Genomic DNA, 72,089 nt, shown 5'->3' with positions numbered 1-72,089 from the left:
TAAAAACAATGCCAAAAAGTATACAAATTATCCGCTCATCAGCGTGCTTGACGCGTTGATGCCAGGGCATCTTGGCTAGTTTTACTAGCCATTTTTTGTATGCTTTAGGTTAGTTTCATGCATTTTCTTAGGAAATAAGCAAGTATTTGGTTGAAAATGCAATCATACCATGATTCAAGCAAACATTGTGAATTTTGAATGATTTCATGAGAATTATGCATGAATTGAATGAAAAATTGGATGATGCATGATCCCATGATTAAGAGCAAGACTTTGATGCACTTTGTTTGATTGATTTCAGGTAACAAGAAGCAGAGAAGAGCCACGTTAGTGGCTACGTTAGTGCCACTAACGTGGCCATTAACGTGGAAGAAAAGAGAAGCCCCAACATTAGTGAGAAAGTTAGTGGCGTTAACTTTGAAGAAGGAGAGCATGGAACGTTAGTGGTAAAAGTAAACACCACTAACATTAGCGAAGGGTAAGAAGACCCACGTTAGTCTCCACGTTAGTTACATTAACGTGGGAACTAACGTGGAAGGAAAGGGAAACGCCAACGTTAGTGGAAAAAGTGAACGCCACTAACGTTTGCGAAGGCTAGAACACCCACGTTAGCTTCTACGTTAGTTACATTAACATGGGAACTAACGTGGAAGGAAAGGGAAACGCCAACGTTAGTGGAAAAAGTGAATGCCACTAACGTTTGCGAAGGCTAGAACACCCACGTTAGCTTCCACGTTAGTTACATTAACATGGGAACTAACGTGGAAGGAAAGGGAAACGCCAACGTTAGTGGAAAAGGTGATCACCACTAACGTTTGCGAAGCAAAGGAAGACCCATGTTAATGGCCACGTTACTTACACTAACGTGGACACTAACGTGAGCAAAATCTCACCCAGCAGCCTGACCATGCCTTCTTCAAACAAGAATACCTTGAGCCACAAAGCTCCAAATGAGGTGATTCCAGTGGCATTAACGTGGGAACTAACGTGGAAGGAAAGGGAAACGCCAACGTTAGTGGAAAAGGTGGTCGCCACTAACGTTTGCAAAGCAAAGGAGGACCCATGTTAATGGCCACGTTAGTTACACTAACGTGGGCAAAATCTCACCCGGCAGCCTGACCATGCCTTCTTCAAACAAGAATACCTTGTGCCACAAAGTTCCAAATGAGGTGATTCCAGTGGCATTGGAAAGTAGGATTCCAAAGATTTCCAAGCATATATGGCACTACATGGTGGACACTGAATTTGAGAGAGAAAACTTGCCCCAAAAGTGCAAAGATGAACATGGTATCAACATGTAGTAAGGCCAGCTGACCTTTTCAGTTTCCAAGAAGTGTAACTCGAGATGTAGAGCTTCAAATGATGCGCTTCCAAAAGCGTTGGAAAGTAGACATCCAGGGCTTTCCAACAATATATAATAGTATGGGGTGGACAGTAAGTTTGAGCTCCAGAACCTGGCAATATTAAGCCCTTAATTGCTATCGTTATTGTGACTCACTTTTTCCATCAACGATAGCGACTATGCCAGCGACCTTATCCACTTCAAAGGAGCATAACTTGAGTTACAGAGGTCCACTTGAGGTGATTCTAGTTGCGTTAGAAAGCTGACATTCAGAGCTTTCCAAAAATATATAATGGTATATAGTGGGCATGAAATTGGAGCACAAACAAGAGGTATTTTTAAGCCCCAAAAATACCAACTAGGTAGCAAGTGTAACGTTAGCCACAATAACTTCAGCACTGACGCCACACTTGTAGCGTTAGTGTGGCTAACGGCAGCACTAACGCTAAGCACCTGGACCTCAACTTGATTCACTTCTCTCTCAAGTCCACTTCAAAGCTCAAGCAAGCAAGCCCACAATTGTCAACTAATCAAGGCCACAAGAAGCATCTAGAATAGGAATTTTCATTGTAATTTGCTTTTAATTTCATTTTGTAATTTAGGAGAGCCTATATAAAGGCCTTAGTTTTTACATTCAAGCGAGGCTGGATGGGGATTCTGGAATTGGGGATTGCAGAGGGGTCTTCGGACTCCCTCCCCTCACACACTTTTCCTTCTCTTTCTTTTCTTTGTACTTTTCATTTATGAATTTGGAAGTTTGAATGTTAGTTTTAATCTTCATTTTTACTTTTCTGCACTTTCTTTCTTTTCTATTTTGGTAGAGCAATGATCAACTAACTCTTTTCATTGGGTTAGAAAGCTCTATTGTGATTCAATGGATCAATTGTAGTTCTTATTCTTCTTCTTCTTTCTTTTCTCTTGATTTTACTAGAGAGCTTTTGATCTTCATCCAATTGGTTAGCTATTTTGGAAGAGAAGCCCTCCATAATTGGATCTCCTCGGAACCTTGGAAGAGGAATGAGGAGATCATGCTAGAAATGCTCTTTCACATTGGATTAGGTTGGGGGTTGGATGGATATTGTGACATTTAATCCTACCAATACTTTGATCTATGAATGTGTGTGGTATAATCAGTGACCAAACTTCATCTCTTCCCATGAGCAATTAAATCAAGGAATTGGGAAATTGTTCAAGCTTAGAGAGATTGGATTGCCAAGGAATTGGGATCTAATCACTTAAGATTGCCAAGGAGATCAATGAATGCATTGATTCAGGAAGAGATGAGAATGAACTTGATCTGGAGGATTGCAATATCTCTTGATCCCAATGTTCATTTTTTTTAGTTCTTACATTTACTTTTCTTGCCATTTTACTTTTCTGCTCTTTATTCCTTTCTTTACTTTTATGCCATTTACATTTTCTTGTTACTTATCACTCCAATATGATTCGTCTAACTAGGATAATTAATTAACCATTGATTTCTTAATCCGTTAATCCCTGTGGATTCGACCTAACTCTATTGTGAGTTTTTACTTGACGACAATTCGGTATACTTGCCGAAGGGAAATTTGTTGAGAGACAAGTTTTCGTGCATCAAGTTTATGGCGCCGTTGCAGGCGATTAATTGTGATTAACAAAATACTGGTTGATTGATCTACTAGATTAGACACTTTTCTTTTGTCTTTGTTTTCTTTTGTTTCTTTATTTTCTTTTGCTAACTAACTGTTTGTGATATTGCCTCACTGGGAATTTCCTCATCTGTGACAAGGGAAATTCCAAATCTCTTTTATCTTGGTGATTGTTGTTTGATACAGAGTAATTTGAAGAAAAATGGAGTATATATCATCTTTTGGTCAATCAAGTTACTTGGGATACTTCTCACCACTACAAAATAATTCATGCTGTTATGATAATGGTGGTTGGGAATATCAAGAACATGAAACGAGGTGCTTCCCAGGGTCACAAAATGGTCCATATTTTGATGACTTTGATCACTACTCAAGCTGTGTCTGGGAAGATCAAAACCAAAGAGATTTCACTTATTCACACCCCACTCGTCAAGAGCCATCATCCTTTAATTATTCAACCTCACCACTTGGATATGCCTCAACACAAAATTCCTTCCCACATTCATACAATTTATCTCACCACTCACACAATTCATTCCATTACACACAATCTCACAGACCACAAAATCCATATCATTACCCACAAGAGTCGTACCACTCTCAGAACATACAACCACAAAACAACCAATTTCATTCACAAAATAGCCACCCTCAACATCCAAATTCCAATACAGTTGCACACCCTCTCCTTGAGGATAAGCTATCAAGGATAGAGAACCTACTGGCAATGCTCTTGGAAGAATCTAAGGACACGAAGACTTTCCAAGAGGAAGTAAAATCCATTATGCAGAACCGGGGTGTTGCCATTAATAAGCTTGGGGCACAAGTTGGATATCTATCAAAGCAAATCACTACCCATAATTCTCTCAGTGGTACCATGGCAAACCCAAGGGAGGAATCAGAAGAACAAGAAAAAGAGGCACCTATACCAAGTGAGATTTCTATGAAGAAGGAGGAGGTTATGAGAGTATATAAGCCTAAGGCTCTATACCCACAGAGGTTACTAGCGGTGACAAAGGAACATGCAAACTCACTCCTAAAAGACTCAATGCAACATCATCTAGAAGAAAGGGAGGAAGTCAATCAAGGGAGTCCACACTACTCTAATGACATAGAGAGTTTCATAAAGGGTGAGTTCATTGAACCACCAATTCAAGAAGCTCTTGATGAAGAAAACACTCCAATCATCATACAATACCCAAATCCTGAAATAAAAGTGGTGAAGGCAATCAACAAAAGCACCAAAAAGAGGATGGTGACCAAGAAAACAAGGACAATATCCATGAAGAAGAAAAGGTCAACCAAAAGCCATCCAACCCCTACCCCAACAAGCAAGTTTATTCAAGCTAACAACAAAAGAAAGCTTCCTGGGGTGAGGCACTCAAAACAAGGGGCATTAACTGGCTCCTCTTTCCTCTTGAGGTCATTCCTCTTAACAAACTGGAAGAAGAGGAAGAAAGTCATGAACAACATGTCAAGCTAATGACATTAAAAGAGCACTTGTTGGGAGGCAACCCAACCGTAGGTAACATTTTCTTTCCTTGCTTAGTTTACTTTCAATAATTTGGCATATGATTGCATTCTAAGTTTGGTGTTGCCATGCAACAACATGATTTTCAATCTTTACTGGGTATTTGCATCATTCTAAAATGAAAGTGTCACACTAAGTTTGGTGTTGCCACTTAACTTTCATGCAAAGTACCATGCCAACACCACTTATTAATGCAATCACATTGTCTCTATTTTACTTCTTTTGCCTTTATTATATCCTTAATTTTGCTTGCTTAAGCACATGCATTACTCACATTTCATGGCGTAAGACACTCATGATCCATCATAGGCCCCATCACCACTGTTTTAATTATTGCTTGAGTATAAGCAATCATTCTAAGTTGGGTGTGGGAAGGAGAAGAAGAGGAAGAAAAGGACAACAACACTGAAGATGAACTACAAGGTGGTAAAGTTTCTTTTTCCTCTTACTTATTTCTAGCACTTTAAATTGCATGATTGTCTTCTATTTTCATTGTATGCATGTGTGATTACTCCTTGTGAATAAGCATAATTTGATATTTGATTTGTAACATGTTGCTATGATATCATGATTATCATCTTGAATTTTACTTGCACCCAACATCTCTAAGAATGCAACAAAGAAATCATTCTTTTGAAAGGAAAATGTTGAAGAATTTTATAAATCTTGGGACAAGCAAAAGATTAAGAGGAGTGGAGGTTCTGATTATATGATTGTGAAAACTTGCATGGGAGCTCATAGACAGGAAATGAAGTTTAGAGAAATATTATGGAATTTCTCAAACATCTATTGATCCAAGAAGCAGTAACAAAAGAAAACAAAAGAAAAAAGGAAAACAAAAAACAAGCCCAAGGCTCTGAGCATCAATTTCTAGGAAGAAAAAGAAAGAAACAAGAACTCAAAGAGTTATTGTCCTAGTTAAATGCTTGTGGTGGATTTGTATCAAAGAGAGAGGCTTGAGCAAGTAAATCCTAAGGGGTGCTTCAACACCTAATACCTTAGACTAACTGGTTTGGAAGTATTGATTGAAAGCTTAACTTAAAAAGCCGCTTTGTATACATGACACCTAGAGTCGAGGCCAAATTCCACAAAGAAAGAAAAATGCTAGAAAATAAGTGCTGCTTTAAGGTGACAATCTATAAAGAGACTTTTATAATATCATTTAAATGAAAGTCCTAAGATCTAAGACTTCCAAAATATAAGGACTAATGAGCACTGGAATCCTTGCATAAGCGTACAAATTAGAGTTCACCCCACTGTCACTTATTCACTTCACCCACTAAGGCATCATAAGCAATTCTTCAATACATTCCAATTAAGAGAATTCTTTGTGCATAGTTCTTTTCTTGCTTGGGGACAAGCAAGATTTAAGTTTGGTATTGTGATGCCAAGGCATCTTGGCTAGTTTTACTAGCCCTTTTTTGTATACTTTAGGTTGGTTTCATGCATTTTCTTAGAAAATAAGCAAATATTTGGTTGAAAAAGCAATCATACCATGATTCAAGCAAACATTATGAATTTTGAATGATTTCATGAGAATTATGCATGAATTGAATGATAAATTGGATGATGCATGATCCCATGATTAAGAGCAAGACTTTAATTCACTTTGTTTGATTGATTTCAGGTAACAAGAAGCAGAGAAAAGCCACATTAGTGGCTACGTTAGTGCCACTAACGTGGCCATTAACGTGGAAGAAAAGAGAAGCCCCAATGTTAGTGAGAAAGTTAGTGGCATTAACTTTGAAGAAGGAGAGCATGGAACGTTAGTGGTAAAAGTAAACACCACTAACGTTAGCAAAGGGTAAGAAGACCCACGTTAGTCTCCACGTTAGTTACATTAACATGGGAACTAACGTGGAAGGAAAGGGAAATGCCAACGTTAGTGGAAAAAGTGAACGCCACTAAGGTTTGCGAAGGCTAGAACACCCACGTTAGCTTCCACGTTAGTTATATTAACATGGGAACTAACGTGGAAGGAAAGGGAAACGCCAACGTTAGTGGAAAAGGTGATCGCCACTAACGTTTGCGAAGCAAAGGAAGACCCACGTTAATGGTCACATTGGTTACACTAACATGGACACTAACGTGGGCAAAATCTCACCTGGTAGCCTGACCATGCCTTCTTCAAACACGAATACCTTGAGCCACAAAGCTCCAAATGAGGTGATTCCAGTGGCATTGGAAAGTAGGATTCCAAAGTTTTCCAAGCATATATGGCACCAAATGGTGGACACTGAATTTGAGGGAGAAAACCTGCCCCAAAAGTGCAAAGATGAACATGGTATCAACCTGTAGTAAGGCCAGCTGACCTTTTCACTTTCAAAAAAGTGTAACTCGAGATGTAGAGCTCCAAATGATGCACTTCCAAAGGCGTTGGAAATTAGATATCCAGGGATTTTCAAAAATATATAATAGTATGGGGTGGACATTAAGTTTGAGCTCCAGAACCTGGCAATATTAGGCCCCAGATCGCTAACGTTATTGTGACTCACTTTTTCCAGCAATGCTAGCGACTATGCCAGTGACCTTGTCCACTTCAAAGGAGCATAACTTGAGTTACAGAGGTCCAATTGAGGTGATTCTCATTGCGTTAGAAAGCTGACATTCAGAGCTTTCCAAAGATATATAATAGTTTATAGTGGGCATGAAATTGGAGCACAAAACAAGAGGCATCTTTTAAGCTTCAAAAACACCAACTGGGTACCAAGTGTAACGTTAGCCACAATAACTTCAGCACTAACGCCACACTTGTAGCGTTAGTGTGGCTAACGGCAGCACTAACACTAAGCACCTGGACCTCAACTTGATTCACTTCTCTCTCAAGTCCACTTCAAAGCTCAAGCAAGCAAGCCCATAATTGTCAATTAATCAAGGCCACAAGAAGCATCTAGAATAGGAATTTTTATTGTAATTTGCTTTTAATTTTATTTTGTAACTTAGGAGAGCCTATATAAAGGCTTTAGTTTTTACATTCAAGAGAGGCTGGACGGGGATTCTGGAATTGGGGATTGAAGAGGGGTCTTCGGACTCCCTCCCCTCACACACTTTTCCTTCTCTTTCTTTTCTTTGTACTTTTCATTTATGAATTTGGAAGTTTCAATGTTAGTTTATTCTTCATTTTTACTTTTCTGCACTTTCTTTCTTTTTTATTTTGGTAGAGCAATGATCAACTAATTCTTTTCATTGGGTTAGAGAGCTCTATTGTGATTCAATGGATCAATTGTAGTTCTTATTCTTCTTCTTCTTTCTTTTCTCTTGATTTTACTAGAGAGCTTTCGATCTTCATCCAATTGATTAGCTATCTTGGAAGAGAAGCTTTCCATAATTGGATCTCCTTGGAACCTTGGAAGAGGAATGAGGAGATCATGCTAGAAATGCTCTCTCACATTGGATTAGGTTGGGGGTTGGATGGATATTGTGACATTTAATCCTACCAATACTTTGATCTATGAATGTGTGTGGTATAATCAGTGACCAAACTTCAACTCTTCCTATGAGCAATCAAATCAAGGAATTGGGAAATTGTTCAAGCTTAGAGAGATTGGATTGCCAAGGAATTGGGATCCAATCACTTAAGATTGCCAAGGAGATCAATGAATGCATTGATTGAGGAAGAGATGGGAATGAACTTGATCCGGAGGATTGCAATATCTCTTGATCCCAATGTTCATTTTATTTTTAGCTCTTACATTTACTTTTCTTGCCATTTTACTTTTCTGCACTTTATTCCTTTCTTTACTTTTATGCCATTTACATTTCTTTGTTACTTATCACTCCAATATGATTCATCTAACTAGGATAATTAATTAACCATTGATTGCTTAATCCGTTAATCCCTGTGGATTCGACCTCACTCTATTGTGAGTTTTTACTTGACGACAATTTGGTATACTTGCCGAAGGGAAATTTGTTGAGAGACAAGTTTTCGTGCATCACGTGTACGCATGGATTGGAGTTCGCACAAACGAACGCGCACGTGTGGAGAGGAAAATCATCTAACGACGCGTATGTGTGACAAGCGCGATCTGCAGAATTAACAGAAATCACTGGGGGCAATTTTGGGCCCCGTTTTGACCCAGTTTTTTGCTCAGAAACACAGAATAAACCAGGGAACATGCAGAGACTCAATACAACAAACACAATATTCGTAATTCATAATTTTAGTTTTAGATGTAGTTTTCTAGAGAGAAAGGCTCTCTCCTCTCTCTTAGGATTTAGGATTTAGGATTTATATTAGTTTTAGGCTATTTCTACTTCAATGCCAGGTTCAATGTTTCTTTTACTTTATGTTTCTCTTCTACTTTTATTTACTCTAATGCTTTTATTTGTTAATTACTTATGTTGGCAAATTGGCTTATGAACTTCCCTATGTTAGGATTGATTTTCTATTTAATATAAATTGAGGTATTTCAGATTTATGATTGTTTCCTTCTATTTAAGATATAAATAATTTAGATTTTCCCCCTTTGCTTTGGTAAAGTAATTGGTGACACTTGAGTTATCAAACTCAGTGGTTGATTGAAAATTGGAAGTTGCTTATTAATTTGGATCCCTCTAAAGCTAGTCTTTCCACAGGAGTTGACTAGGACTTGAGGAATCAAATTGATTAGTCCACTTGACTTTCCTTTATTTAGTAAGGGTTAATTAAGTGGGAGCAATAAACAATTCTCATCATACCTGATAAGGATAATTAGGATGGGATTTCCAGTTCTTATACCTTGCAATGGTTTTCATGATTATTAATTTACTTTCTGCCATTTACTATTCTTGCTTTTTATCTTATACAAAAAACCCCAAAAATATACCTTTTTCCATAACCAATAATAAATACACCTCCCTGCAATTCCTTGAGAGATGACTCGAGGTTTAAATACTTCGGTTATAAATTTTATTGGGTTTTGTTACTTGTGACAACCAAACTTTTGTACGAAAGGATTCTCTGTTGGTTTAGAAACTATACTTACAATGCGACTATTTTTGTGAAATTCTTTACCAGCAAAAATCCGTTCGTCAAGACTTTTAAGGATTGAGACCTGGGGGATCCAGGATTGTAAACACCTAGAATTTACTTTTCTCTGTATTCAGTTTACTTTCAATGTAACTTACATTTTCATTTTCCATTTCCAGAGCCATGATCAACTAAACCCCACTTCATTGGAAGAGGGAGCTCTGTTGTAATTCAATGGATCAATCATAATTCTTATTATTCTTTTCATTCTCTTTGATTTGCTTGAAAGCTTTCGATCTTCATCCAATTGAACAATTGTCTTGGAAGAGACTATTCATACTTGGATTTCCTCTGAGCCTGATGAGCGGATAATTTATACGCTTTTTGGCATTGTTTTTAGTATGTTTTTAGTGTGTTTTAGTTAGTTTTTATTATATTTTTTATTAGTTTTTAGTTAAAATTCACTTTTCTGGACTTTACTATGAGTTTGTGTGTTTTTCTGTGATTTCAGGTATTTTCTGGCTGAAATTGAGGGACCTGAGCAAAAATCTGATTCAGAGACTGGAATGGACTGTAGATGCTGTTGGATTCTGACCTCCCTGCACTCGAAGTGGATTTTCTGGAGCTACAGAAGCCCAATTGGCGCGCTCTCAAAGGCGTTGGAAAGTAGACATCCTGAGCTTTCCAGCAATGTATAATAGTCCATACTTTGCCCGAGATTTGATGGCCCAAACCGGCATTCAAAATCAGCTCAAAACTGCCCGGCGTTAAATGCCAGAACTGGCACAAGAATGGGAGTTAAACGCCCAAACTGGCACAAAAGCTGGCGTCTAACTCCAAGAAGAGTCTCTACACGAAAATGCTTCAATGCTCAGCCCAAGCACACACCAAGTGGGCCCGGAAGTGGATTTTTATGTCATTTACTCATCTTTGTAAACCTTAGGCTACTAGTTCTTTATAAATAAGACCTTTTGCTATTGTATTTTCATCTTGGTTCTTCTGGTTCCCTCTCTGGGGCCAAGGCCAATGATCACTTTTGTTCTTATGTATTTTCAACGGTGGAGTTTCTACACACCATAGATTAAGGTGTGGAGCTCTACTGTACCTCGAGTATTAATGTAATTACTATTGTTCTTCTATTCAATTCAGCTTGTTCTTATTCCAAGATATTCATTCGCACTCAAGAACTTGATGAATGTGATGATTATGTGACGCTCATCATCATTCTCACATATGAACGCGTGCCTGACAACCACTCCCGTTCTACAAGCAAACAAGGCTTGAATGTTTATCTCTTGGATTCTTTAATCGGAATCTTCGTGGTATAAGATAGAATTGATGGCGGCATTCAAGAGAATCCGGAAGGTCTAAACCTTGTCTGTGGTATTCTGAGTAGGATTCAATGATTGAATGACTGTGACGAGCTTCAAACTCCTGAAGGCTGGGCGTTAGTGACAGATGCAAAAGAATCAATGGATTCTACTCCAACCTGATTGAGAACCGACAGATGATTAGCCGTGCCGTGACAGGGTGCGTTGAACATTTTCACTGAGAGGACGGGATTGTAGCCACTGACAACGGTGATGCCCAACATACAGCTTGCCATGGAAAGGAGTAAGAAGGATTGGATGAAGACAGTAGGAAAGCAGAGAGACGGAAGGGACAAAGCATCTCCATACGCTTATCTGAAATTCTCACCAATGAATTACATAAGTATCTCTATCTTTATGCTTTATTCATATATCATTCATAACCATTTGGATCTGCCTGACTAAGATTTACAAGGTGACCATAGCTTGCTTCATACCAACAATCTCCGTGGGATCGACCCTTACTCGCATAAGGTTTATTACTTGGACGACCTAGTGCACTTGCTGGTTAGTTGTGCGAAGTTGTGTTTATGCCATGGTATTGAGCACCAAGTTTTTGGATTCATTACCGGGGATTATTTGAGTTGTGAAAAGTAGTGATCACAATTTTGTGCACCAAGTTTTTGGCGCCGTTGCTGAGGATTGTTTCGAGTATGGACAACTGACGGTTCATCTTGTTGCTTAGATTAGGTATTTTGCTTCAGAATTCTTAAGAATGAATTCTAGTGTTTCAAGGTGATGTTCTTATCATCACCAAAGCTGATTGATTCTCATCAATTTAGCTCTTGAATGTAATGTCCTGCTGAAGCTTGGCTAGCCATGTCTAATTTCTTTAGACTAAAGCTTTAGACTGGCATTGCATGATTCCTGGAATTCTCATTAAGAATTTTGATATCTTTATTTTCTTCTTCTACTTAATTTTCGAAAAATCCAAAAAAAATTACAAAATCATAAAAACCAAAAATATTTTATGTTGAGTCTAGTGTCTCATTTTAAGTTTGGTGTCAATTGCATGTTTCTGTTCTTCTTGCATTCATTCATGTGTCTTAAGTGATCTTCAAGATGTTCTTGATGATTTCCTTGCTCTGATCTTTGAATTCTCTTGACTTGAGTGTTTTGTCATATGCATTCTCATTTTGTTAGTGTCAGTAGTATACAAACTGCTATGTTTGGTGTCTTGCATGCATTGTTATTTGATTTTAGTTGCATTTTGATTATTCTTTATCATTAAAAATCCAAAAATATTTTTAACTTGTGTCTTTTCAAGTCAATAATACAGAGAATTGAAGATTTAGAACATACAGCAGAGGAATTACACAGAAAAAGCTGGGCGTTCAAAATGCCCAGTGAAGAAGGCAGACTGGCGTTTAAACGCCAGCCAGGGTGCCTGGCTGGGCGTTTAACGCCCAAAAGGGTAGTGCTTTGGGCGTTAAACGCCAGAATGTGCACCATTCTGGGCGTTTAACGCCAGGATGGCACAAGAGGGAAGATTCTGTTTTTAATTCAGATTTTTTCAAGTTTTCAAAATTTTTTCAAAATCAAATCTTTTTCAAATCATATCTTTTCAATCAAATCTTTTTCAAAATCAATTTCTTTCCTTTTTCAAAGACACTTGCTAACAATCAATGATTTGATTCAACATTTCAAGTATGTTGCCTTTTCTGTTGAGAAAGGTTTAATGTTTGAATCATATCTTTTCTTGTTAGCCAAGTCATTAATTTTTTTTTAAAAAAAAATAAATCTTTTTAAATTGTTTTTCAAATCATATCTTTTCAATCATATCTTTTTAAAACCATAACTTTTCAATCATATCTTCTTAATCACATCTTTTTCAAAATAGTTTTCAATCATATCTTTTTTATTTCTAATTTCAAAATCTTTTTCAAAAATCACTTGATTTCTTCTCCACTCTTAGTTTTCGAAAATCAATTAGTGTTTTTCAAAATATTTTTAAAATCTTTTACTTAATTTTCGAAAAATTCTTCCCTTCTTCTCACATCCTTCTATTTATGGACTAACACTATTCCTTAATGCACAATTCGAAATCCATCTTTCTTGATAAGTTCGAATTTTCTACTTCTTCCTTCTATTTTTCTTTTCCTCTGACACCTCAAGGAATCTCTATACTGTGACATAGAGGATTCCATATTTTCTTGTTCTCTTCTCTTTTGTATGAGCAGGAGCAAAGACAAAAGCATTCTTATTGAGGCTGATCCTGAACCTGAAAGGACCTTGAAGCGAAAGCTAAGAGAAGCTAAGGCACAACTCTCTGTAGATGATCTAACAGAAATCTTCAAAGAAGAAGAACCCATGGCAGCCGAAAACAACAACAATGCCAACAATGCAAGGAAGGTGCTGGGTGACTTTACTGCACCTACTCCCGACTTCTATGGGAGAAGCATCTCTATCCCTGCCATTGGAGCAAACAACTTTGAGCTTAAGCCTCAATTAGTTTCTCTAATGCAACAGAATTGCAAGTTCCATGGACTTCCATTGGAAGATCCTCATCAGTTTTTAGCTGAATTCTTGCAAATCTGTGACACTGTCAAGACTAATGGGGTTGACCCTGAGGTCTACAGACTTATGCTATTCCCTTTTGCTGTAAGAGACAGAGCTAGGATATGGTTGGACTCACAACCTAAAGAAAGCCTGAACTCTTGGGAAAAGCTAGTCAATGCCTTCTTGGCAAAGTTCTTTCCACCTCAAAAATTGAGTAAGCTTAGAGTGGAAGTCCAAACCTTCAGACAGAAGGAAGGAGAATCCCTCTATGAAGCTTGGGAAAGATACAAACAATTGATCAGAAAGTGTCCTTCTGACATGCTTTCTGAATGGAGCATCATAGGTATTTTCTATGATGGTCTGTCTGAACTGTCCAAGATGTCTTTGGATAGCTCTACTGAAGGATCTCTTCATCTAAAGAAGACGCCTACAGAAGCTCAAGAACTAATTGAAATGGTTGCAAATAACCAATTCATGTACACTTCTGAAAGGAATCCTGTGAACAATGGGACAAATCAGAAGAAAGGAGTTCTTGATATTGATACTCTGAATGCCATATTGGCTCAGAACAAAATATTGACTCAGCAAGTCAATTTGATTTCTCAAAGTCTGGCTGGAATGCAAAATGCACCAGGCAGTACTAAGGATGCTTCATCTAAAGAAGAAGCTTATGATCCTGAGAACCCTTCAATGGAAGAGGTGAATTACATGGGAGAACCCTATGGAAACACCTATAATTCTTCATGGAGAAATCATCCAAATCTCTCATGGAAGGATCAACAGAGACCTCAACAAGGTTTCAACAACAATAATGGTGGAAGAAACAGGTTTAGCAATGGCAAGCCTTTTCCATCATCTTCTCAGCAACAGACAGAGAATTCTAAGCAGAACCACTCTGACTTAGCAACCATGGTCTCTGATCTAATCAAAACCACTCAAAGTTTCATGACTGAAACAAGGTCCTCCATTAGAAACTTGGAGGCACAAGTGGGACAGCTGAGTAAGAAAGTTACTGAACTCCCTCTTAGTACTCTTCCAAGCAATACAGAAGAAAATCCAAAAGGAGAGTGCAAGGCCATCAACATGACCGAATTTGGAGAGGAGGAAGAGGCAGTGAACGCCACTGAGGAAGACCTCAACGGACGTCCACTGGCCTCCAATGAGTTCCCTAATAAGGAACCATGGGAATCTGAGGCTCACACTGAGACCATAGAGAATCCATTGGATTTACTTCTGCCATTCATGAGCTTTGATGAGTATTCTTCCTCTGAAGAGGATGAGTATGTCACTGAAGAGCAAGTTGCTAAATACCTTGGAGCAATCATGAAGCTAAATGACAAGTTATTTGGTAATGAGACTTGGGAGAACGAACCTCCTTTGCTCACCAAAGAACTGGATGACTTGTCTAGGCAGAAATTATCCCAAAAGAGACAAGATCCTGGGAAGTTTTCAATACCTTGTACCATAGGCACCATGACCTTTAAGAAGGCTCTGTGTGACCTAGAGTCAAGTGTAAACCTCATGCCTCTCTTTGTAATGGAGAAGCTAGGGATCTTTGAGGTACAAGATGCAATAATCTCACTAGAGATGGCAGACAACTCAAGAAAACAAGCTTATAGACTTGTAGAGGATGTTTTGGTGAAGATTGAAAACCATTACATCCCTGCTGATTTCATAGTCCTAGAGACTGGGAAGTACATGGATGAATCCATCATCCTTGGCAGACCCTTCCTAGCCACAGCAAAGGCTGTGATTGATGTTGATAGAGGTGAACTAATCATTCAAGTGAATGAAGAATCCTTTGTGTTTAAGGCTCAAGGATATCCCTCTGTCACCATGGAGAGGAAACATGAAGAGCTTCTCTCAAAACAGAGTCAAACAGAGTCCCCACAGTCAAACTCTAAGTTTGGTGTTGGAAGGCCACAACCAACTTCTAAGTTTGGTGTTGAACCCCCACATTCAAACTCTAAGTTTGGTGTTGGGAGGTTCCAACATTTCTCTGAGTATCTGTGAGGCTCATTGAGAGCCCTCTGTCAAGCTACTGACATTAAAGAAGCGCTTGTTGGGAGGCAACCCAATGTTATATTTTATCTATTTTTCCTTTGTTATTTTATATTTTCTGTAGGTTGATGATCATGAGAAGTCACAAAATCAATTGAAAAAGCAAAAACAGAATGAAAAATAGAAAGAAAAATAGCACACCCTGGAGGAAGACCTTGCTGGCGTTTAAACGCCAGTAAGGGTAGCAAATGGGCGTTTAACGCCCAGTCTGGCACCATTCTGGGCGTTTAACGCCAGAAAGGGGCACCAGACTGGCGTTAAACGCCAGGAAAGGGCAAGAAGTTGGCGTTAAATGCCAGAAATGGGCACCAGCCCAGCGTTTAACGCCAGAATTGGCACATAGAGCAATTTTGCTCGCCATTTGGTGCAGGGATGACTTTTCCTTGACACTTCAGGATCTGTGGACCCCACAGGATCCCCACCTACCCCACCACCCTCTCTCTTCTTCTTCACCCATTCACCAATCACCTCAACACCTCTTCCCCAAAAAACCCTTCACCTATCAAATCCCATCTTTCTCTTCACCACTCACATCCATCCTTCATAAAACCCCACCTACCTCACCATTCAAATTCAAACCACTTTCCCTCCCAAACCCACCCATAATGGCCGAACCCTACCCCTCTCTTCACCCCTATATAAACCCATCTTCACTCCTTCATTTTCACACACCCTAAACACTACTTCTTCCCCCTTTGGCCGAACCACAAAGCCACCTCCATCTCCTCCATTTCTTCTTCTTCTACTCTCTTCTTTCTTCTTTTGCTCGAGGACGAGCAAACATTTTAAGTTTGGTGTGGTAAAAGCATTGCTTTTTGTTTTTCCATAACCATTTATGGCATCCAAGGCCGGAGAAACCTCTAGAAAGAGGAAAGGGAAGGCAAAAGCTTTCACCTCCGAGTCATGGGAGATGGAGAGATTCATCTCAAGGATGCATCAAGACCACTTCTATGAAGTTGTGGCCTTGAAGAAAGTGATCCCCGAGGTCCCTTTCAAACTAAAAAAGAGTGAATATCCTGAGATCCGACATGAGATTCAAAGAAGAGGTTGGGAAATTCTTACCAACCCTATTCAACAAGTCGGAATCTTAATAGTTCAAGAGTTCTATGCCAATGCATGGATCACCAAGAACCATGATCAAAGTGTGAACCCGGACCCAAAGAATTGGCTTACAATGGTTCGGGGGAAATACTTAGATTTTAGACCGGAAAATGTAAGGTTGGCATTCAACTTGCCCATGATGCAAGGAGATGAACACCCTTACACTAGAAGGGTCAACTTTGATCAAAGGTTGGACCAAGTCCTCACAGTCATTTGTGAAGAGGGCGCCCAATGGAAGAGAGATTCAAGAGGGAAGCCGGTTCAATTGAGAAGGCATGACCTCAAGCCCGTAGCTAGGGGATGGTTGGAGTTTATCCAACGCTCAATCATTCCCACTAGCAACCGGTCCGAAGTTACTCTAGACCGGGCCATCATGATTCATAGCATCATGATTGGAGAAGAAGTAGAAGTTCATGAGGTTATAGCCCAAGAACTTTATAAGGTGGCGGACAAGTCTTCTACCTTGGCAAGGTTAGCCTTTCCTCATCTCATTTGTCACCTCTGTTATTCAGTTGGAGTTGACATAGAGGGAGACATCCCCATTGATGAGGACAAGCCCATCACTAAGAAAAGGATGGAGCAAACAAGAGATCCCACTCATCATGAAATCCCTGAGATGCCTCAAAGGATACACTTTCCTCCACAAAACTATTGGGAGCAAATCAACACCTCCCTAGGAGAATTGAGTTCCAACATGGGACAACTAAGGGTGGAGCACCAAGAACATTCCATCCTCCTCCATGAAATTAGAGAAGATCAAAGAATCATGAGAGAGGAGCAACAAAGGCAAGGAAGAGACATTGAGGAGCTCAAGCACTCCATAAGATCTTCAAGAGGAAGAACAAGCCGCCATTACTAAGGTGAACGCGTTCTTTGATTTCCTTGTTCCTTATTTTCCTGTTTTTCGAAAATCATGCTTATGTTTATCTATGTTTGTGCCTTGTGATCATTAGTGTCTTAGTGTCTATGCCTTAAAGTTATGAATGTCCTATAAATCCATCACCTTTCTTAAATGAAAAATGTTCTTAATTGAAAAAGAGAAGAATTGCATGAATTTTGAATTTTATAACAGATTAATTATTTTGATGTGGTGGCAACACTTTTGTTTTCTGAATGTATGCTTAAACAGTGCATATGTCTTTTGAATTTGTTGTTCATGATTTGTTGGCTCTTGAAAGAATGATGAAAAAGGAGACATGTTATTGAGGATCTGAAAAATCATAAAAATGATTCTTGAAGCAAGAAAAAGCAGTGAATACAAAAAAAAAGAGAAAGAGCGAAAAAAAAGAGAAAAAAACAAAAAAAAAAGAGGGAGAAAGAGAAAAAGAAAGAAAAATAAAGAAATAAAGTTGTGATCCAAGGCAAAAAGAGTGTGCTTAAGAACCCTGGACACCTCTAATTGGGGACTCTACCAAAGCTGAGTCACAATCTGAAAAGGTTCACCCAATTATGTGTCTGTGGCATGTATGTATCCGGTGGTAATACTGGAAGACAAAGTGCGTTGGGCCACGGCCAAGACTCATAAAGTAGCTGTGTTCAAGAATCATCATACTTAACTAGGAGAATCAATAACACTATCTGGATTCTGAGTTCCTATAGAAGCCAATCATTCTGAATTTCAAAGGATAGAGTGAGATGCCAGAACTGTTCAGAGGCAAAAAGCTAAAAGCCCCGCTCATCTAATTAATACTGATCTTCATAGATGTTTTTGGAATTCATTGCATATTCCCTTCTTTTTATCTTATTTGATTTTCAGTTGCTTGGGGACAAGCTATAATTTAAGTTTGGTGTTGTGATGAGCGGATAATTTATACGCTTTTTGGCATTGTTTTTAGTATGTTTTTAGTGTGTTTTAGTTAGTTTTTATTATATTTTTTATTAGTTTTTAGTTAAAATTCACTTTTCTGGACTTTACTATAAGTTTGTGTGTTTTTCTGTGATTTCAGGTATTTTCTGGCTGAAATTGAGGGACCTGAGCAAAAATCTGATTCAGAGACTGGAATGGACTGCAGATGCTGTTGGATTCTGACCTCCCTGCACTCGAAGTGGATTTTCTAGAGCTACAGAAGCCCAATTGGCGCGCTCTTAACGGCGTTGGAAAGTAGACATCCTGGGCTTTCCAGCAATGTATAATAGTCTATACTTTACCCGAGATTTGATGGCCCAAACTGGCGTTTCAAATCAGCTCAAAACTGCCCGGCGTTAAACGCCGGAATTGGCACAAGAATGGGAGTTAAACGCCCAAACTGGCACAAAAGCTGGCGTCTAACTCCAAAAAGAGTCTCTACACGAAAATGCTTCAATGCTCAGCCCAAACACACACCAAGTGGGCCCGGAAGTAGATTTTTATGTCATTTACTCATCTTTGTAAACCTTAGGCTACTAGTTCTTTATAAATAAGACCTTTTGCTATTGTATTTTCATCTTGGTTCTTCTGGTTCCCTCTCTGGGGCCGAGGCCAATGATCATGTATTTTCAACGGTGGAGTTTCTACACACCATAGCTTAAGGTGTGGAGCTCTGTTGTACCTCGAGTATTAATGCAATTACTATTGTTCTTCTATTCAATTCAGCTTGTTCTTATTCCAAGATATTCATTCGCACTCAAGAACTTGATGCATGTGATGATTATGTGACGCTCATCATCATTCTCACTTATGAACGCATGCCTGACAACCACTCCCGTTCTACAAGCAAACAAGGCTTGAATGTTTATCTCTTGGATTCTTTAATCGGAATCTTCGTGGTATAAGCTAGAATTGATGGCGGCATTCAAGAGAATCCGGAAGGTCTAAACCTTGTCTGTGGTATTCTGAGTAGGATTCAATGATTGAATGACTGTGACGAGCTTCAAACTCCTGAAGGCTGGGCGTTAGTGACAGACGCAAAAGAATCAATGGATTCTACTCCAACCTGATTGAGAACCGACAGATGATTAGCCGTGCCGTGACAGGGTGCGTTGAACATTTTCACTAAGAGGACGGGATTGTAGCCACTGACAACGGTGATGCCCAACATACAGCTTGCCATGGAAAGGAGTAAGAAGAATTGGATGAAGACAGTAGGAAAGCAGAGAGACGGAAGGGACAAAGCATCTCCATACGCTTATCTAAAATTCTCACCAATGAATTACATAAGTATCTCTATCTTTATGCTTTATTCATATATCATTCATAACCATTTGGATCTGCCTGACTAAGATTTACAAGGTGACCATAGCTTGCTTCATACCAACAATCTCCGTGGGATCGACCCTTACTCGCGTAAGGTTTATTACTTGGACGACCTAGTGCACTTGCTGGTTAGTTGTGCGAAGTTGTGTTTATGCCATGGTATTGAGCACCAAGTTTTTGGATTCATTACCGGGGATTATTTGAGTTGTGAAAAGTAGTGATCACAATTTCGTGCACCAGAGCCTTGGAAGAGGAATGAGGAAACCATACTAGAAATGCTTTCTCATGTTAGACTAGGTTGGGGGTTGGATGGATATAGTGACATATAATCCTACCGATACTTTGATCTAGAAAAACATGTGGTATAATCAGTTATTGCACTTCATTTCCTCCCATGAGCAATTAGATCAAGGAATTGGGCAATTTTTCAAGCTTAGAGAGATTCAATCACCTAAGATTGCCAAGAGATCAATGAGTTGCATGGATTGAGGAAAAGATGAGAATGAACTTAATCCGGAGAATACAATATCCCCTGAACCCAATGAGCTTCCCTATTCTTATCTTCCCTTTCTCTATATTCCGTTACTTACTTTTATGTTCATCATCCCCACTCCTATCTACTTTTCTACAATTTAAATTTTTGGTAATTTACTTTCTTCCATTAACATTCAGCCATTTACTTTTTCGTCATTTACATTTTTTGCTATTTACGTTTCCTGCCATTTAAATTTTTGCAAATCTCAACCCAATTCTGTTTAGTTCAAGTAGAACATTCCTCTGATTAAAATTGCTCAACCAATCAATCCCTGTGGGATTCGAGCTCACTCTACTGTGAGTTTTTACTTGATGACAATTCGGTATACTTGCCGAAGGAAATTTATAGCGATACAAATTTCACGCATCAAGTTTATGGCGCCGTTGCCGGGGATTGATTTTGTATTGACAATGATTAAATCTGAGGATAACTAGATTAAACACTTTCTTTTCTTTTGTTGATTAGTTTTATTTCAGCTTGTTTACTTTCATTCTCAGTGATTTCAATTGTTTTTGTTGGTTATTTACATTCCTACACACTAATCCACTAACTGTTTGACAAATTGCACCAAGCACTCTAACCACAATTCTTAACAAGAGTGATTCCTTGACTTGTTTTCTTTTGTTTGTTTTGCTGTTTGTATGACGGGTAGAAGAGGAGGAACTGCAACCTCTTTTGATAGTGAACCTGAAAGAACCTTCCTTGGACTAAGGAGAGAAGCAAGAGGTAAAGGAATAGTTGGAGAGGAAGAGGTGGAAGAAGATCTAGACATTACCATGGAGGAAGAAGTACACAATCATGTTGGAAAAGGTACTAGTAACCTTGTTGGGCAGGAGAGAAGAGTTTTAGGCTCTTTCATCAACCTGAACCCAGGACATTATGGAAGTAGCATCCTAAAACCAACCATTCATGCCAACAACTTTGAGCTAAAACCACATCTCATCACCATTGTTCAAAATAATTGTTCATTTGGAGGAAGTGCCCAAGAAGACCCCAACCAACATATAACCACATTCTTGAGAATATGTGGCACTGCGAAGACCAATGGTGTTCATCCTGACACTTATAGATTGCTCATGTTCCCTTTTTCTCTTAGGGATAAAGCATCTAAGTGGCTTGAGTCCTTTTCATAAAGAGAGTCTTACCACTTGGGAGGATATTGTTAACAAGTTTCTAACAAAGTTTTACCCTCCATAAAGGATAATCAAGTTGAGAACAGAGGTGCAAACCTTCAGGCAGTTGGATGGAAAAACTTTGTATGAAGCCTGGAAAAGATACAAGGAGCTGACAAGAAGCCCCCGATATGTTCAATGAATGGGTGCAGCTACATATTTTCTATGAAGGGCTTTCTAAAGCTGCGAAGAGGACCCTAGACCAATCTTCATGAGGCTCTCTCAATACCAAAAAGACCATAGAAGAGGCCATAGATATCAGTGAAACTGTGGCTAATAATGAGTACTTCTATGCTTCCAATCGGAGCACCAATAGAGGAGTGATAGAGTTGAGTCATATGGATGCATTGCTAGCTCAAAACAAGTTGATTACCAACCAATTAGCAGAGCTCACCAAGCAGATGGAGAGAAACCAGGTTGCAGTAATTAACACTCAACCACCAACTCAAGAAGGGGGTGAATGTAGAGGAAGGAGGTGATTGGGAACGAGTCAATTATGTTGGAAACTCATTAAGGCAACCCTATGATCCACACTCCAAAACCTACAATCCTGGTTAGAAGAACTACTCAAACTTTGGGTGGAAAAACCAGCAAAGCCAAGCACAGGACCATAGGCCTCAAAACTCCAACCATTACAACAATTCCACTTATCAACACTCCAATCAAAGACTATATCAAGCCCCACATAACACTTCTTTCTAGCCTCCATATCAAGCACAAAATAGCCACCCTTAACCTCCAAATTCCAACCTATCACAACAAGCCCCATCTGAGGATAGAATCTCCCGGATTGAGGCCTTGCTTGAAGAACTTTGCAAGGAGTTTAAGGATAACAAGGCATTTAAGGAGGAAGTAAGATCTAATATGCAAAACTAAGGAGCTGCAATCAAGAAGCTTGAATCCCAAGTAGGATATCTCTCTCAACAAATTCTTAAGCCCACTGACAGCTTTCCAAGTGACACTGAGAAGAATCCAAGAGGAGAAATAAATAATGTAAGATGGGAAGAGTGTAAGGCAATCACTTTAAGAAGTAAAGAGACCTTGGAAGAAGAAGCTATCAGGCTAACAGTGCACAACAAAAGGTCCCCAAAGGAGAAATTAGAAAGGATAGAACAAGGCATTAACCCTGCACAAAGGGAGGATTCTATGGAGAAGGAAGTCTTGGAATCATATGTGCCAAAAAGCACCATTCCCTCAAAGGCTAAAGGGTGGTGCTAAAGAGTAGAATTATTCTAGGTTTCTGGGCACATTTAAGTCTCTTCATATCAATATTCTATTCATTGAAGCCCTTCAACAAATGCCTTCATATATCAAATGCATAAAGGAGTTGCTCACCAAGAAGAATCCCTTAAAGTGTGGGTAGACAGTAGTGATGACTAAAGAGTGCAGTGCCCTTATCCAAAAGGATTTGCCTACAAAGAAAAAAGATCCAAGGAGTTTCTATGTCTCTTGTGCTATAGGGGATACAATGATTGACAGAAGGTTTTGTGATCTCAGAGCGGGCATGAATTTAATGCCCCTGTCTCTCATGAGGAAGCTGCAATTCAATGAGTTGAAATTCACAAACATAACCCTTCAACTAGCTGACAAGACCCAAAAACAAGTACTAGGAGTGGTTGAAAATATGTTGGTGAAGGTAGGGAGGTACTTCCTCCCTACAGACTTTGTTGTTCTTGAGATGGAAGAAAGTTATCTTCATCCAATCATTCTGGGGAGACCATTCTTAGCCACAGCCATAGCACTCATAGGTGTTGAGAAAGAGGAGTTGATATTGAGAATACATGATGAACAACCTCAGCTTTCATGTCTTCAAGCGCTCATATGAATCTGAACAAGATAATAAAGACCTGAAAGATTATCACAAGGAAGAATTCTTAGAGGAAACAAGCAGTAAATCACAAGCAGAACCTCTGACATCCTTGGTAGAAAAATAAGAAGTCCAAGTGGAACAACAATAAAAAAATCTAAGGAGGAGTTGAAACCACAAGATTCAAAAGGGACAAGCAACAATGACCCTCTTGACATAAGAATCACTGAAGAACGACTTGAAGGAGAAAAGAGATTTGAGAAGAAGGTGCCAAGAGGATGGAAAAATGATGCATAAAAACTTGTCTCTCAACAAATTTCCCTTCGGCAAGTATACCGAATTGTCGTCAAGTAAAAACTCACAATAGAGTGATGTCGAATCCCACAGGGATTGATTGGTCAAGCAACTTTAGTTGGAAAAATGTGCTAGTTGAGCTAAACAGAAATTGAGTTGAGAATTGCAGAAAATTAAATGGTGGGAAAGTAAATTACAGAAAGTAAATTGCAGAATCTTAAATGGGGATTTGGGGAAATGAGCATAAAGATAAATGGCAGAAAGTAAAGAGAATGGGTAAGATCAGAAATGGGGGGTTCATTGGGCTTAGGAGATATTGCATTCTCCGGATCAAGTTCATTCTCATCTCTTCCTCAATCAATGCATTCATTAATCTCCTTGGCAATCTTAGGTGATTGGATCCCAATTCCTTGGCAACCCATTCTCTCTAAGCTTGAACAATTGCCCAATTCCTTAATTTAATTGCTCATGGGAAGAGATGAAGTATGGTCACTGATTATACCACATGTATTTCCAAATCAAAGTGTTGGGAGGATTATATGTCACTGTATCCGTCTAAACCCCAATTTGGTCCAAAATGAGAAAGCATTTCTAGCATGATCTCCTCATCCCTTTTCCAAGGCTCAGAGGAGATCCAATTATGGAGAGTTTCTTTTCCAAGACAACTAACCAATTAAATTAAGATCGAAAGCTTTCTAGTAAATCAAGAGAAAAGAAAGAGGAAGAAGAATGAAAACTATAATTAATCCATCAAATTACAATAGAGCTCTGGTGCGCGAAATTGTGAACAATACTTTTTCACAACTCTCATAATCCCCGGTCATGAACTCCAAAAACATGGTAGCTCAATTCCATGGCATTACACAACTTCGCACAACTAACCAGCAAGTGCACTGGGTCGTCCAAGTAATAAACCTTACGCGAGTAAGGGTCGATCCCACGGAGATTGTTAGTATGAAGCAAGCTATGGTCATCTTGTAAATCTTAGTCAGGCAGACTCAAATGGATATGGTGATGAACGAAAATAACATAAAAGATAAAGATAGAGATACTTATGTAATTCATTGGTAGGAACTTCAGATAAGCGCATGAAGATGCCTTCCCTTCCGTCTCTCTGCTTTCCTACTGTCTTCATCCAATCCTTCTTATTCCTTTCCATGGCAAGCTTGTGTAGGGTTTCACCGTTGTCAATGGCTACCTCCCATCCTCTCAGTGAAAACGTTTGTAAATGCTCTGTCACAGCACGCGGAATTCAGCTGTCGGTTCTCGGTCAGGCCGGAATAGAATCCATCGATTCTTTTGCGTCTGTCACTAACGCCCCGCCTGCTAGGAGTTTGAAGCACGTCACAGTCATTCAATCATTGAATCCTACTCAGAATACCACAGACAAGGTTAGACCTTCCGGATTCTCTTGAATGCCGCCATCAGTTCTCGCCTATACCACGAAGACTCTGATCTCACGGAATGGTTGGCTCGTTTGTCAGGCGAGCACTCGGTTGTCAGGCGATCAACCATGCATCGTGCAATCAGGAATCCAAGAGATATTCACTAGAGCCTTGGTTGCTTGTAGAACAAAAGTGGTTGTTAGTCACCTTGTTCATAAGTGAGAATGATGATGAGTGTCACGGATCATCACATTCATCAAGTTGAAGAACAAGTGATATCTTAGAACAAGAACAAGCAGAATTGAATGGAAGAACAATAGTAATTGCATTAATACTCGAGGTACAGCAGAGCTCCACACCTTAATCTATGGTGTGTAGAAACTCCACCGTTGAAAATACATAAGCATAAGGTCTAGGCATGGCCGAATGGCCAGCCTCCCAGTGATCTAAGATAGCATAAAACACGAAGATAGCTACCCAGATATCTCAATACAATAGTAAAAGTTCCTACTTATAGAAAACTAGTAGCCTAGGGTGTACAGAGATGAGTAAATGACATAAAAATCCACTTCCGGGCCCACTTGGTGTGTGCTTGGGCTGAGCAATGAAGCATTTTCGTGTAGAGACTCTTCTTGGAGTTAAACGCCAGCTTTTATGCCAGTTTGGGCGTTTAACTCCCATTTGGGTGCCAGTTCCAGCGTTTAACGCTGGGATTCCTGAGGGTGACTTTGAACGCCGGTTTGGGCCATCAAATCTTGAGCAAAGTATGGACTATCAAATATTGCTGGAAAGCCCAGGATGTCTACTTTCCAAAGCCGTTGAGAGCGCGCCAATTGGGCTTCTGTAGCTCTAGAAAATCCACTTCGAGTGCAGGGAGGTCAGAATCCAACAACATCTGCAGTCCTTTTCAGTCTCTGAATCAGATTTTTGCTCAGGTCTCTCAATTTCAGCCAGAAAATACCTGAAATCACAGAAAAACACACAAATTCATAGTAAAGTCCAGAAAAGTGATTTTTAACTAAAAACTAATAAAAATATACTAAAAACTAACTAGATCATACCAAAAACATACTAAAAACAATGCCAAAAAGTGTATAAATTATCCGCTCATCACAACACCAAACTTAAATTGTTGCTTGTCCTCAAGCAACTAAAAATCAAATAAGATAAAAAGAAGAGAATATGCAATGAATTCCAAAAACATCTATGAAGATCAGTATTAATTAGATGAGCGGGGCTTTTAGCTTTTTGCCTCTGAACAGTTTTGGCATCTCACTCTATCCTTTGCAACTCAGAATGATTGGCTTCTTTAGGAACTCAGAATCCAGATAGTGTTATTAATTCTCCTAGTTAAGTATGATGATTCTTGAACACAGCTACTTATTGAGTCTTGGCCGTGGCCCAAAGCACTCTGTCTTCCAGTATTACCACCGGATACATACATGCCACAGACACATAATTGGGTGAACCTTTTCAGATTGTGACTCAGCTTTGCTAAAGTCCCCAATTAGAGGTGTCCAGGGTTCTTAAGCACACTCTTTTTGCCTTGGATCACAACTTTATTCTTTCTTTTTCTTTCTTTTTATTTTTTTTTTCGCCTCTTCTTTTTTTTTTCGTTTTTTTTTTCACTGCTTTTTCTTGCTTCAAGAATCATTTTGATGATTTTTCAGATCCTCAGTAACATGTCTCCTTTTTCATCATTCTTTCAAGAGCCAACATTCATGAACCACAAATTCAAAAGACATATGCACTGTTTAAGCATACATTCAGAAGACAAAAATATTGCCACCACATCAAAATAATTAAACTGTTATAAAATTCAAAATTCATGCAATTCTTTTTCTTTTTCAATTTAAGAACATTTGTTTATTTAAGAAAGGTGATGGATTCATAGGCAATTCATAACTTTAAGGCATAGACACTAAGACACTAATGATCACAAGACACAAACATGGATAAACATAAGCATAAAATTCGAAAAACAGAAGAATAAAGAACAAGGAAATCAAAGAACGGGTCCACCTTAGTGATGGCGGCTCTTTCTTCCTCTTGAAGATCCTATGGAGTGCTTGAGCTCCTCAATATCTCTTCCTTGTCTTTGTTGCTCCTCCCTCATGATTCTTTGGTCTTCTCTAATTTCATGAAGGACGATGGAGTGTTCTTGATGCTCCACCCTTAGTTGTCCCATGTTGGAACTCAACTCTCCTAGGGAGGTGTTTAGTTGCTCCCAATAGTTTTGTGGAGAAAAGTGCATCCCTTGAGGCATCTCAGGGATCTCATGATGAGTGGGGTCTCTTGTGTGCTCCATCCTTTTCTTAGTGATGGGCTTGTCTTCATCAATGGGGATGTCTCCCTCTATGTCAACTCCTACTGAATAACAGAGGTGACAAATGAGATGAGGAAAGGCTAACCTTGCCAAGGTAGAGGACTTGTCCGCCACCTTGTAGAGTTCTTGGGCTATAACCTCATGAACCTCTATTTCTTCTCCAATCATGATGCTATGGATCATGATAGCCCGGTCTATGGTAACTTCGGACCGGTTGCTAGTGGGAATGATTGAGCGTTGTATAAACTCTAACCATCCTCTAGCCACGGGCTTGAGGTCATGCCTTCTCAATTGAACCGGCTTTCCTCTTGAATCTCTCTTCCATTGGGCGCCCTCTTCACATATGACTGTGAGGACTTGGTCCAACCTTTGATCAAAGTTGACCCTTCTAGTGTAAGGATGTTCATCTCCTTGCATCATAGGCAAGTTGAACGCCAACCTCACATTCTCCGGACTAAAATCCAAGTATTTCCCCCGAACCATAGTAAGATAATTCTTTGGATTTGGGTTCACACTTTGGTCATGGTTCTTGGTGATCCATGCATTGGCATAGAACTCTTGAACCATCAAGATTCCGACTTGTTGAATGGGGTTGGTAAGGACTTCCCAACCTCTTCTTCGGATCTCATGTCGGATCTCCGGATATTCACCCTTTTTGAGTGAAAAAGGGACCTCGGGGATCACCTTCTTCAAGGCCACAACTTCATAGAAGTGGTCTTGATGCACCCTTGAGATGAATCTCTCCATCTCCCATGACTCGGAGGTGGAAGCTTTTGCCTTCCCTTTCCTCTTTCTAGAGGTTTCTCCGGCCTTGGATGCCATAAATGGTTATGGAAAAATGAAAAGGGCAACGCTTTTACCACACCAAACTTAAAATGTTTGCTCGTCCTCGAGCAAAAGAAGAAAGAAGAGAGTAGAAGAAGAAGAAATGAGGAGAAAGGGAATGGCTTTGTATTCGGCCAAGGGGAGAGATATGGTGTTTAAGGTGTGTGAAAATGAAGGAGTGAAGGAGGGTTTATATAGGAGAGAGGGAGAGGGATGTTCGGCCATTTGAGGGTGGGTTTGGGTGGGAAAGTGGTTTGAATTTGAATGGTGGGGTAGGTGGGGTTTTATGAAGGATGGATGTGAGTGGTGAAGAGAAAGAAGGGATTTGATAGGTGAGGGGTTTTTTGGGGAAGAGGTGTTGAGGTGATTGGTGAAGAAGAGAGAGAGAGTGGTAGGGTATGTGGGGATCCTGTGGGGTCCACAGATCCTGAGGTGTCAAGGAAAAGTCATCCCTGCACCAAATGGCATGCAAAATCACGTTTTGTGCCTTTTCTGGCGTTAAACGCCGGGCTGGTGCCCATTCCTGGCGTTTAACGCCAGGTTCTTGCCCTTTTCTGGCGTTTAACGCCAGTCTGGTGCCCCTTTCTGGCGTTAAACGCCCAGAATGGTACCAGACTGGGCGTTAAACGCCCAACAGCTAACCTCACTGGCGTTTAAACGCCAGTAGGTGCGTCCTCCAGGGTGTGCTATTTTTCTTCATGTTTTTCATTCTGTTTTTGCTTTTTTCATTAATTTTGTGACTTCTTATGATCATCAACCTACAAAAGACATAAAATAACAAAAGAAAATAGTTAATTATAAAACATTGGGTTGCCTCCCAACAAGCGCTTCTTTAATGTCATTAGCTTGACAGAGGACTCTCATGGAGCCTCACAGATACTTAGAGCCATGTTGGGACCTCCCAACACCAAACTTAGAGTTTGAATGTGGGGGTTCAACACCAAACTTAGAGTTTGGTTGTGGCCTCCCAACACCAAACTTAGAGTTTGACTGTGGGGGCTCTGTTTGGCTCTGCTTTGAAAGAAGCTCTTCATGCTTCTTCTCCATGGTGATAGAGGGATATCCTTGGGCCTTAAACACCAAGGATTCTTGATGAGCGGATAATTTGTATACTTTTTGGCATTGTTTTTAGTATGTTTTTGATATGATATAGTTAGTTTTTAGTATATTTTTATTAGTTTTTAGTTAAAATTCACTTTTCTGGACTTTACTATGAGTTTGTGTGTTTTTCTGTGATTTCAGGTATTTTCTGGCTGAAATTGAGGGACCTGAGCAAAATTCTGATCCAGAGACTCAAAAGGACTGCAGATGCTGTTGGATTCTGACCTCCCTGCACTTGAAGTGGATTTTCTGGAGCTACAGAAGCCCAATTGGCGCGCTCTCAACGGCGTTGGAAAGTAGACATCCTGGGCTTTCCAGCAATATATAATAGTCCATACTTTGCCCAAGATTTGATGGCCCAAACCGGCGTTCAAAGTCACCTCAAGAAATCCCAGCGTTAAACGCTGGAACTGGCACCTAAATGGGAGTTAAACGCCCAAACTGGCACCAAAGCTGGCGTTTAACTCCAAGAAGAGTCTCTACACGAAATTGCTTCATTGCTCAGCCCAAGCACACACCAAGTGGGCCCGGAAGAGGATTTTTATGTCATTTACTCATTTCTGTACACCCTAGGCTACTAGTTTCTTATAAGTAGGACCTTTTACTATTGTATAGAAATCTTTTGATCACTTAGAAATCTTTGGATCACTTTTAGATCTCTAGATCATCTTTGAACATTTTAGTTCTTAGATCATTGGGAGGCTGGCCATTCGGCCATGCCTAGACCTTATGCTTATGTATTTTCAACGGTGGAGTTTCTACACACCATAGATTAAGGTGTGGAGCTCTGCTGTACCTCGAGTATTAATGCAATTACTATTGTTCTTCCATTCAATTCCGCTTGTTCTTTGTCCAAGATATCACTTGTTCTTCAACATGATGAAGGTGATGATTGACGCCCATCACCATTCTCACCCATGAACAAGGTGACTGACAACCATTCTTGTTCTACAAGCATCTGAGGCTTGGTGAATATCTCTTGGATTCCTGATTGCACGATGCATGGTTGATCGCCTGACAACCGAGTGCTCGCCTGACAAACGAGCCAGCCATTCCGTGAGATCAGAGTCTTCGTGGTATAGGCAAGAACTGATGGCAGCATTCAAGAGAATCCGGAAGGTCTAACCTTGTCTGTGGTATTCTGAGTAGGATTCAATGACTGAATGACTGTGACGTGCTTCAAACCTGTAACCTACTGGGCGTTAGTGACAGACGCAAAAGAGTTATTCTATTCCGGTAGGGGAGGGAACCGAACCGGTGATTGGCCGTACTGTGACAGAGTATTGAGCATTAGCTTTCACTGCGAGGATGGGAGGTAGCTGCTGACAACAGTGAGACCCTATACGAGCTTGCCATGGAAAGGAGTAAGAAGGGTTGGATGAAGACAGTAGGAAAGCAGAGAGACGGAAGGGAAGGCATCTTCATGCGCTTATCTGAAGTTCCTACCAATGAGTACATAAGTATCACTATCTTTATCTTTTATGTTATTTTCGTTCATCACCATATATATCTGAGTCTGCCTGACTAAGATTTACAAGATGACCATAGCTTGCTTCAATACTAACAATCTCCGTGGGATCGACCCTTACTCACGTAAGGTTTATTACTTGGACGACCCAGTGCACTTGCTGGTTAGTTGTGCGAAGTTGTGTAATGCCATGGTATTGAGCGCACCAAGTTTTTGGAGCCATTACCAGGGATTATGAGAGTTGTGAAAAAGTATAGTTCACAATTTCGCGCACCAAGTTTTTGGCGCCGTTGCCGGGGATTGTTCTAGTTTGAGCAAGCCTTTGGTAACATCAGTGCCAAGATCCGGCAACAACATCAAATTTTTGGTGTTATTGCCCGGGATTGTTTAGGCTGGACAACTGACGGTTCATCTTGTTGCTTAGATTAGGTATTTTTTTTTTTCGAAATTCTTGAAGATGAATTCTAGAGTTTCATGATGATTTGTTGAAATCTGGCTGGCTGAGAAGCCATGTCTAATCTGATTGGACCGAGGTTTCAACTTATCACCACAAGAGCTTGTTGATTTCGTATCAATCTTGCTTTTGGAGCAGTGATTTGCTAAGGCTTGGCTGACCTTTGGTCATGTCTAGTGTTTTGGACCGAAGCTTTCTTTGGAAGCTTGGCTGGCTGTGAAGCCATGTCTAATTCCTGGACCGGAGTCTTAGACTAACATTGCACTGATTCCTGGAATTCTCATTAAGAATTTTGATACCTTTTTCCACTTAATTTTCGAAAAACACAAAAAAATTTACAAAATCATAAAAAAACCAAAAAGATTTTATGTTTCTTGCTTGAGTCTAGTGTCTCATCTTAAGTTTGGTGTCAATTGCATGAATTCATTCATGTGTCTTAAGGATCTTCAAGTAATTCTTGATGATTTCTTGCTCTGATCTTTGAATTCTATTGACTTGAGTATTTTGTGTGTCTCATATGCATTTTCAGTTCATTAGTGTCAGTAGTATACAAACTGCTAAGTTTGGTGTCTTGCATGCATTGTTATTTGATTCTTGTTGCATTTTAATTATTAAAAATCCAAAAAAAATTTTTAATTTGTATCTTTTCAAGTCAATGATACAAGGGATTGAAGATTCAGAACACACTGCAGAGGAATTATACAGAAAAAGCTGAGCATTCAAAAATGCCCAGTGAAGAAGGCAGACTGGCGTTTAAACGCCAGCCAGGGCACCTGGTTGGGCGTTTAACGCCCAAAAAGGTAGCATTTTGGGCGTTAAACGCCAGAATGTATACCATTCTGGGCGTTTAACGCCAGGATGGTGCTAGGGGGAAGATTTTGTTTTCAAATCAATTTTTTTTAAGTTTTCCAAAATCAAATCTTTTTCAAATCAAATCTTTTCAATCAAATGTTTTCAAAATTAATTTCTTTCCTTTCAAAGATACTTACTAACAATTAATGATTTGATTGAACATTTTTTGCCTTTTCTGTTAAGGAAGGTTTTATGTTTGAATCATATCTTTTCTTGTTAGGCAAGTCATTAATTTTTAAAATCATATCTTTTAAAATTGTTTTCAAATCATATCTTTTAAAATTGTTTTCAAATCATATCTTCTCAACCTCATCTTTTTCAAAATAGTTTTCAATCAAATCTTTTTGACTTCTAATTTCAAAATCTTTTTCAAAAATTACTTGATTTCTTTTTCACTTTCAATTTTCGAAAATTATCAATCAAATTTTCAAAATGTTTTCAAAATCTTTTAATTGAATTTTCGAAAATCCTCTTCCCTCCTTCTCACATCCTTCTATTTATGGAGTACCACTCCTTCTAAATGCACAATTCGAACCTTATCTACTTAGAGTTCGAATTCTTCTTCTCCTTCTTCTTTCTATTTCTCTTTTCCTCTGACAATTCAAGGAATCTCTATACTGTGACATAGAGGATTCCACATTTTCTTTTTCTTCTCTTTCATATGAGCAGGAGCAGAGACAAAGGCATTCTTGTTGAAGCTGATCCTGAACCCGAAAGGACCTTGAGAGAAAGCTAAGAGAAGCCAAAGCACAACTCTCTTTAGAGGACCTGACCGAATTCTTCAAAGAAGAAGAACCCATGGCAGCCGAAAACAACAACAATGCCAACAATGCAAGGAAGGTGCTGGGTGACTTTACTGCACCTACTCCTGATTTCTATGGGAGAAGCATCTCTATCCCTGCCATTGGAGCAAACAACTTTGAGCTTAAGCCTCAATTAGTTTCTCTAATGCAACAGAATTGCAAGTTCCATGGACTTCCAATGGAAGATCCTCATCAGTTTTTAGCTGAATTCTTGCAAATCTGTGACACAGTCAAGACTAATGGGGTTAACCCTGAGGTCTACAGACTGATGCTATTCCCTTTTGCTGTAAGAGACAGAGCTAGAATATGGTTGGATTCTCAACCTAAAGAAAGCCTGGACTCTTGGGAAAAGCTAGTCAATGCCTTCTTGGCAAAGTTCTTTCCACCACAAAGATGGAGTAAGCTTAGAGTGGAAGTCCAAACCTTCAGACAGAAGGATGGAGAATCCCTCTATGAAGCTTGGGAAAGATACAAACAATTAATCAGAAGATGTCCCTCAGACATGCTTTCTGAATGGAGCATCATAGGAATTTTCTATGATGGTCTCTCTGAACTATCTAAGATATCCTTGGATAGCTCTGCTGGAGGATCTCTTCATCTGAAGAAGACGCCTGTAGAAGCTCAAGAATTGATTGAAATGGTTGCAAATAACCAATTCATGTACACTTCTGAAAGGAATCCTGTGAACAATGGGACTAGTCAGAAGAAAGGAGTTCTTGAGATTGACACTCTGAATGCCATACTGGCTCAGAACAAGATATTGACTCAACAAGTCAATTTGATTTCTCAAAGTCTGTCTGGAATGCAAAATGCACCTGGCAGTACTAAGGAAGCTTCATCTGAGGAAGAAGCTTATGATCCTGAGAACCCTTCCATGGAAGAGGTGAATTACCTAGGAGAACCCTATGGAAATACCTACAATTCTTCATGGAGAAATCACCCAAATCTCTCATGGAAGAATCAAGAGAGACCTCAACAAGGTTTCAATAACATAATGGTGGAAGAAACAGGTTTAGCAATGGCAAGCCTTTTCCATCATCTTCTCAGCAACAGACAGAGAGTTCTAAGCAGAATACTTTTGACTTAGCAACAATGGTCTCTGATCTAATAAAGACCACTCAAAGTTTCATGAATGAAACAAGGTCCTCCATCAGAAATTTGGAAGGACAAGTGGGTCAGCTGAGCAAGAAGGTTACTGAACTCCCTCCTAGTACTCTCCCAAGTAATACAGAAGAAAATCCAAAAGGAGAGTGCAAGGCCATCAACATGGCCGAATATGGAGAGGAAAGAGAGGAGGAGGACGCCACTGAGGAAGACCTCAGTGGGCGTGTACCAATCCCCTCTGAGTTCCTCAATGAGGAACAATGGGAATCTGAGGCTCAAAATGAGACCATAGAGATTCCATTGGACTTACTTCTGCCATTCATGAGCTCTGATGAGTATTCTCCCTCTGAAGAGGATGAGTATGCCACTGAAGAGCAAGTTGCTAAATACCTTGGAGCAATCATGAAGCTAAATGACAAGTTATTTGGAAATGAGGCTTGGGAGGATGAACCCCCCTTGCTCACCAAAGAACTGGATGACTTGTCTAGGCAGAAACTGCCTCAAAAGAGGCAGGATCCTGGGAAGTTTTCTATACCTTGTACCATAGGCACCATGACCTTCAAGAAGGCCTTGTGTGACTTAGGGTCAAGTGTAAACCTCATGCCCCTCTCTGTAATGGAGAAATTAGGGATCTTTGAGGTGCAAGCTGCAAGAATCTCATTAGAGATGGCAGACAATTCAAGAAAACAAGCTCATGGACTTGTAGAGAATGTTTTGGTGAAGATTGAAGACCATTACATCCCTACTGATTTCATAGTCCTAGAGACTGGGAAGTGCATGGATGAATCCATCATCCTTGGCAGACCCTTCCTAGCCACAGCAAAGGCTGTGATTGATGTTGATAGAGGAGAGTTGATCATTCAAGTGAATGGAGAATCCTTGGTGTTTAAGGCCCAAGGATATCCCTCTATCATCATGGAGAGGAAGCATCAAGAGCTTCTCTCAAAACAGAGCCAAACAGAGCCCCCACAGTCAAACTCTAAGTTTGGTGTTGGGAGGCTACAACCAAACTCTAAGTTTGGTGTTGAAACCCCACATTCAAACTCTAAGTTTGGTGTTGGGAGGTTTCAACACGGTTCTGAGCATTTCTGAGGCTCCATGAGAGCCCTCTGTCAAGCTAATGACATTAAAGAAGCGCTTGTTGGGAGGCAACCCAATGTTTTATAATTAATTATTTTCTTTTGTTATTTTATCTTTTTTGTAGGTTGATGATCATAAAAAGTCACAAAAACAATGAAAAAAGCAAAAACAGAATGAAAAACAGGAAGAAAAACAGCACACCCTGGAGGAGAAGAAACTGGCGTTCAAACGCCAGTAATGCTAGCTGTTGGGCGTTTAACGCCCAGTCTGGCACCCTTCTGGGCGTTTAACGCCAGAAAGGGGCACCAGACTGGCGTTAAACGCCAGTAAAGGGCAAGAACCTGGCGTTAAACGCCAGGAATGGGCACCAGCCCGGCGTTTAACGCCAGAAATGGCTCAAAACGTGATTTTGAGCCACATTTGGTGCAGGGATGACTTTTCCTTGACACTACAGGATCTGTGGACCCCACAGGACCCTACCATCACTCTCTCTCTTCTTCCCCCATTCACCAATCACCTCAACACCTCTTCCCCAAAAACCCTTCACCTATCAAATCCCATCTTTCTCTTCACCACTCACATCCATCCTTCATAAAACCCCACCAACCTCACCCTTCAAATTCAAACCACTTTCCCTCCCAAACCCACCCATAATGGCCGAACCTTTACCCCCCTCTCTCCTATAAATACCCTTCTTCAACTCTTCATTTTCACACAACCTAAACACCCTTTCTTACCCTTCTTGGCCGAACATACCACCTTCTCCCTTTTCCTCATTTCTTCTTCTTCTACTCTCTTCTTTCTTCTTTTGCTCGAGGACGAGCAAACATTTTAAGTTTGGTGTGGTAAAAGCGTTGCTTTTCATAACCATTTATGGCATCCAAGGCCGGAGAAACCTCTAAAAAGAGGAAAGGGAAGGCAAAAGCTTCCACCTCCGAGTCATGGGAGATGGATAGATTCCTCTCAAGGGTGCATCAAGACCACTTCTATGAAGTTGTGGCCTTGAAGAAGGTGATCTCCGAGGTCCCCTTTTCACTCAAAAAGGGTGAATATCCGGAGATCCGCCATGAGATCCGAAGAAGAGGTTGGGAAGTTCTTACCAACCCCATTCACAAGTCGGAATCTTGATGGTTCAAGAGTTCTATGCCAATGCATGGATCACAAAGAACCATGACCAAAGTGTGAACCCGAATCCAAAGAACTATCTCACTATGGTTCGGGGGAAATACTTGGATTTTAGTCCGGAGAGTGTGAGGGTGGCGTTCAACTTGCCTATGATGCAAGGAGATGAGCATCCTTACACTAGAAGGGTCAACTTTGATCAAAGGTTGGACCAAGTCCTCACAACCATATGTGAAGAGGGCGCACAATGGAGGCAAGATTCAAGAGGAAAGCCGGTTCAATTGAGAAGGCATGACCTCAAGCCCGTGGCTAGAGGATGGTTAGAGTTCATACAACGCTCAATCATTCCCACTAGCAACCGGTCCGAAGTTACCATAGACCGGGCCATCATGATTCATAGCATCATGATTGGAGAAGAAGTAGAAGTTCATGAGGTTATAGCTCAAGAACTCTACAAGGTGGCGGACAAGACCTCCACTTTGGCAAGATTAGCCTTTCCTCACCTCATTTATCACCTCTGTTATTCAGTTGGAGTTGACATAGAAGGAGATACCCCCATTGATGAGGACAAGCCCATCACCAAGAAAAGGATGGAGTACACAAGAGACCCCTCTCACCATGAGATCCCTGAGATTTCTCAAGGGATGCACTTTCCTCCACAAAAATTATTGGGAGCAATTAAACACCTCCCTAGGAGAATTGAGTTCCAACATGGGACAACTAAGGGTGGAGCATCAAGAACACTCCATTCTCCTCCATGAAATTAGAGAAGACCAAAGAATCATGAGGGAGGAGCAACAAAGACAAGGAAGAGACATTGAGGAGCTCAAGCACTCCATAGGATCTTCAAGAGCAAGAAAGAGCCGCCATCACTAAGGTGGACCCGTTCCTTGATTTCCTTGATCTTTATTCTTCTGTTTTTCGATTTTTATGCTTATGGTTATCCATGTTTGTGTCTTGTGATCATTAGTGTTTTAGTGTCTATGCCTTAAAGTTATGAATGTCCTATGAATTCATCACCTTTCTTCAATAAAAACGTGCCTAATTGATAAAAGAAAGAATTGCATGAATTTTGAATTTTATAATAGTTTAATTATTTTGATGTGGTGGCAATATTTTTGTTCTCTGAATGTATGCTTAAACAGTGCATATGTCTTTTGAATTTGTGGTTCATGAATGTTGGCTCTTGAAAGAATGATGAAAAATGAGACATGTTACTGAGGATCTGAAAAATCAATAAAATGATTCTTGAAGCAAGAAAAAGCATTGAAAAAAAAAACCGAAAAAAAGGAAAGAGAAAAAGAAAGAAAAAGAAAGAATAAAGTTGTGATCCAAGGCAAATAAGAGTGTGCTTAAGAACCCTGGACACCTCTAATTGGGGACTTTAGCAAAGCTGAGTCACAATCTGAAAAGGTTCACCCAATTATATGTCTGTGGCATGTATGTATCCGGTGGTAATACTGGAAGACAGAGTGCTTTGGGCCACAGCCAAGACTCAATAAATAGCTATGTTCAAGAATCATCATACTTTACTAGGAGAATCATTAACACTATCTGGATTCTGAGTTCCTAAAGAAGCCAATCATTCTGAATTACAAGGGATAGAGTGAGATGCCAAAACTATTCAGAGGCAAAAAGTAAAAGCCCCGCTCATCTAATTAATACTGATCTTCACAGATGTTTTTGGAATTCATTGCATATTCTCTTCTTTTTATCCTATTTTGATTTTCAGTTGCTTGAGGACAAGCAACAATTTAAGTTTGGTGTTGTGATGAGCGGATAATTTGTATACTTTTTGGCATTGTTTTTAGTATGTTTTTGATATGATATAGTTAGTTTTTAGTATATTTTATTAGTTTTTAGTTAAAATTCACTTTTCTGGACTTTACTATGAGTTTGTGTGTTTTTCTGTGATTTCAGGTATTTTCTGGCTGAAATTGAGGGACCTGAGCAAAAATCTGATCCAGAGACTCAAAAGGACTGCAGATGCTGTTGGATTCTGACCTCCCTGCACTCGAAGTGGATTTTCTGGAGCTACAGAAGCCCAATTGGCGCGCTCTCAACGGCGTTGGAAAGTAGACATCCTGGGCTTTCCAGCAATATATAATAGTCCATACTTTGCTCAAGATTTGATGGCCCAAACCGGCGTTCAAAGTCACCTCAAGAAATCCCAGCGTTAAACGCTGGAACTGGCACCTAAATGGGAGTTAAACGCCCAAACTGGCACCAAAGCTGGCGTTTAACTCCAAGAAGAGTCTCTACACGAAATTGCTTCATTGCTCAGCCCAAGCACACACCAAGTGGGCCCGGAAGAGGATTTTTATGTCATTTACTCATTTCTGTACACCCTAGGCTACTAGTTTCTTATAAGTAGGACCTTTTACTATTGTATAGAAATCTTTTGATCACTTAGAAATCTTTGGATCACTTTTAGATCTCTAGATCATCTTTGAACATTTTAGTTCTTAGATCATTGGGAGGCTGGCCATTCGGCCATGCCTAGACCTTATGCTTATGTATTTTCAACGGTGGAGTTTCTACACACCATAGATTAAGGTGTGGAGCTCTGCTGTACCTCGAGTATTAATGCAATTACTATTGTTCTTCCATTCAATTCCGCTTGTTCTTTGTCCAAGATATCACTTGTTCTTCAACATGATGAAGGTGATGATTGACGCCCATCACCATTCTCACCCATGAACAAGGTGACTGACAACCATTCTTGTTCTACAAGCATCTGAGGCTTGGTGAATATCTCTTGGATTCCTGATTGCACGATGCATGGTTGATCGCCTGACAACCGAGTGCTCGCCTGACAAACGAGCCAGCCATTCCGTGAGATCAGAGTCTTCGTGGTATAGGCAAGAACTGATGGCAGCATTCAAGAGAATCCGGAAGGTCTAACCTTGTCTGTGGTATTCTGAGTAGGATTCAATGACTGAATGACTGTGACGTGCTTCAAACCTGTAACCTACTGAGCGTTAGTGACAGACGCAAAAGAGTTATTCTATTCCGGTAGGGGAGGGAACCGAACCGGTGATTGGCCGTACTGTGACAGAGTATTGAGCATTAGCTTTCACTGCGAGGATGGGAGGTAGCTGCTGACAACAGTGAGACCCTATACGAGCTTGCCATGGAAAGGAGTAAGAAGGGTTGGATGAAGACAGTAGGAAAGCAGAGAGACGGAAGGGAAGGCATCTTCATGCGCTTATCTGAAGTTCCTACCAATGAGTACATAAGTATCACTATCTTTATCTTTTATGTTATTTTCGTTCATCACCATATATATCTGAGTCTGCCTGACTAAGATTTACAAGATGACCATAGCTTGCTTCAATACTAACAATCTCCGTGGGATCGACCCTTACTCACGTAAGGTTTATTACTTGGACGACCCAGTGCACTTGCTGGTTAGTTGTGCGAAGTTGTGTAATGCCATGGTATTGAGCGCACCAAGTTTTTGGAGCCATTACCAGGGATTATGAGAGTTGTGAAAAAGTATAGTTCACAATTTCGCGCACCAATTCTTCATTCACTTGAATGATCAACTCTCCTCTATCAACATCAATCACAGCCTTTGCTGTGGCTAGGAAGGGTCTACCAAGGATGATGGATTCATCCATGCACTTCCCAGTCTCTAGGACTATGAAATCAGTAGGGATGTAATGGTCTTCAACTTTAACCAGAACATCCTCTACAAGTCCATAGGCTTGTTTTCTTGAGTTGTCTGCCATCTCTAGTGAGATTTTTGCAGCTTGCACCTCAAAGATCCCTAGCTTCTCCATTACAGAGAGGGGCATGAGGTTTACACTTGACCCTAAGTCACACAAGGCCTTCTTGAAGGTCATGGTGCCTATAGTACAAGGTATTGAAAACTTCCCAGGATCCTGCCTCTTTTGAGGCAGTTTCTGCCTAGACAAGTCATCCAGTTCTTTGGTGAGCAAAGGAGGTTCATTCTCCCAAGTCTCATTTCCAAATAACTTGTCATTTAGCTTCAAGATTGCTCCAAGGTATTTAGCAACTTGCTCTTCAGTGACATACTCATCCTCTTCAGAGGAAGAATACTCATCAGAGCTCATGAATGGCAGAAGTAATTCCAATGGAACCTCTATGGTCTCATTTTGAGCCTCAGATTCCCATGGTTCCTCATTGGGGAACTCATTGGAGGCCAGTGGACGTCCAGTGAGGCCTTCCTCAGTGGTGTTCACTGCCTCTTCTTCCTCCCAGAATTCGGCCATGTTAATGGCTTTGCACTCTCCTTTTGGATTTTCTTCAGTATTGCTTGGGAGAGTACTAGGAGGGAGTTCAGTGATTTTCTTGCTCAGCTGACCCACTTGTCCTTCCAAGTTTCTAATGGAGGACCTTGTTTCAGTCATGAAACTTTGAGTGGTTTTGATTAGAACTCTCTGTCTGTTGCTGAGAAGATGATGGAAAAGGCTTGCTATTGCTAAACCTATTTCTTCCACCATTATTGTTGTTGAAACCTTGTTGAGGTCTCTGTTGATCCTTCCATGAGAAATTTGGGTGATTTCTCCATGAAGAATTATAGGTGTTTCCATAGGGTTCTCCTAGGTAATTCACCTCTTCCATTGAAGGGTTCTCAGGATCATAGGCTTCTTCCTCAGATGAAGCTTCCTTAGTACTGCTTGGTGCATTTTGCATTCCAGACAGGCTTTGAGAAATCAAATTGACTTGTTGAGTCAATATCTTGTTCTGAGCCAGAATGGCATTCAGAGCATCAATCTCAAGAACTCCTTTCTTCTGATTAGTCCCATTGTTCACAGGATTCCTTTCAGAAGTGTACATGAATTGGTTATTTGCAACCATTTCAATCAGCTCTTGAGCTTCTGTAGGCGTCTTCTTCAAATGAAGAGATCCTCCAGCAGAGCTATCCAAAGACATCTTGGATAGTTCAGAGAGACCATCATAGAAAATCCTATGATGCTCCATTCAGAAAGCATGTCGGATGGACATTTTCTGATCAATTGTTTGTATCTTTCCCAAGCTTCATAGAGGGATTCTCCATCCTTCTGTCTGAAGGTTTGGACTTGCACTCTAAGCTTACTCAATTTTTGAGGTGGAAAGAACTTTGCCAAGAAGGCATTGACTAGCTTTTCCCAAGAGTCCAGACTTTCTTTAGGTTGAGAGTCCAACCATGTTCTAGCTCTGTCTCTTACAGCAAAAGGGAATAGCATAAGTCTGTAGACCTCAGGGTCAACCCCATTAGTCTTGACAATGTCACAGATTTGCAAGAATTCAGCTAAAAACTGATGGGGATCTTCCAATGGAAGTCCATGAAACTTGCAATTCTGTTGCATTAGAGAAACTAATTGAGGCTTAAGCTCAAAGTTGTTTGCTCCAATGGCAGGGATAGAGATGCTTCTCCCATAGAAGTCGGGAGTAGGTGCAGTAAAGTCACCCAGCACCTTCCTTGCATTGTTGGCATTGTTATTTTCGGCTGCCATGTGTTCTTCTTCTTTGAAGAATTCGGTCAGGTCCTTTAAAGAGGGTTGTGCTTTGGCTTCTCTTAGCTTTCTCTTCAAGGTCCTTTCAGGTTCAGGATCAGGCTCAACAAGAATGCTTTTGTCTTTGCTCCTGCTCATAAGAAAGAGAAGGGAACAAGAAAATGTGGAATCCTCTATGTCACAGTATAGAGATTCCTTGAAGTGTCAGAGGAAAAGAAGAGTAGAAGACAGAAGTGGAAAATTCGAACTTATCAAAGGAGATGGAGTTCGAATTTTGCATTAAGGAATAGTGTTAGTCCATAAATAGAAGGATGTGAGGAGAAGGGAAGTAATTTTCGAAAATTAAGTGAAAGATTTTGAAAACATTTTTGAAAAACATTACTTAATTTTCGAAAATGAAAGTGGGAGAGAAATAAAATGATTTTTGAAAAAGATTTTGAAATTAGAAATCAAAAAGATTTGATTGAAAACTATTTTGAAAAAGATGTGGTTAAGAAGATATGATTGGTTTTTTTTTTATTTAAAAAAAATGTGATTGAGAAAATATGATTTGAAAACAATTTTAAAAAGATTTGATTTTAGAAATTAATAACTTGGCTATCAAGAAAAGATATGATTCAAACATTAAACCTTTCTCAACAGAAAAGGCAACATACTTGAGATGTTGAATCAAATCATTAATTGATAGCAAGTATCTTTAAAAATGGAAAGAAATTGATTTTGAAAAAGATTTGATTGAAAAATTGATTTGAAAAAGATTTGATTTTGAAAAGATTCTGAAAACTTAAAAAAAAAATTGAATTGAAAACAAAATCTTCCCCCTTTAGCCATCCTGGCGTTAAACGCCCAGAATGGTGCACATTCTGGCGTTTAACGCCCAAAACTATACCCTTTTGGGCGTTAAACGCCCAACCAGGCACCCTGGCTGGCGTTTAAACGCCAGTCTGTCCTTCTTCACTGGGCGTTTTGAACGCCCAGCTTTTTCTGTGCAATTCCTCTGCTGTATGTTCTGAATCTTCAATTCTCTGTATTATTGACTTGAAAAGACACAAATTAAAAATATTTTTGGATTTTTAATAATAAAGAATAATCAAAATGCAACTAAAATCAAATAACAATGTATGCCAGACACCAAACTTAGTAGTTTGTATACTACTAACACTAATGAGAATGCATATGAGACACACAAAACACTTCAAGTCAATAGAATTCAAAGATCAGAGCACGGAAATCATCAAGAACATCTTGAAGATCACTAAGACACATGAATGAATGCATGCAATTGACACCAAACTTAAGATGAGACACTAGACTCAAACAAGAAATTTTTGGGTTTTATGATTTTTTTTTTGATTTTTTTGTGTTTTTCGAAAATTAAGTGGAAAAATGTATCAAAATTCTTAATGAGAATTCCAGGAATCAGTGCAATGCTAGTCTAAGACTCCGGTCCAGGAATTAGACATGGCTTCACAACCAGCCAAGCTTTCAAAGAAAGCTTCGGTCCAAAACACTAGACATGGCCAAAGGCCAGCCAAGCCTTAGCAGATCACTGCTCCAAAAGCAAGATTGATAAAAATCAACAAGCTCTTGTGATGATAAGTTGAAACCTCGGTCCAATGAGATTAGACATGGCTTCTCAGCCAGCCAGACTTCAACAAATCATCATGAAACTCTAGAATTCATCTTCAAGAATTTCGAAAAAAAAAAATACCTAATCTAAGCAACAAGATGAACCGTCAGTTGTCCAAACTGAACAATCCCCGGCAACGGCGCCAAAAACTTGGTGCTGTTGCCGGATTTTGGCACTGATGTTACCGGACAAAGAGCTTGCTCAAAACTTGAACAATCCCCGGCAACGGCGCCAAAAACTTGGTGCGCGAAATTGTGAACAATACTTTTTCACAACTCTCATAATCCCCGGTCATGAACTCCAAAAACTTGGTAGCTCAATTCCTTGGCATTACACAACTTCGCACAACTAACCAGCAAGTGCACTGGGTCGTCCAAGTAATAAACCTTACGCGAGTAAGGGTCGATCCCACGGAGATTGTTAGTATGAAGCAAGCTATGGTCATCTTGTAAATCTTAGTCAGGCAGACTCAAATGGATATGGTGATGAACGAAAATAACATAAAAGATAAAGATAGAGATACTTATGTAATTCATTGGTAGGAACTTCAGATAAGCGCATGAAGATGCCTTCCCTTCCGTCTCTCTGCTTTCCTACTGTCTTCATCCAATCCTTCTTATTCCTTTCCATGGCAAGCTTGTGTAGGGTTTCACCGTTGTCAATGGCTACCTCCCATCCTCTCAGTGAAAACATTTGCAAATGCTCTGTCACAGCACGCGGAATTCAGCTGTCGGTTCTCGGTCAGGCCGGAATAGAATCCATCGATTCTTTTGCGTCTGTCACTAACGCCCCGCCTGCTAGGAGTTTGAAGCACGTCACAGTCATTCAATCATTGAATCCTACTCAGAATACCACAGACAAGGTTAGACCTTCCGGATTCTCTTGAATGCCGCCATCAGTTCTCGCCTATACCACGAAGACTCTGATCTCACGGAATGGTTGGCTCGTTTGTCAGGCGAGCACTCGGTTGTCAGGCGATCAACCATGCATCGTGCAATCAGGAATCCAAGAGATATTCACTAGAGCCTTGGTTGCTTGTAGAACAAAAGTGGTTGTTAGTCACCTTGTTCATAAGTGAGAATGATGATGAGTGTCACGGATCATCACATTCATCAAGTTGAAGAACAAGTGATATCTTAGAACAAGAACAAGTGGAATTGAATGGAAGAACAATAGTAATTGCATTAATACTCGAGGTACAGCAGAGCTCCACACCTTAATCTATGGTGTGTAGAAACTCCACCGTTGAAAATACATAAGCATAAGGTCTAGGCATGGCCGAATGGCCAGCCTCCCAGTGATCTAAGATAGCATAAAACACGAAGATAGCTACCCAGATATCTCAATACAATAGTAAAAGGTCCTACTTATAGAAAACTAGTAGCCTAGGGTGTACAGAGATGAGTAAATGACATAAAAATCCACTTCCGGGCCCACTTGGTGTGTGCTTGGGCTGAGCAATGAAGCATTTTCGTGTAGAGACTCTTCTTGGAGTTAAACGCCAGCTTTTATGCCAGTTTGGGCGTTTAACTCCCATTTGGGTGCCAGTTCCAGCGTTTAACGCTGGGATTCCTGAGGGTGACTTTGAACGCCGGTTTGGGCCATCAAATCTTGGGCAAAGTATGAACTATCATATATTGCTGGAAAGCCCAGGATGTCTGCTTTCCAACGCCGTTGAGAGCGCGCCAATTGGGCTTCTGTAGCTCCAGAAAATCCACTTCGAGTGCAGGGAGGTCAGAATCCAACAGCATCTGCAGTCCTTTTTAGTCTCTGAATCAGATTTTTGCTCAGGTCCCTCAATTTCAGCCAGAAAATACCTGAAATCACAGAAAAACACACAAATTTATAGTAAAGTCCAGAAAAGTGATTTTTAACTAAAAACTAATAAAAATATACTAAAAACTAACTAGATCATACCAAAAACATACTAAAAACAATGCCAAAAAGTGTATAAATTATCCGCTCATCAAGCTCCCTAACCCAATGAAAGGGGGTTTAGTTGTTCATAGCTCTGGAAATGGAAAATGGTAGAGAAGAGTACATTCTCTCACAAACTAGAAAGTGCAGAAAAGTAAATATACAGAGTGTAGTTCTCCAAAATGCCAAGCCCCTCTCTAGTTCAAAACTACTCCTATATATACTACTCTTCTTGATCTTCTAGTCAGTTCTTCAAGTCTTGGATATGGGCCTTTGATCTTTAGTTGAAGCATCTTCAGTGGGGTCAGCTTTGCTTGTAGAAATAGTGTGAGTTAAGCATGGTGGACGTTAGTTAGGACGTTAGGGGTGTTAATGTTAAGTGAAAATGTGGGTTCGAGAACGTTAGTGACGATCACCTTTTTCACTAACGTTCCAAACCAAAATGATCCACGTTAACTTCAACGTTGGTGGCACTAACATGACCACTAACGTTGCCTCTTGGTCTTTCACAAACGTTATTGGCATTCACCTTTTTCAATAACGTTGCCTCTTGGTTCTTCGCAAACGTTATTGGTATTCACCTTTTCCAATAACGTTGCTCTTTGCCTCTTTTCCCCACGTTAGTGATCCACGTTAGTGTAACTAACGTGGCCCTTAACGTGGGCATGTCTAAGCTTCGAGAGCGTTAGTGACACTTACCTTTGTCACTAACACTCCAAAGGCCCCTCCTTCCCACGTTAGTGCCTCACGTCAATTGCATTAACGTGACCACTAACGTGTTGGTGATTGCCATCTCCAACGTTAGTGACAAAGGTGAGTGTCACTAACGTTGGCCTATCATGCTTAGCTCCACGTTACTCTTCACGTTAGTGGTCTTAACGTGACCACTAACGTGGGCACTATTGGCTTAGTCCAACGTTAGTGACAAAGGTGAGTGTCACTAACATTGGTGATTGCTCTCTTCTCCCACGTTAGAGTTCACGTTAATTGGATTAACGTGACTCTTAACGTGGCTAAATGTGCCTTTTTAGAACGTTAGTAGTATTCACTTTTAACACTAACGTTAGAGCTCTCCTTCTCCTCTACGTTAGCTACCACGTTAATGTAATTAACGTGGCAATTAACGTGGGCTATGATGGCTTCGAAGGCGTTATTGGTGATCACTTTTTCCATTAACGCTACAAGGTTATTCCCATTCCACGTTAGTGGTCACGTTAATGTAATTAACGTGGCTACTAACGTGGCTCTTCCTTGCTTCCTTTGTCCTGAAATAAAGCAAATAAAGTGCATCAAAGCTCTGTTCCAAGGCATGAGATCATGTATTATCCATTTTATCATTAAATTCCTGCATAATTCTCATGAAACCATGTAAAGTTCACAATGTTTGCTTGAATCAAGGTGTAAGTGTATTTTTATCCAAAACTTGCTTATTTACTAAGAAAATGCATGAAACTACCCTAAAACAGTAAAGAAAAGGTCAGTGAAACTGGCCAAGATGCCCTGGCATCACAACACCAAACTTAAAGCTTGCTTGTCCCTAAGCAAGTACTGAAACATAGGGAATATGAATGAAAGAACAAGATAAACAATTCATTATTATAGAAGTCAAGTTCTTGGTCTGTGGGGTTTCATGCATAGCAACTTAGGTTCATTCCTTCACTGGTTTTCGGGTCCTTATCATGCTCTTGAACACTCACTTGATTGCATTCTTTGAGACTTCTTATTTATTGATCCTCCCTTCTTTACCAGGGTTTATTGCATTCTTTTTAGGCTAAGTACTTTGTGAGAGGGCGACTCTTAAAGATTAGCTTTCAGCCAACACTCCCGAACCAGCTGGTTCAAGGTGCTAGGTGTTAAGACACACCTAAGGACAACCTCCCTCAAGTCTCTTTCCCCCATACATGCACACCACAGGCGCATGGTTTGTTATTTTTCTTTCTTGAGACCTTGGTGTCCAGCACCTCTTTGGGTTACTAAGTGCTCTGTAGCAAAGGTTGCTCTTGATAGTGGACTTTCAGCTGATAATCCCGGGTTAGTTAACCCAAGTTAACAAGTGATAAGGCACCCCTGAGAGCTTATTCATCCAAGCATATCCCTTATACAGGAACACCACAGACACATGCCTCAAGATTCAAACCCTTGGTGCCTAGCCTTATTTCTTATTGCTTTTCTTTCCCTTTCAAACTCTTGTTGTTCTTTCTCTTTTCTTATTAGGATCTTGTTGTTTGGCTAGTCTCAAAGGATGTGTTTCAAGCATGTGATTTAGAGCATATAGTTGCCTACATACCTTGTTGGTGAACCAACTTAGCTAATTAATTACTATTCATAACCTGGGTCGAGCTGTTCAACCCAGGATATTCTACAGACAAAGCGACCGACCTCTGTAGGTTAGGACAACCCGACCACTTCTCAAAGAACTCGGCCAAATCACCAGGAAGAGCCCAAAAAAGGGCCCAATAGAGGAACACGACCCAAATCCTAAGGCAGTCCAAGCCTATAGAGATAAGGGTGGTTCCCTTGAAGATAAGATGACCTCACTCAAAGATAAGATAAGATAAGATAAGATAATCCAGAAAGGTCACTCCACGCCATTATAAATACACTGGAGCACCCAGGTATAACTCATACTCTGATTCTACTCAATACCTGCTTAATACCCTTGCTAACTTAAGCATCGGAGTCCCTTGCAGGTACCCCCCACCCTCCGGGGATGAAGGAATCAGCACCACCACCAAGTCCAACAAGTCGGACACAACCGTTCCGACCAGCACAGAAAATTTCGTCCAAGATCGACCTACAGTTTCAGGTAACCCTCGGAACATTGGCGCCGTTGCTGGGGACCTGGAAGTCATCCCATCATTATAGTGGACGACCATGACAACGATCATAATTCAGATCTAGAGGATAGAACGCCGCACAAAAATGCGGACACTACCCCAAAGGATACTCCTCAACTTAACAGCAAAAAGAATTCAAATGCGGGAGCTATGGAGAAGCTTCAAGATCGTTTAAAACAACTTGAGGAAGACGCCCTACGTCAACGAGAGGCGGAAAAAGACCTACAAAAGGAAATAAGGCGACGCCGGGAATTGGAGAACAAACTCCTAAAACTTGAAGCCGATCTCAAAACCAAAGCCAACCGATCCCCTCATGAGGACAGCTCCCGCAAAGAACAAGATCTATTCACCAAGGATATCATGAAGACCGAAATCCCTAAAGACTTTAAACTCCTAGATATGACTCTGTACGACAGCACTACAGATCCCGGCCATCATCTCAGCAATTTCAGAAGTAGAATGTACCTCACCGACGCCTCAGATGTAATTCGTTGCAAAGCCTTTCCGACTACCTTAACAAAGACGGCAATTAGATGGTTCGACAATCTACCTCCTAGGTCTATCTCGAGTTTCGACGACTTGGCCAAGAAGTTTTTAGCCATATTCTCCATCCAAATAGACAAGGCTAAGCACGCTCCAAGTCTATTAGGAATTAGGCAAGAAGAACAGAAAACTTTTCGCAACTACATGGAAAGATTCAACAAAACATGCCTAGACATACAGAACCTACCAACAAAGGTTGCCATTATGGGCCTCATCAATGGCTTGCGAGAGGGACCTTTTAGCCAATCTATATCGAAAAACACCCCACATCTCTAAACGAAGTACAAAAACGAGCAGAAAAATACATCAACTGGAGGAAAACTCTTGACTAGGAGAGACCTCGAAATCCGAATTCATCTCCCGGGACAAAGACAAAGAATCCAAAAAGAAGGAAGATCGGCATGGACAGAAAATAAAAAATATCACAATTACACCCCCCTTCGGGTGTCTCTCGTGGATGTCTACAGAGAGGTATGTAACACTGAAAGAATACCCCCAGCTCGACCACTCAAAGGCAAAAAAGGAGGAGGAAATTGGGCTGAATATTATGAATACCATCGAATCCGCAGACATTCCACCAATGAATGTTTTGACTTAAAAAATGTCATCGAAAAGCTAGTAAGAGAGGGGAAGCTAGATCGGTTTCTGGCCACCCGAGACGATGAGCAAAGAAAAAGAAGAAGGGAAGAAGATGTTGGACGAACCGAGAAGTCACCTCGTACACCAGAAAGACACGTCCACATGATACACGGCGGATTTGCAGGAGGAGGAGTCTCCAAATCATCTCGCAAAAGATATCTTAAAGAGGTATATCATGTCGAGGGGAAGGAGGAAGCGCTTGACATCCCCCCGATTATCTTCACCAAAGAAGATGCATCCGGGGTAATCTCAGGACACGACGATCCCATGGTCATCACGGTTATACTGGCGAATGTAAACCTCCAACGCACACTGATAGACCAGGGGAGCTCCGCCGACATCTTGTTCGAAACTGCGAGAAGACAAGCTCGGTTTGGAAGAAAAGGAACTCAGAGCATATCCGAACAGCCTGTTCGGACTAGGAGACACCCTGATTCAACCACTGGGATACATCTCATTGCACACAACCTTTGGAAAAGGAAACAAATCAAGAACACTCAAGATAGATTACATCGTGGTCGACGTAGGTTCAACCTATAATGCCTTAATAGGTCGGACATCATTAAATCAGCTTGGTGCAATAGTCTCAACTCCACATCTATGCCTGAAATTCCCAACTCCAAAAGGGATAGCTACAATAAAAGCATATTAGAAGATGGCATGCCACTGTTACAATGAAAGTCTAGATCTCAAAAGCAGAGGGAAAGAATTCCACACAATCGAGCTCGGTGGAGTTCAGAGGCGGGAAAAACTCCGCCCACAACCTGAAGGTGGAATAGAGAAAGTCCAGATTGGGGATACCCCGGATCAAACGACCAGTATCGGCACAATCCTACATGGAAAGATAAAGGAATCACTCATATAGTTTTTACGAGATAACGTTGACCTCTTTGCATGGAAAGCCGCAGACATGCCAGGCATAGACCCCAAGTTAATGTGCCACAAGCTAGTAGTCTACCCAGTATCTCGGCCAATGCAACAGAGGTGTAGGAAGCTCGTACGAGAACGCTCTCAAGCTGTGGAAGAGCAGGTACAAGCTCTACTGGAGGCAGGATTCATAAGAGAAGTCAAATACCTACTATGGCTGGCTAACGTCGTCTTGGTGAAAAAATCAAATGGGAAGTGACGAATGTGCACCGACTACACTGATCTCAATAAAGCCTGCCCAAAAGATCCTTATCCACTCCCAAGTATCGACGCACTGGTCGATGCCTCCTCCGGATATAAATACCTCTCGTTTATGGACGCATACTCGGGATACAATCAAATCCCAATGTATCCACCCGACCAAGAAAAAACTTCATTCTTAACCCCAAAAGCAAAATACTGCTACATCGTCATGCCTTTCGGTCTTAAAAATGCGAGAGCTACTTATCAGAGATTAATGAATAAGGTCTGAATAAGGTCTTCTCGGGTCATATCGGAAGTCTACGTTGACGACATGCTCATAAAGACACAAAATGAAGAGATGCTATTGTCCAACCTGACCCAAGTATTCGACACTATAAGACGACATGGCATGCGACTCAATCCCACAAAATGCACCTTCGCAGTGGAAGCTGGCAAATTCTTGGGCTTTATGCTCACACAGAGAGGAATCGAGGCAAACCCGATAAATGTCGGGCCATACTCGACATGAAGAGTCTGACTTGTGTCAAAGAGGTACAACAACTCAACGGGAGGTTGGTAGCCTTGTCCAGATTTCTAGCCGGATCGGCAATAAGATCTCTTCCCTTCTACGCTACTCTAAGGAAGGGAAAGAAGTTCAAATGGACAACGGAGTGCGAGTAGGCCTTCCAAGATTTCAAAAGATTCCTGGGACAACCACCTATCCTAACTCGGCCACGGGAAGGAGAACCACTCATATTGTACCTCGCAGTAGGAAGTTGGGCAGTAGCCTCTGCACTAGTCCGAGAAGACGACAACGGGCAGCAACCCATATACTTCATCAGTAAAGCACTACAGGGAGCCGATCTGAACTACCAAAAAATAGAGATGTTTGCCTATGCTCTCATACTAACATCTCGACGACTCCGTCCATACTTTCAAGCCCACACCATCAGGGTCCGGACCAACCAGCCCATAAAAGGGATCTTACAGAAAATAGACCTGGCAGGCAGAATCTTGCAATGGGCAATCGAGTTGTTCGAATTCAATCTTAAATACGAAGCGCGGACAGCCATCAAGTCACAATACCTGGCCGACTTCATAGCAGAATTTACAGATACACCGAAAACCCCCATAGAATGGAATCTCTACGTCGACGGGTCCTCAAATAAAACTGGAAGCGGCGCGGGTGTTATAATTAAAAGTGACCAAGGAACCCAAATCGAACTCTCCCTCAAATTCGGATTCCCTGCCTTAAACAACCAAGCAGAATATGAGGCACTGCTAGCTGGTTTGAATCTGGCTAGGGAAGTTGGAGCTCAAAAGCTTATCATCTTCAGCAACTCACAGGTAGTCACTTTGCAAATAGTAGGAAGCTATCAAGCCAAAGACCCTACTATGAAAAAATACTTGGACAAAACTAGGGAACAGCTCGAACAACTCGGAGAATATGAGATCCATCACATACCCCGAGAACAGAATGCCCGAGCTAACGCACTCTCAAAACTAACCAGCACCAAACCAGGGGGCAACAATAGAAGCCTCATCCAAGAAATTCTACAAAATCCATCAATCTCTGAAGAAGAAAAAGTCCTGACCATAACAGGTCAGGATCAAGGATGGATGACTCCCATAATTAACTACCTCAAAACAGAAGCACTCCCCACAGAAGAAAAGGAGGCAAAGAGGTTGAAACGGGAGGCACAATACTACACTATCATAAATGATACTCTATACAAAAGAGGGATTTCAATACCATTGTTAAAATATGTACCGACTTCTAACACAAAGGAAGTTCTAGAAGAAGTACACAGTGGCATTTGTGGCAATCACCTAGGAACACAGGCACTTACCAAAAAAGTACTTCGCGCAGGGTTCTATTGGCCAACTCTACAAAAGGAAGCCACAGAGTTCGTAAAGACGTGTCCATCATGTCAGAAACATGCCAACTTTCACATCGCCCCACCAGAGGAGCTCATCAGCGTAACCTCACCTTGGCCATTCGCAAAATGGGGACTCGACCTTCTCAGACCCTTCCCTCAGGGATCAGGACAAGTCAAATTCCTCTTAGTGGGGATGGACTATTTCACAAAGTGGATCAAGGCAGAACCCCTAGCTAATGCCACTACTCAAAGAAGTCAAAAATTCCTATATAGGAACATTGTCACGAGGTTCGGGGTTCCATACTCCATCACCACAGACAATGGTACCCAGTTCACAGATGCAGTCTTCAGAGAGCTAGCGGCCGACTTGAATATAAAACAGCAACTCACTTTCGTAGAATATCCCCAAGCCAATGGACAAGTCGAAGTTGCCAACAAAGTCATGCTGGCTGGGTTGAAACGGAGATTACAGGACGCAAAAAGAGCCTGGGCCGAGGAGCTCCTACAAGTCTTATGGGCATATCGAACAACGCCACATTCCACCACAAAGGAATCACCCTTCCAATTAGCGTATGGAATGGAGGCAATGATCCCAATGGAGATCGAAGAAAGGTCGCCTAGAGTGATCCACTATAGCGAAGAAGCTAACTCCCAACTTCAAAGGGAAGAGCTCGACCTACTTCGGGAAGTCCGAGAAGGAGCCCAGATTAGGGAAGAAGCATTAAAATGACGAATGGCTTCCAGATATAATCAAAAGGTAATACAACAAGCTTTTGTTGAGAACGACCTCATCCTAATCCGAAATGACATCGGAACAACTCGACCTGGAGAAGGAAAGCTGGCAGCAAACTAGAAAGGACCATACTGAGTCATAGAAGTACTTGGGAAGGGCTACTACAGACTGTCCGAACTCGATGGGCGGGAGCTTCCTAGGTCGTGGCACGCCTGCAACCTAAGAAGGTACTATAGTTAGGGATGATAAAGGATATTGGGATAAGATGTACTCTTTTTTCTGAAAAGGTTTTTTAACGAGGTGCCAAGCCAAGACCTACAAATCACCCGACTTAGGGAATTGACCCCCCGCATGTATATATTTGCATTTTTTTTAATAAAATTTGTTCAGATCTTCTGCAAATGCTCAAGCCGCATTAATCTGAAACATTCATCGTTCGATTATAAAGCTACAGATCGATAGAAAGTGAAAGTCAAATTCAGTACGTGATCACGATAAAGACCAAAAATGAAAACCAAATTCATTAAAAGGTCGACCAAACGAGGGTTAAAACCCAATCTCTACAAAATTGGCAAAGATGAAAACAGAATAATGCAAGAAGTTATAGAAAGTGATCCATAGAAAGGACCTGACAAGGTCCTAATAAAATGGATTGCCATAAAATAACTTAAAGGCTGACCGACATAAATAAGTCGGACCAGTCGCAAAAACCGAAGTTATAAGTAAAGCCCGGGAAAGAGGTCTGGCCAGCCCTATAAAAGAAAATTACTATAACTTAGAAGATCCTGACATGATGAAATTGGACTCCTACAAAACAAGTTATAAAAGTAATCCCTGAAAGAGACGTGAACAAGGTCCAAAAAAGAGGATTACAAAAATAACTTGGAAGAGTCCCACATGATGAAGTCGGACTCCCACAAAACAGGTTATAAAAGTAATCCCTGAAAGAGACCTTGTTCATACCCTGGGTCAAGCTGTCCGACCCGGGATGACTACAAACAAGACGACTGACCTCCTCAGGTCAAGCTACCCGACCTCTTCTCAAAGAGCTCGGCCTAATTGCCAGGAAAGCCCAACGAAGGGCCCAAATAAAGGAACACGACCCAAATCCTAAGGCAGTCTAAGCCTATAGAGATAAGGGCGGTTCCCTCGAAGATAAGATGACCTCTCTCAAAAATAACATAAGATAAGATAAAGATAACTATCTTATCTCTGCAAAGGTCACTCTACACCATTATAAATACAATGGAGCACCCAGGTATAACTCATACTCTGATTCTACTCAATACCTGCTTAATACCCTTGCTAACTTAAGCATCGGAGTCCCTTGCAGGTACCCCCCACCCTCCGGGGACGAAGGAATCAGCACCATCATCAAGTCCAACAAATCGGATACAACCATTCCGACCAGCACAGAAGATCTCATCCGAGATCGACCTATAGTTTCAGGTACCCTCAGAACAGACTTGGACAAGGTCCAGAAAAGGGGATTACAAAAATAACTTGGAAGAACCCGACATGATGAAGTCGGACTCCCACAAAACAACTTATAAAAGTAATCCCTGAAAGAAACTTGAACAAGGTCCAAGAAAGACGATTACAAAAGTAACTTAGAAGAGCCCGACACGATGAAGTCGGACTCCCACAAAACAAGTTATAATAGTAATCCCTGAAAGAGTCCTGAACAAGGCCCAAAAAACGATTACAAAAATAACTTAGAAGGACCCGACGTGATGAAGTCGGCCCAAAGTACAAAGATGTAAAAGTAATCTCTGAAAGAGACCTGAACAAGGTCTAAGAAAGAGGATTACCAAAATAACTTAGAAGGACCCGACGTGATGAAGCCGACCCAAAACATAAAGCTACAAAAGTAACCCCTAAAAGAGACCTAGATGAGGTCCAAAAAAGAGGGTTACAAATAAACAACTCGCTCAAAAATTGACCTGACGAAATCGGCAACCTCAGCGTTATGCAAATTAATTCCTAACAAAGACCTGAACGAAATTCAAATAAAACGAATTGCGGAAAATAGCATCAGGCAAAGGAATCAATCCAATCAGGTCAGACACAATTCCAACACTCACAAAGCCTACGAAGGTACCAAGACAAAGGCAGACAGGTGGTGGACAAAATTGTGATCAACAATAATGGCTCTTTGGCATGTGCATAAAAATTAACTCAGCACTTTCTTTTCACAACTCCGTTCAACTTAGCCAGCAAGTATACTTGGTCATCCAAGTAATACCTTACGTGAGTAAGGGTCGATCCCACAGAGATTGTTGGTATGAAGCAAGCTATGGTCACCTTGTAAATCTCAGTTAGGCAGATTAAATTGGTTTATGATGAGTTCGAAAATTAATAATAAACAGAAAATAAAATAGGATAGAAATACTTATGTAAATCAATAGTGGGAATTTCAGATAGGCGTATGGGGATGTTGTGCTCTTCTTGAATCTCTACTTTCTTATTACATTAATCCAATTCTTCTTACTCCTTTCCATGGCAAGCTGTATGTAGGGCATCACCGTCGTCAATGGCTACTTTTCATCCTCTCGGGAAAATGGTCCTATGCGCTGTCACTGCATGGCTAATCGTCTGGAGGCATCACCCTTGCCGATGGCTACATCCCATCCTCTCAGTGAAAACGGTCTAAATGCTCTGTCACAGCATGGCTAATCATCTGTCGGTTCTCAATCAGGCTGCAGTAGAATCCTGATGCCAAGGCATCTTAGGCTAGTTTCACTAGCATTTTTTCTGTTAGTTTTAGTTGTTTTATGCATTTTCTTGAGCTTAAAGTAACCAAGAATGGTTAAATGAACAACAAAGTAATGAATCATCCAAATATGTATAATTTTGATGCAAATTCCATGAGTTTTTAGTTATATTACTTGAATGCTATGAATGGATGATTTCTCATGAAATTTTGCAAGACTTTGATGCAATTGTTTGGATGATTTCAGGGAAGAAGAGGCTAGGCAAGGAAGCAACAAAATCAATAAAAGAAGCTTGAATATCAAATGTGGAGTTTAAGCTCCAGTTTAAGCCTAAACTGGAGCTTAAACACCAGAATCATAGAAAGGAGGAAATGTTGTAACTGGCGTTTAACCTCCAGTTTAACCTTAAACTGGAAGTTAAACGCCAGAATGAGAAAGGCACTAAGAAGCATTTCCACGTTTAACCTCCAGTTTAACCTTAAACTGGAGGTTAAACGCCAGAATGAGACTTGAACCAAAGGAGCATTTCCACGTTTAAGCTCCAGTTTAACCTCAAACTGGAGCTTAAACGTGTTCGACACTTATCCACACTCCTGGGCTACTTTCTTCATTCCCACGTTTAACCTCCAGTTTAACCTTAAACTGGAGGTTAAACGTGTTCGACCACAAATTGCCTCCAGGGTTGCCTTCTCATTTTCCACGTTTAACCTCCAGTTTAACCTTAAACTGGAGGTTAAATGTGTTCGACCCATTCACACTCCTGGGCTACTTTTTTCATTCCCACGTTTAACCTCCAGTTTAACCTTAAACTGGAGGTTAAACGTGTTCGACTCAAATTGCCTCCAGGGTTGCTTTCTTCAATTCCACGTTTAAGCTTTAGTTTAACCTTAAACTAAAGCTTAAACGTGTTCGATCATACCACAACCCATAGTTGCTTTCTTCCATTTTCACGTTTAAGTTTCAGTTTAACCTTAAACTGAAACTTAAACTTCAACTTAAACGCCACTTTTTGAAAGGGTTTCTGGGCCAAATATATTGAAGTTTAAGTTAGCTTTTGAGCACAAAGTTCAACTTAAACGTATTATGGTATGAAACCCAATTGAATATCATGGTTTATGGGATTGGGCCTGAAGAATTGATGAGTCTGGAACTTCAAATTGTTGAGTCTTGTGTCATTACTTGTTTATCACTAAGTTTGCTCAATGAATGTTACAGAATGGGATCACAGCCTCATCAGGATTATGGACCATAAACCCAAAGCAAAAGGAAATCAAGGAAAAGCCTCAAAGCCCAAGAAACACAACAGAAGCTCAATTTAGAAAGTGTATAAATAGGATAGAATTTAAGTTAGAAAGGAACTTTTGGACACTGGAAAACTTTGGATCATTTTGCTATTTTTCATACTTTGTAATTGAATTCAGAGCTATGACACACTAAACCCCTTTCATTGGGTTAGGGAGCTCTATTGTAATTCAATGAATCAATAATAGTTTTTATCTTCTTCTTCAATCTTTTCTCTTGAATTTTGTTAGAAAGCTTCTCGATCTAATTCCATTGGGTAGTTGTCTTGGGAAAGAAACTACCCATAATTGGAATCCTTCGGAACCTTGGGAAAGGAATGATGGATTCATGCTAGAGAAGCTTTCTCACAGTGAATTGGATTGGGGTTTGGATGGATATTGTGACATGTAATCCTACCAAATTGTGGTTCATGAAACTGTGTGGTATAATCAGTGATCGAGCATCATCTCTTCTTATGAACATTTAAACCAAGGGATTGGGAATTTGTTTGTTTTTAGAGAGAATTGGTGAGCCAAGGAATTGGGATCCAATCATATAAGATTGCCAAGCAAGATTCAATGAATGCATTGGTTGAGGAAGAGATGAAAATGTTTTGATTCGGAGATTTCAATATCTCCTAACACCCAATGAACTCCCCATTTCTGATCTACACTTTCTATTTACCTTCTGCAATTTCAATTCATGCAATCACCCCCAATTCCCTTTTAATTTCAGCAATTTACTTTCTCGCACCTTAATTCTCGCAATTTAAGTTTATGCAATTTCAATTCCTTGCAATTTACGTTTTCTGCCACATTTACTTTATGCAATTCACATCCAAAAGTTGATTCTGCTCAACTAAACAAACTTCTAATTCGAATTGCTCATTCAACCAATCCTTGTGGGATTCGACCTCACTCTATTGTGAGTTTTTACTTGACGATAACCGGTGCACTTGCCGGAAGGAATTTTGCCGTTCGTGCAATTTCCTAAAATCGTGGCATAACAAGTTTATGCACATCAAGTTTTTGGCGCCGTTGCCGGGGATTGGTTTTCGATTGACAATTCTCAAATTGGAAGTTAACTAGATTGAGCATTTTTCTTGTTTTGTTAATTTAGTTCAAGTTACTTGTTGAATTTTAGTTTCTGCACTCTGTTATTTGCTTTTTCTTTCTTATGCCTTTCAAATCAAGCAACTAACTCACTGACCCACTAACTATTTGAATTAATTCCTCAACTGCTCTAACCAAACTCTTCCATTAACCAAGAGTATTCCACTTGTTTGTTGCTTGTGGTGTGTTCTTGTATGACAGGTAGGAGAGGAGAGGCATCAACTCCTCCATATACCGAACCAGAGAGGACCCTTCATAGACTTAGAAGGGAAGCAAGAGGGAAGAGAGTACTGAGAGAAGAAGAATCTGAAGGAGAATCTGAGGACAACTTTGAGGAAGCTCTAGATCTCAACATGGATAGAGAATTTCACAACCATGAGAGGGCTGATGGAAACAATGCCATTCCTGAGAGGAGGGTTCTTGGTTCATACATAAACCCAACCTCTGGGAATTGTGGAAGCAGCATTCAGAAACCACCCATTCAGGCCAATAATTTTGAACTCAAACCACAGTTAATATCACTGGTGGAGAACCATTGTTCATTTGGTGGGAGTGCTAATGAAGACCCAAACCAACATCTCACAAAATTCCTGAGAATTTGCGACACTGTGAAGTCCAATGGAGTCCAGGAAGATGCCTATAAACTGCTCTTGTTCCCATTTTCACTTAGGGACAAGGCAGCTAAGTGGCTGGAATCATTCCCAAGGGACAGCCTAACAACCTGGGATGAGGTGGAGAGTAAGTTTCTGGCACGTTTCTACCCCCCACAAAAGGTCAATAGGCTTCGATCTGAGGTTCAAACTTTTAGACAACAAGATGGTGAGACGCTCTACGAGGCATGGGAGAGGTTCAAAGAATTGACAAGGAAGTGCCCACCAAACATGTTCCCTGACTGGGTGCAATTGCATATTTTCTATGATGGACTTTCTTATGAATCAAGGAAGGCTGTAGACCATTCATCAGGAGGTTCATTGAACAGGAAAAAGACTGTGGAGGAAGCCATTGAAGTGATTGAGACAGTGGCTGAGAATGAGTACTACTATGCTTCAGAGAGGCACAACACTAAGGGAGTCATGGAGCTGAACCATGTTGATACAATTCTGGCCCAAAACAAGGTGTTTGCCAAGCAACTAGCAGAGCTCACCAGGAAATTAGACACAAAGCAAGTAGCTGCAATACACACACAAGATCAAGAGGAAGTAAGCATTGAAGGAGGTGATTGGGAAGAGGCCAACTATGTGGGAAACTAACAAAAGCAATCATATGATCCACACTCCAACACTTACAACCCAGGTTGGAAAAACCACCCAAACTTTGGGTGGGGAAACCAGCAAACCCAACCACAAAACCACAAACCTTACAACCACTACCAACATAACAATTCCACATACCAAAACTCCAACCAAAGATCATACCAAGCCACACAAAACACTTACTCCCAACCACCATATCATGGCCAAAATAACCAACCTGCCCAATCTAATCCGAACCAACAATTTCAAGATCAATTAAACAGGATAGAAAGAATGCTTGCAACCATGAGTCAAGACATAACCGAATTGAAAGCCTTTAAGGAAGAAGTAAATTCCAACTTGCTAAACCAAGGAGCTGCCATCCAGAAGCTAGAAAATCAAATTGAGTACTTGTCCAAGCAAACTCCTGGACCAAGCGTTTCTCATACTACCAAGGCTATTGCAAGGGAAGAATGTAAGGCCATAACCCTCAGAAGTGGAAAGAAGCTAAAGGAGATCTCAAAGGAAACCACAGAGGATGAAGCAAAGGAAAATGTGAGAGACAAGGAACAGGAACAATCTTCTACACCGTCTGCAACAAAAGAAAAAGAAAAAGAGGTCCTGAAGCCTTACACACCCAAAGCACCATATCCTCAACGTTTGATGAAAAGAGAAAAGGATGGCCAATTCTCCAGATTTTTGGAGATTTTCAAGAAGCTTCAAATCAACATTCCGTTTGCTGAGGCAATAGAGCAAATGCCACTCTATGCAAAATTCTTAAAGGAATTAATGACCAAGAAGAGAAGCTGGAGAAATGAGGAAACTGTGTTGTTGACTGAAGAATGCAGTGCCATCATTCAACACAAATTGCCTCAGAAATTGAAGGATCCAGGCAGTTTCCAAATCCCTTGCATCATAGGAGAAGTCATGGTGGAGAAGGCCTTGTGTGACTTAGGGGCAAGTATCAATTTGATGTCTCTAACAATGATGAGAAGAATGAAGATTGAGGAAGCTAAACCAACAAGAATGGCCCTCCAATTGGCAGATCGAACTTTTAAATTCCCTCATGGAATAGTTGAGGATTTGTTGGTGAAAGTGGGAGATTTTATATTCCCTGCCGATTTTGTGGTGTTAGATATGGAGGAAGAAGCCAAAGCTTCGATAATCCTGGGAAGACCCTTCCTGGCTACTGCTGGAGCCATCATAGATGTCCAAAAGGGTGAACTCACTCTTAGATTACATGATGAGAAATTGGTGTTTAACGTATTCAAGGCAATGAGTTATCCATCAGAATCACTAAAGGAATGCATGAGGGTGGATGTAGTGGACATTGCAATACAAGAAACCTTTGAGGAAACAACAAAGGAAGTGACAGAAGAGGAGTTCACAAAGGATATTGAAGTTAGTGACATCAAGGCTGCTGAGACAACCATGCCGAGCATGCCAGAGAGAGTGAAAGAAGAGAAGGAAGCACCAAAACCTGAGCAAAAAGCATTACCCCCTAATCTCAAGTATGCATACTTGGGTAGTGATGAGAGCTATCCTGTTATCATTAGCTCTGCCCTGAGCCAAGAACAGGAAGAAGAATTGATCAAGGTGCTACAAACTCATCAAGATGCCATTGGATGGACCCTAGCTGATTTGAAGGGGATAAGTTCATCCATATGCATGCATAAAATCTTGTTAGAAGAGGATGCTAGACCCTCCATTCAAGCTCAGAGAAGATTGAATCCCGTCATGAAAGAAGTGGTACAAAAGGAGGTCATGAAGTTATGGCAGGCAGGGGTAATCTACCCCATTTCGGATAGCCCATGGGTTAGTCCCATCCATGTAGTTCCCAAGAAAGGTGGCATAACTGTGGTACCAAATGAGAGGAACGAACTCATACCCACAAGAACTGTCACTGGGTGGAGGATGTGCATAGACTACAGGAAGCTCAATGAAGCCACCAGAAAAGATCATTTCCCACTTCCATTTATGGATCAGATGCTTGAAAGACTTGCAGGACATGCTTACTATTGCTTTCTGGATGGATACTTAGGCTATAATCAGATAGTAGTTGATCCAAGAGATCAAGAGAAAACATCATTTGTTTGTCCATATGGAGTATTTGCGTATAGACGCATGCCCTTTGGATTGTGCAATGCACCTGCAACTTTCCAAAGGTGCATGCTGTCCATCTTTTCGGACATGATCGAAAAGTTTATTGAAGTTTTCATGGATGATTTTTCTGTGTTTGGAAATTCTTTTCCTAGCTGCCTACACCACCTTGCCTTGGTGCTTAAGCGATGCCAAGAGACCAACCTAGTACTAAACTGGGAAAAGTGTCATTTCATGGTCACAGAAGGAATAGTCCTTGGCCATAAAGTGTCTAATAGAGGCATTGAGGTGGACAGAGCTAAGGTGGAACTCATTGAAAAACTACCTCCACCAAGTAATGTCAAGGCAGTTAGGAGTTTTTTGGGACACGCTGACTTTTACAGAAGGTTTATTAGAGACTTTTCTAAAATAGCTAAACCTTTGAGTAACTTACTTGTCTCTGATACACCCTTTGTATTTGATAAAAATTGCATGTTAGCATATGAACTTTGAAGCAAAAACTTTCCTCTGCACCTATCATTGCCCCACCTGATTGGAACCTACCTTTTGAACTGATGTGTGATGCATCAGACCTTGCTATTGGGGCAGTGTTAGGACAAAGGAAAAACAATTTGGTACATGTGATTTATTATGCCAGTAAGGTCTTGAATGATAACCAAAGGAATTACACAACCACTGAAAAAGAACTCTTGGCAATAGTCTTTGCATTTGACAAATTTAGATCCTATCTCATTGGATCTAAAGTCATTGTTTTCACTGATCATTCAGCTTTAAAATACTTACTTGCTAAACAAGAATCCAAACCAAGACTTATTAGATGGGTTTTTTTGTTGCAGGAATTTGACATTGAAATCAAAGACAAGAAGGGTGTAGAGAACAAGGTGGCAGACCATTTATCAAGGATACCATGTGAAGAAGGAAGCACACAAAGCACACATATAAATGAATGCTTTCCTGATGAACAACTCATGATAATTCACAAAGCACCCTGGTTTGCAGACATAGCAAACTTCAAAGCCACTGGGAGTTTGCCGTTGGAATTTAACAAACATCAAAGGAAGAAATTGGTAAATGATGCCAAATACTTCATCTGGGACGAACCATACTTGTTCAAAAAATGTTCTGATGGCCTACTCAGAAGATGCATATCAGAGGAAGAAGGAAGGGAAGTCTTATGGGACTGCCATGGTTCCACTTATGGAGGACATTTTGCAGGAGAAAGAACAGCAGCTAAGGTGTTGCAGTGTGGATTTTATTGGCCCACTATCTTCAAAGATGCAAAGGAACTAGTGAAGCACTGCCATGAATGCCAGAAAACGGGGAACCTACCAAGAAGAAATGAAATGCCACAACAATTCATTCTGGAACTTGAATTGTTTGATGTATGGGGGATAGATTTCATGGGACCCTTCCCCACCTCATACTCAAATAATTACATTCTTGTAGCAGTAGACTATGTCTCCAAGTGGGTTGAAGCAATAGCAACTCCAACCAATGATAATAAGGTAGTCATGAACTTCCTCAGAAAACACATTTTTTGCCGTTTTGGGGTTCCAAGAGCAATCATCAGTGATGGAGGAAGCCACTTCTGTAACAAACCATTAGAGGCATTGCTTCTAAAATATGGAGTCAAACACAAGGTAGCCACACCATACCATCCACAGACAAGTGGGCAAGCCGAAATATCTAATAGGGAACTCAAAAGAATCCTGGAAAAGACTGTGGGAACTTCAAGGAAGGACTGGTCGATTAAGCTAGATGATGCTCTTTGGGCATATAGGACAGCTTTCAAAACACCAATTGGAATGTCTCCTTACCAACTAGTATATGGAAAAGCCTGCCATTTACCACTGGAGTTGGAGCACAAGGCATTCTGGGCCTTGAAACTCTTGAACTTAGACAGCAAAGCTGCTGGAGAAAGAAGGATGTTGCAAATTCAAGAGTTGGAAGAATTCAGAGCTGAAGCTTATGAGAATGCCAAAATTTACAAAGAAAGAGCAAAGAAGAAGCATGACAGCAACATAGCCCCAAGAAAATTTGAAGAGGGACAAAAAGTATTGCTCTACAATTCTAGGCTGAAGCTATTTCCAGGGAAGCTAAAATCAAGGTGGTCTGGACCATTCCTTGTCACCAAGGTCTCCCAATATGGACAAGTAGAAATCATGGAAGAAAAGTCACAACGAACCTTCACTGTGAATGGTCAAAGACTCAAACATTACTGGTGGACGAAATTGTGATTCAACATCCTTAAGTTTGTATGGAATCTATCTTTTGAGCTTTAGTATGAATATACCCTTAGGACACTGTTTATTTTGAGATGAAGGCTTCTAAGGGGCAGCACCTGTGTGAGGTTTTCTTTATTGGAATTCACAACTCCGTTCAACTAACCAGCAAGTGTACTGGGTCGTCCAAGTAATAACCTTACGTGAGTAAGGGTCGAATCCACAGAGATTGTTGGTATGAAGCAAGCTATGGTCACCTTGCAAATCTCAGTCAGGCGGATTAAATATTGATTTATGGGTTTCGAAAATAAAAAGAAATAAATATTAAAAAGGGATAGAAATACTTATGTAGATTCATTGGTAGGAATTTCAGATAAGCGGAATGGAGATGCTGTAGAGCTCTCGGACGCCTGCTCTCCTATTCCTTCTACTCAATCCTTCTTACTCCTTTCCATGGCAAGCTTTGTATAGGGGTTCACTATCAGCTGTGGCTACTTTCATTCCTCTCGGGGAAATAACCTGTACGGCTGTCACTCGCACAGCTAACCAGTCTGGAGGCATCACCCATGGTTGATAGCTACATCCCATCCTCGCAGTGAAAGCTAATGCACGCACTCTGTCACAGTACGGCCAATCACCGGTTGGTTCCCGCTCCTACTGGAATAGAATCCCTCTTTTGCGTTTGTCACTAACGCCCAGCAGGTTAAAGTTTGAAGCACGTCACAGTCATTCATGAACGGAATCCTACTTGGAATACCACAGACAAGGTGAGACTTTCCGGATTCCCAGGATCCTACTCGGAATACCACAGACAAGGTTGGACTTTCCGGATCCAGATAAATGCCGCCATCTATCTAGCTTATACCACGAAGATTCTGTTGGGGAATCTAAGAGATACACATTCAAGCTTGTGGTGCATGTAGAACGGAAGTGGTTGTCAATCACGCGCGTTCATAAGTGAGAATGATGATGAGGGTTATCTAACTCATCACATTCATCATGTTCTTGAGTACGAATGAATATCTTGGAATAAGAATAAAAGAGGAATTGAATAAAAGAAAGTAGAACTTCATTAATCTTTGAGGTACAGCAGAGCTCCACACCCTTAATCTATGGTGTGCAGAAACTCCACCGTTGAAAATACATAAGCAAAGGGTTCAGGCATGGCCAAATGGCCAGCCCTCTCCTAACGTGATCAATGATCTCCTAAGATGAAGAATAAAACAAAACTGAGACCAAAGATGTCTACTACATTAGTAAATCATCCTATTTATAATAAACTAGCTCCTAGGGTTTACATGAGTAAGTAATTGATGCATAAATCCACTTCCGGGGCCCACTTGGTGTGTGCTTGGGCTGAGCTTGATCTATCCATGAGCAGAGGCTTCTCTTGGAGTTGAATTTCGAGTTATGATGTGCTTTGGGCGTTCAACTCCGGATCATGACGTTTTTCTGGCGTTTAACTCCAGAAAGGAGCATGAACTTGGCGTTTAACGCCAAGTTACGTCGTCAATCTTCGAATAAAGCATGGACTATTATATATTGCTGGAAAGCCCTGGATGTCTACTTTCCAACGCCGTTGAGAGCGCGCCAATTGGAGTTCTGTAGCTCCAGAAAATCCATTTCGAGTGCAGGGAGGTCAGAATCCAACAGCATCAGCAGTCCTTTTGTCAGCCTTTTTCAGAGTTTTGCTCAAATCCCTCAATTTCAGTCAGAATTTACCTGAAATCACAGAAAAACACACAAACTCATAGTAAAGTCCAGAAATGTGAATTTAACATAAAAACTAAGGAAAACATCCCTAAAAGTAGCTTAAACTTACTAAAACTATGTGAAAACTATGCCAAAAAGCGTATAAATTATCCGCTCATCACAACACCAAACTTAAATTGTTGCTTGTCCCCAAGCAACTGAAAATCAATAGGATAAAAAGAAGAGAATATACTATAAAGTCCAAAATATCAATGAATATTAATTTAATTACATGAGCGGGACTTATAGCTTTTTGCCTCTGAACAGTTTTGGCATCTCACTTTTTCCTTTGAAGTGCAGAGTGATTGGCTTCTCTAGGAACTTAGAATTTCGGATAGTGTTATTGACTTTCCTAGTTAAGCATGTTGATTCTTGAACACAGCTACTTATGAGTCTTGGCCGTGGCCCTAAGCACTTTGTTTTCCAGTATTACCACCGGATACATAAATGCCACAGACACATAACTGGGTGAACCTTTACAGATTGTGACTTAGCTTTGCTAAAGTCCCCAGTTAGTGGTGTCCAGAGCTCTTAAGCACACTCTTTTGCTTGGGATCACGACTTTAACCATTCAGTCTCAAGCTTTTCACTTGGACCTTCATGACACAAGCACATGGTTAGGGACAGCTTTGATTTAGCCGCTTAGGCCTGGATTTATTTTCCTTGGGCCCTCCTATCCATTGATGCTCAAAGCCTTGGATCCTTTTTACCCTTGCCTTTTGGTTTTAAGGGCTATTGGCTTTTTCTATTGCTCCTTCTTTTTCTATATACTCTTTTTAGATCTCTTCTTTTTTTTTTTTCACTGCTTTTTCTTGCTTCAAGAATCAATTCCATGAATTTTTCAGATCATCAATAACATTTCTCTTTGTTCATCATTCTTTCAAGAACCAACAATTTTAACACTCATAAACAACAAGATCCAAAGACATATGCACTGTTCATTCATTCATTCAGAAAACAAAAGCATTGTCACCACATCAATATAATTAAACTAAATTCAATAATAATTTCAAAAATTATGTACTTCTTGTTCTTTTGAATTAAAACATTTTTTCTTTTAAGAGAGGTGAAGGACTAATGGATTTTATTCATAACTTTAAGGCATGGTTACATACTAATGATCATGAAAATAAAGACACAAAACATAGATAAACATAGCATTTAAAAACCGAAAACAGAAAGAAATAAAGAACAAGGAATGAATCCACCTTAGTGGCGTCTTCTTCTTGAAGGACCAATGATGTTCTTCAACTCTTCTATGTCCCTTCCTTGCCTTTGTTGCTCCTCCCTCATTGCTCTTTGATCTTCTCTTATTTCTTGGAGAGTGAGGGCGTGTTCATGGTGTTCCACCCTTAATTGTTCAACATCATGGCTCAAATCTTCCAAGGAGGTATTAAGTTGCTCCCAATAGTTGTTGGGAGGAAAGTGCATTTGAGGCATTTGTTGATGGTGAACCTCCTCTTGTTCTCCTTGAGGGCCGTGAGGAACTTCCCTTGTTTGCTCCATCCTTTTCTTGGTGATGGGCTTGTCTTCTTCTATGGAGGCATCTCCATCTATGATAACTCCGGCTGAATAACATAGATGGCATATGAGGTGAGGGAAGGCTAGCCGTGCCATGTATGAAGGCTTGTCAGCTATTTTGTAGAGTTCATTGGATATGACTTCATGAACCTCTACTTCCTCTCCAATCATGATGCTATGAATCATGATGGCCCGATCCACAGTAACTTCAGATCGGTTGCTTGTAGGGATGATGGATCTTTGGATGAATTCCAACCATCCTCTAGCTACAGGCTTGAGGTCCAGTCTTCTTAGTTGGACTGGATTACCTTTGGAGTCAACTCTCCATTGGGCGCCTTCCACACAAATGTCCCTAAGGACTTGGTCCAACCTTTGATCAAAGTTGACCCTTCTAGTGTAGGGGTGTTCATCACCTTGCATCATAGGCAAATGAAACGCCAACCTCACATTTTCCGGACTAAAATCCAAGTATTTCCCCCTAACCATTGTGAGATAATTCTTTGGATTCGGGTTCATACTTTGATCATGGTTCCTAGTGATCCATGCATTAGCATAGAACTCTTGAACCATTAAAATTCCAACTTGTTGTATGGGGTTGGCTATGACTTCCCAACCTCTTCTTTGAATTTCAAGTCGGATTTCCGGATACTCATTCTTCTTGAGTTTGAAAGGGACCTCATGGATCACTTTCTTCTTTGCCACAACATCATAGAAGTGGTCTTAGTGGCTCTTGGAGATGAATCTCTCCTTCTCCCATGACTCGGAAGTGGAAGCTTTTGCCTTCCCTTTTCCTTTTCTTGAGGAAACTCCGGCCTTGGGTGCCATTGATGGTGAATGAAAAATAAAAGCTTAGGCTTTTTACCACACCAAACTTAAAGTTTGCTCGCCCTCGAGCAAAAAAAGAAAAGAAGAGTAGAAGAAGAAGAGAATATTGGAAGAGAGGGAGAAGAGAGGGTTCGGCTATATGAGAGAAGAAGGTGTTTGTGTTGTGTGAAAATGATGAAGAATGGAAGGGTGTTTATAGGGAGGGGAGAGGGTATAGGTTCGGCCAATTTGGGTGGGAATGGGTGGGAAATTGAATTTGAAAGTAGTGGGGGTAGGTGGGGTGTATGGGGAAAAGGAGGTTGATGTGAATGGTGAATGGGGTAATTGGGAAGAGGAATTGAGGTGATAGGTGAAGGTTTTTGGGAAGTGTGACATTGAGAATGAGATTTGGATTAGAAGAGTGTGATTAGGATTAAAAGAAATGTGGTAGGTGGGGATCCTGTGGGGTCCACAAATCCTGTAGTGGGGATCCTGTGGGGTCCACAGATCCTGTAGTGGGGATCCTGTGGGGTCCACAGATCCTGAGGTGAAAACAAATACCATTCCTTCACCATATAGGCATGTAACATGCCTTCATGCATCATTCTGGCGTTTAAACGCCCATTGATGCACGTGCTGGGCGTTAAACGCCCATGTTATGCATGTTTCTGGCGTTGAACGCCAGTTTCATGCTTGTTTCTGGCGTTCAGCGCCAGATTGTCCTCTGTGTGCGCAACCTGGCGTTAAACGCCAGGTTGTTGCTTGTTTTGGGCGTTCAGCGCCAGAATGGTGCTCTGTTCTGGCGTTGAACGCCGGCCAGATGCACCTTCTGGGCGTTGAACGCCAGCCCGTGCGTCCCCAGGGTGAAAAAATTTTTTTCTTCTGTTTTTGACTCTGTTTTTAATTTTTTGATTTTTTCGTGACTCCTCATGATCATGTACCTAATTAAACACAAAAATAACAAAGAAACAAAATAAAATAGAATTAGATAAATAAAATTGGGTTGCCTCCCAACAAGCGCTTCTTTAATGTCAATAGCTTGACAGTGGCTCTCATGGAGCCACATGGTGATCAGGTCAATTTAGTGTGTAGTATTCCCAACACCAAACTTAGAGTTTGGATATGGGGTTTGAACACCAAACTTAGAGTTTGGTTGTGGCCTCACAACACCAAACTTAGAGTTTGACTGTGTGGGCTCTTCTTGACCTTGAACTGAGAGAAGCTCTTCATGCTTACTCTCTTTTGTCACAGAGGGATGGCCATGTGCCTTAAACACAAGGTAGTCCCCATTCAATTGAAGGACTAACTCACCTCTGTTGACATCTATTACAGCTCCTGCTGTGGCTAGGAAAGGTCTTCCTAGGATGATGCATTCATCATCTTCCTTCCTAGTGTCTAGGATTATGAAATCAGTAGGGATGTAAAGGCCTTCAACCTTTACTAGCACGTCCTCTACTAATCCATAAGCTTGTCTTATGGACTTATCTGCCAATTGTAATGAGAACAAGGCAGGTTGTACCTCAATGATCCCCATCTTCTCCATTACAGAGAGTGGCATAAGATTTATCCCTGACCCCAGGTCACATAGAGCTTTTTCAAAGCTCATGGTGCCAATGGTACAAGGTATTAAGAACTTGCCAGGATCTTGTTTCTTTTGAGGTAGAGTTTTCTGAATCCAAGTATCTAGTTCACTAATGAGCAAGGGAGGTTTACTTTCCCAAGTCTCATTACCAAACAGCTTGGCATTCAGCTTCATGATAGCTCCTAGATATAGAGCAGCTTGCTCTCCAGTCACATCTTCATCCTCTTCAGAGGATGAATATTCTTCAGAGCTCATGAATGGCAGAAGGAGATTTAATGGGATCTCTATGGTCTCTAGATGAGCCTCAGATTCCTTTGGATCCTTAATAGGAAACTCCTTCTTGCTTAAGGGACGTCCCAGGAGGTCTTCTTCATTAGGATTTTCGTCCTCCTCCTCCCTAGTGCATTCGGCCTCTTTGATTAAATCAATGGCCTTGCACTCTCCTTTTGGATTTTCTTCAGTATTGCTTGGGAGAGTACTGGGAGGGGTTTCAATAACTTTCTTACTCAGCTGGCCCACTTGTGCTTCCAGATTTCTGATGGAAGATCTGGTCTCATTCATGAAACTGAAAGTGGCCTTTGACAGATCAGAGACTATATTGGCTAAATTAGAATTATTTTGTTCAGAGTTCTCTGTCTGTTGCTGAGAAGATGATGGATATGGCTTACTATTATTCAGCCTTGCACGTCCACCATTGTTAAAACCTTGATGGGGTTTTTGTTGATCCTTCTAGGAGAAATTTGGATGATTTCTCCATGATGAGTTATAGGTGTTTCCATAAGGTTCACCTAAGTAATTAACCTCTGCCATGGCAGGGTTCTCAGGATCATAAGCTTCTTCAGAAGCTGCCTCTCTAGTACTGTTGGATGCATGTTGCAATCCATTCAGATTTTGAGAGATCATGTTGACCTGTTGAGTCAACACTTTGTTCTGAGCCAATATGGCATTCAGAGCATCAATTTCAAGAACTCCTTTCTTCTGAGGTATGCCATTGTTGACCGAATTCCTCTCAGAAGTGTACATAAACTGGTTGTTTGCAACCATGTCAATGAGTTCTTGAGCCTCTTCAGGCGTTTTCTTCAGGTGAATAGATCCACCTGCAGAATGGTCCAATGACATTTTCAAAAACTCAGAGAGACCATAATAGAATATATCTAATATGGTCCATTCTGAAAACATGTCAGATGGACATCTCTTGGTCAGCTGCTTGTATCTTTCCCAAGCTTCATAGAGGGATTCACCATCTTTTTGTTTGAAGGTTTGAACATCCACTCTCAGCTTGCTCAGCTTTTGAGGAGGAAAGAATTTATCTAAGAATGCAGTGACAAGCTTATCCCATGAGTCCAGGCTATCCTTGGGTTGTGAATCCAACCATACTCTAGCTCTGTCTCTTACAGCAAAAGGGAAAAGCAAGAGTCTGTAGACTTCAGGATTAACTCCATTTGTCTTTACAGTGTCACAGATCTGCAAGAACTCAGTTAAAAACTGGTAAGGATCTTCAGATGGAAGTCCATAAAACTTGCAGTTTTGTTGCATTAGAGCAACTAGTTGAGGCTTAAGCTCAAAGTTATTGGCTCCAATGGCAGGAATAGAGATGCTTCTTCCATCAAACTTGGACGTTGGCTTTGTGAAGTCACCAAGCATTCTCCTTGCATTATTATTATTATTTTCGGCTGCCATGTCCTTCTCTTGTTCAAAAATTTCTGAAAGGTTGTTTCTCTTAAAGATGTTTTTGGATTGTTGTAATTTAGCTTCTCTTAATCTTCTCTTCAGAGTCCTTTCAGGTTCTGGATCAACTTCAACAAGAGTGCCTTTATCCCTGTTCCTGCTCATATAAAAAGAGAAGAGAACAAGAATAGAAAGAGGAATCCTCTATGTCACAGTATAGAGATTCCTTTATGTTAGTAGAAGAAGAAAGGGGTAGAAGAATGGGGATGGAAGGTTTCGGATTTTTGGATGAAGAGAGGTGAAGAGAAGTGTTAGTAATTAAATAATTAAATAGAAGAAGAAAAGAGAAGAGAGAATTCGAAATTAATTTGAAAAAGAAGTTAGTGATTTTCGAAAATTAGAGATAAAATGTAATTAAAATTAAAACATGAAACAATTAATTAATTAAAAAGAATTTTTGAAAAAGAGAGAGATATTTTCGAAAATAGAAGAGGGAAAAGTAGTTAGGTGGTTTTGAAAAAGATAAGAAACAAACAAAAAGTTAGTTAGTTGATTGAAAAAGATTTGAAATCAAATTGAAAAAGATAAGAAGATAGCAAGTTAGATAAGATATTTTGAAATCAAATTTTGAAAAAGATAAAATTTTTTTTGAAAAAGATAAATTAAAAGATAAAAAGATTTAATTTAAAAAAATTTTGAAATTATTTACTTCACTAACAAGAAACTACAAGATAAGATTCTAGAACTTAAAGATTGAACCTTTCTTAACAAGAAAGTAACAAACTTCAAATTTTTGAACCAATCACATTATTATTAGTGAATTTTCGAAAATTACATATAAAGATAAGAAAAAGATTTTGAAAATAATTTTAAAAAAATATTTTTTGAAATTTTCGAAAAATAATAAAAAAATTTGAAAAAGATATGATTTTGAAAAAGATTTTGAAAAGATAAGATTTTTAAAATTGAAATTTTGACTTGACTTGTAAGAAACAACTAATTTTAAAAAAATTTTGACCAAGTCAACCCAAAATTTCGAATTTTGGAAGGAAATAAGGAAAAGATATATTTTTTTTTTTGATTTTTGAATTTTTAATGAAAAACACAAAAATGACCCAAAACATGAAATTTTGGATCAAGACACAAGATGCATGCAAGAATGCTATGAATGTCAAGATGAACACCAAGAACTTTGAAGATCATGATGAACATCAAGAACATAAATTTGAAAAATTTTGATGCAAAGAAAACATGCAAGACACCAAACTTAGAAATTTTTAATGCTTGGAAAATATGAATGCAAAAATGCACATGAAAAACAAACAACACAAAACAAGAAAACATCAAGATCAAACAAGAAGACT

General features: G+C 40.4%; 3 non-coding genes across 3 annotated transcripts; 1 reads left to right on the top strand and 2 right to left on the bottom strand.

The window, feature by feature from the left end:
- Positions 1-33,077: 33,077 nt before the first annotated feature.
- Positions 33,078-33,185, bottom strand: LOC130972006 (small nucleolar RNA R71). The gene has a single exon (XR_009083210.1). It is a non-coding gene; the product is annotated as a small nucleolar RNA R71 (small nucleolar RNA).
- A 7,753-nt stretch (positions 33,186-40,938) lies between these two features.
- Positions 40,939-41,046, top strand: LOC130972338 (small nucleolar RNA R71). The gene has a single exon (XR_009083523.1). It is a non-coding gene; the product is annotated as a small nucleolar RNA R71 (small nucleolar RNA).
- Positions 41,047-58,623: 17,577 nt separating this feature from the next.
- LOC130971904 (small nucleolar RNA R71) lies at positions 58,624-58,727 on the bottom strand. Its single transcript, XR_009083106.1, has one exon. It is a non-coding gene; the product is annotated as a small nucleolar RNA R71 (small nucleolar RNA).
- Positions 58,728-72,089: the final 13,362 nt, after the last annotated feature.

Source organism: Arachis stenosperma, chromosome 3 (assembly GCF_014773155.1).
Source record: "Arachis stenosperma cultivar V10309 chromosome 3, arast.V10309.gnm1.PFL2, whole genome shotgun sequence".
Lineage (NCBI taxonomy): Eukaryota > Viridiplantae > Streptophyta > Magnoliopsida > Fabales > Fabaceae > Arachis > Arachis stenosperma.
This window is presented reverse-complemented; position numbering and strand designations above follow the sequence as displayed.